This window comes from Centruroides sculpturatus, unplaced genomic scaffold (genome assembly GCF_000671375.1).
Source record: "Centruroides sculpturatus isolate CEXI.00-Female unplaced genomic scaffold, Cexi_2.0 scaffold833, whole genome shotgun sequence".
Taxonomy (NCBI): domain Eukaryota; kingdom Metazoa; phylum Arthropoda; class Arachnida; order Scorpiones; family Buthidae; genus Centruroides; species Centruroides sculpturatus.
The window spans coordinates 1-66,773 of record NW_019385052.1 but is presented as its reverse complement, the minus strand read 5'-3'; the positions used below and the strand labels follow the sequence as shown (position 1 = coordinate 66,773).

The window sequence follows — 66,773 nt, the reverse complement described above, 5'->3', positions numbered from 1 at the left end:
CGTAGTATCGCCCCCTTCACTTCAAAATTCCGATGCCGAGGGCCAAGGCTAACGCCAAATTCGTACTGCATTGAATAGACTAGTGACTAGTATAACGTTATTTGTTTAATTATTGTACGATATAACGAATAAAATATCTAATTGTTCTTAATATAATGTTTTACTATATCGCTCAGAAAATTGTTTATCGCCCCAAAATATAAATTGTTGCTAATCGCCCCCTGAACATGGAAAAACGCCCACGTGGGGGCGATATCGCCCCCATGTGGGCGTTTCTCAACGGGGGCGATATCGCCCCCGTTGAGAAACACTGGCCTAGGGGAATGCCTTCCGGGAGGCCTTTTTAAGCGTAACTAGTCCCTATTCAGGCGTTACAGACGTGGAGAAAATCCGGAAAACTAACCCCACGTGGCCAGCCCGTCCTGCAAGGCGCGAATCCATGACCGAACTCCCAGTGTTCAGGGAACGGCACCACTTGGCAACTTGTGGGCCCTGAACACTGGTAATATCGTTGGTTCGCGCCTTGCCAACGGGCTGGTCACGTGTTTTCCGAGTTTTAGTAACACCTGAATAGGGGCTCAGTTTCCCATAAAACACCTCTCGGAAGGCATTCCCCCTTCTGCAGATCACCCATGTGTCGTCTTGCCTTATACCAATAAAACCAACCAAACATTCGTTCATTCCAGCTTTTGAAGGGACCTGATGGCCGAGGGCTACCAATCTGGGATAGCAGCTTCCAGAAAATTTTTGGGCTGGTCTGTCCCGGACACGTTTGGTCCCATGTTCACCATTTGGCCGCTCCATAGTGGGCTTGATCGAACCAACGATGGGCCTGGAAAAGACCCTTTAGTGTATTTAGGACGGAAAGCGTAAAAACAACTTTATAAGGAATAATTGAATTGTAATAGAGCTATGCCACGATTATATTTTAAAAACATTTTAACACGTTTAAACATAATATTACCCAATAAATATATTTTTGAAAGTATTTCTCATACAGATGAAAAAGTTTGCAACCGGAAAAATCTAGTTTAATATATGTATTGTAAATTTCCTAGTATTTAGTATATTGTTATATAACTTATGAGCTTATCTCTATAACGACATTTATATTCTATTCAATTATATTGTATTCATTTTAAAAATCCTCATTTCAATTTTCTAAACAATCATTGCATACAGAATTTTTCTTCCGTAATAATTAATTGCAGGAAATTCGTGTTTCTAAAATTCAATATTTAAAATCATATGATCTCTGTAATCTAATCTATATAATAAATTCCTTTACATCATTTAGGCCTATATTTTTTCGTGTTTTTGACAGTATAAAACGCTTTAATTAATAATTTTCAACGACTAAAATATAAAAAAAAATTGTTTGCCTATCAAGCTTACCTTTTATTCCATTTTTTACGATAAAAGTAATAAAAAAAAATTATATAAATTGTAATCTTAGTGAATGATAAAGATTTATAACGCCACAATTTGCCAATAAAATCGGCAAACAACCAATTAGAAACATTACACGTGTCACGTGATAGGATTTAAATTCAAATTTAGGCTGCATTGCATTGTAAAAAGATTTTATTATGTAATTATTATATAGTGACCCGTTTCCTGATTGAAAAATACGATTTATATAATAATAATAATAATAATTTCTAAATCGGATAATTTCAGCAGTTTAATATATTATAGAATAGATTGCGCATGGACATATGGGGACCTTTTAGTTATAGGGGAAAGTGAGGTCGATTTGTCCAAAACTTTATACAAATAAAAATGCAAGAAGTAATTTTTACTTTGCCATCACTGATAATTTGTTAACGGTGTTAACGGCCTACAATAGGGTAAAATATCGAGGCAATAGAATTCCTTGCCTGCTATGTTGGCCCTACGACCGAGCGCTGGTTTGAGGCCCGGGAGTAATGAGGGTCCCTTTTACACCTTAGCGGGCCCCTCTTTTGCCATTTTTTAAACAAATAAATACGTAGAATGTTTCTTTATTGATAAAATGCAGTCTTAAAGATTTCATTTTTTTTTGTTAGGAAAAATAACATTAATTTATAGCAGTAGTAGCCACTAAGAGCTGCCAAATTTTCTCTTGGCCAAGGGAAAAATCCCCTGCTCCACTCTGGACGGCCTTTTATGTGGGATTCCAATCTTTCGTGAAAAAGTCTAATTTGTTAGATACTAATTTCTATTCAATTACATTTTCATCAGTAATGTAACGTGATTGTAATTATGTAAGGTCACTCCCAGACTTACGATCATCCGTACATACGACGGCCTAAATTAATTTATTAGATAAATGGATTCCGGGCAATCGATTGCACTTGCTAGTAGTAGCACGGTATAACAATTAAAGGTTAAATTGTAATAATGTATGGGCAATAAACACACACGTAACACAACTACAATACAGGTTCGTGGCATTAACATCCACAAAGCGAAAAGGAAATTAACTTCCCGAAGAACTGTTAGGTCCGTGACTATATTGCAATTTCAATTTTATAATAAATTACATAAACATTAGTATAATAATAATAATAATAATAATAATAATCCATACAAAGACTGCGTACGCTCCTCCAGTTTCTAGTCCTTTGAAATTGCTGGATCTCTTGCGTGTTTCTGTAAATCTTTATTAACCCTTAACTATTCTAATAGAAAAAAACCCCATTTATCTTTTCACATTAAATGTTTCATTTTCAATTTTTAACCTTAGAAACAGTTTTCACGTATTCTATCACGTGTAATCACGAGATCAGATTTATAACATTTATCAAATAATAAAGATATTTTAAACTAAAATGAAATACTACGATAGCATTCTTAAGATGTTATCAATCTTTCTTCCCCCTCATCTCTTCCCTGAGACTACATCTAAGATGATGCCATCGAGGAGGAGAGATCCATTCAGCATCCACAGGATAATGAGAAAAATTATTATTTTATCGTAAAGAACTGTTGCGTTAATGTTTTCTATAATAAATCATATTGTTAATTATTTATAAGAGTAATTATAACGTATTCTTATAAGGATTTTTGTTATGAGCTAAAATAAAATTCCAAAAAACTGAAAAACATATATAGATACAGCCCAATCTCAGACGATTTGATACATTATCGTGTACTGATATTGGGTCGGTGACTCGAATTCGAGACAGAATGATAATAAAATTTATATTTTACAAGTACATTCGGCAATTATCTTATAAGACTTTAGTTTAAATTGTTATTGTTGTTATTTTTAATTTTATCAGATTTTTAAAATTGCGCATTTAAAATCATCTCATTAAATAAAAAATTCATTAAAACTGAGCCAGATTCAACTAAACGAATCAAAATCATTCGTATTAAATATTTAAAATGTAAATTTAAACCGTTAATGACGTCGCTTTTACGAAAATTCCGATTGGTCGATTTCACTATAAATACGTTAATTTAAATTTCGAATATTTGAAAATTTTTAATTCAATTTCTTTTTACCTTGGAAAAAAGTAAATAAATTTTGTTTAATAATATAAAATTAATACGTTATTTTTAAAATATTTTATGAAAGGAATAATAGTGTAATATTTATTATTATCACTTTTATATACAAAATAATTAAATTAAAATTTTAAAAAATATATAAATTATCAAAATCTTTCGACCTTTCTACCTGAATGATTGATGAAAGGCCAAGATTAGATCCATTTTAAATTTCCATTTAAATGATAAAAAAGAAAAAAAATTAAAATTTCCATTTGAAAGTAAAGTTCACACATAAAAAATTTATAATATTTAATAAAATAAATTATTCGAAAAAAATTAAAAATTTCGTAAAATTTTGCTAAAGATCTAAAGGAATTTGTACATAGAGATAATTTGTTAAGAAGATTATTTATTTGTAATCTTTAAGACTATATATCAAATAAATAAACATGTTTACTTCAATACTTTCTTCACTCTTACCCTGATTATTTTTACTCTTAATTTCACTTTAATAAATTCTATAAGCTTTTGATTATAATAAACAGAAATAAAAAATAATAATATATTGTTAATGTCTTTAAAAAATAACAAAATTTGTTATAGAATTAAATATATTTTTAAAGTACAATAGTAACCATACTAATAATTTAAAATTTAAGTTTAAACACTGATTGATCAGTTAAAAATTAACATTTCTAATTGATCAATCAGTGTTTATTTTTTGAATATTTTAAATAACCCAATCACGTGTTAATGTAATTTTCAAATTAACCAATATGCTGCTTGAATTCAATTATTTGAATTCTTACTCATCTGATTGGATATTAGTGTAACTTTTATATTATAAATTTTAAACAAGCCAATTAAAAATTAATTTTAAACATTTTAAATTATAAATTAAACAATTTTCAAGAAATAAATATTTTATATTTAAAAATAGATCTATTTTTTATTTTATTTTAGTGTAAAACAATAATATATACAGTGTATACAGTATGTACTGTATCTTTCTTACTATTTTTAACAGTAGAGAAACATTTAAAAATAAAATAATTTTTACCCGCTACGTTATCAACTTCGAGTTTATTGTTTATCACCAGAAATTTATATTTTTTACTGCAGTAAACAGCTTTTAAACATCTAAACTGAATCAGCCACGTGCATCTCCTGTGTCATATGACTACTGAAAGACTTATAACAAATTAACGAGCTTACTACTTTGACCTACATCCAATTTAATAATACTAGATGAAGGAATTGCAAGACATAAGCAAATACAGATCTATAATTACTTCAAATTCTTGTTAAATCGACCAAAATAAAAATTGCTTACATTTTATTATTATTATTATTATTATTTTAATTGTAAATTCTGTATAAATAATTTGAAATTTTGCAATGGTAATTTGTAAAAGTAAAATATTAAGGACAAATCGATTTAATAGATAAATTGCAAGAATTTTTTTAAAAAAATGTTAGTCAAGGTCTAATGATTATGAGTAACATTTCTTAGATTTTATTCTAAGCTTGATAATTTCGAATATCACTTTTTGATTTTAAATGATAGGATATATAAGTTAAAATACTTTAAATCTTTGATTTCGGTGAAAAATATTAACGTTTTAAAGTACTTGAGATAATCGAACATTTCTAAATTATTATTGAAATTCTTTAATAAATGTTGAAATATTTTTAATTCTATAAAAAATTTTTTTAAAATTTAAATTATGAACCTTTAAAATATTACAATATAATCGTTGTACAATATTGTAGAAACTTTACGTTGAATAATACAATATTAAACCAATATGAATTACTGCTATTCATTCACGTTGTAGCAGTTTTAACGAGCATTAACTTGTAATCATCTCTTCTATACAATATTATATTAAAACTTTAAATACTGATATAAAATTTAAGTGTAGACGTAGTTCTATCTTCATGAACAGGTGAAATATAGTCGCATAATTTTTAAGTGATTTTTTTTAAAACTGACACGTAGCAGTTTTAATATACACAGATTTGTTTTAACACCTTAAATTTGAGTTTTTATCCGATTTAATATTTTTATAGAGTTTAAATAATTCGAAAGATTTACGAGTTTCGCATCACGTAGCCAATCCATCTGTTGTTAAGATAATATTAGGACAGGTCTTTTTTATCCTTGGTGATATATATCAGGACAGTGCAATCTCATTTATGAAATAACTCGAGAAAAATTCTGTATGCAATTGATAATGCGTTCACGGGTCGAGTTAATCACTTTACTACCTTCTAAATACAGATAAGATGAGATTTTAACAAACAGATTAAACAACTATAAGTAGGATATTTCAGATATAATTGTCTGTATTTAAAAATATACAATCAAAAATGACACATCTATACACAAATTTCAATACAGTAATGTCTATTTTCAAAGTTTTAAACATACAAGGNTGCCTTTAAATAAAATGCACGTTAATCCTTAATCTTCATCCTTAATTAGAAACAATTTTCAACATCAGAAAAGGTAACTCAATGAAACATTCTCCGAATATATGAATATTCTATTGGATCCATCCATACCTCTACCAAAGCAAATGAATAGCTCAGATATCTGAGCTATTCATTTGCTCAGATATCTGAGCTATTTTCCTCAAGGAAAATAAATTAATGAGGAAAATAAATTAATTCTTGAGGAAAATAAATTAATAGCTCAGATATCTGAGCTATTAATTTATTTTCCTCAAGAAAGTTAGCACAAAATTCACTTCAAAATAGTGTTGAGTTTCAAAAGAATGAAAGGTTACAGTCCAGTTTTATCAGCTTAAATAATTAAATATAGAACGTTTTCAGTTTTGACTCACTTCCCTATGGGCAACTAAGGTCGTTTTAATCATAGGCATTGTGAGTTCGGCTAGGTCCACAATGGAAACAATAGGGTGGTGAGGGATGGTGCCCGACATATATGAGACAGACTATTCATGGAAAATTCCTGGGAATTGCTTGCTCGGATTTGAACCCGGATCCGCCACAGCAGTAGGCCGACGCTTTAACCGGCCGTCAATAAGGAACATTAAGGCTGTGTACACACTAGGCGTTTTTCAACGCGCGTTTTAAAGAACCAAGAGTTCTATGTAGGCGTACACACTCAAACGCCAAGCGCGCGTTAAACGCGCGTTTATAGATTTTTGTTAAAACGCGCGTTTTGCGAGCGCTTTACGGGCGCTTTGAGATATATGTGCTGCCATGTTACCGTACATGCGATCGCGCGTTTTGCGGGCGTCAGCCGAGCGCTTTGAGATATATGTGCTGAACGATCATTTCGATACTGATCCATTTATTGATGAAATCTAAAAGAGACCAACCATCGTCAAAGGATTTTATAGATATTTTAAAAGAATTAAAAAACTTGAATTTATTTTGTCTTAGTTTTGGATACAACGTCGCAAACATTTCATGCGTCAGTCTATCTCGTAATATTGGGTGCACCCAAAATTCTCTTTGCCTCTGCCGTCGTCTTTTATAGCGACGATAGAGGAGCAATCACTTCCACATCCATTTTCAAACCGAGCCAGTGCGCACGCTCCGCTAAACGCTCGTCGAACGCCGAGCTAACGCGCGTTAGCTCGGTGTTAAACGCGCGTTGAAAAACGCCTAGTGTGTACAGGCTCTAAGACCACGAAGAGAATCAAGATCTATTTCAAAAAACCTTTAACATAGGGTTGCCATATGCCTCGATTTGTTCATTTCTTTAAAATAATACTCCGATTTGTATTTTTAAAATGTCAAATAATTGTAGACGATTGGTGTCGTGCATGCATGTATGCGTCAACTATCTTCACAATCTTACATGCGTACGCCTTTAATAATCTTTGACACGTGTAGTGTTCTGTGGCTCTGTGTAGTGCTGTGGATGGCCTGAAAACTATCGATGGTTTTGTGCAATCATCGACGATTAATCAATCAAAGGTTACATCTAGCCGTAGTCAGGCCTTTTCTCCCCTACTCTTTTTGTCTTGTAGGCACTACGAGTAAGAGGATCTTTACATTTAATCATGTCCATCATGGATTTGGCCAAGTCCACAATGGGACAGCCGGGTCTCTAACAAAAACTTAATTGAAATATGTAAAATAATAACAAATAATTGGAAAAACTTCAATAATTGATAATTCAATAAAATTAATTTAATTAGAACCTACACAACGCTGGGTAACCATCAATTTTTGACATTGTGACGATGTCACAATAAATAATTGCTCGTTGTTAAATATATTTAATTTCTTCTACGATATTAATATTTATTCATTTTCATACGCGCGCCGATAAGATCAGTTAATAAATTACCCGTAACAATAGAAATTTTAATAAAAACACAAAAATACTTTGGGTTAAACTAACCAGGCTTCTTCAGTTAAGAATTTACAGTATAAAGAATGGAATTCGTTTTTGGTTACAATCAGTTACAGTTTTAACTTACGCGAGAATTTAATTCCGTTAAGATTGGCCATACTACTAAGCCACGTTTCACTTCATATCATTTTCCCATTCTACAACCAACGTTTAATTCAATTCAAATTTATTAACTTAAGGTAATCGATGCCTTTATCTTGCTTAAAATCACAGCCGTAGATCTATGGACCTTAGGTTGTTTATACTAATCCCGATATCATTAGTATAAAACTTGTACAGATTTTACACACTAGTGATATTGGGACTAGTGAATTTATTGGGCATCTACAATACGCCTTTCGGTCCTCGATACCCCACACGCGATCTAAGGTTGTTTAGTTTATTGTTTGTTTAGTTAAGTTATGGAAACGCAACACATGGGCGATTTGCCTAGGGCAGTGCTTCTCAACCTCTAACGAATCGTCGCCCCTTTCAACGTAGTATCGCCCCCTTCACTACAAAATTCCGATGCCAAGGGACAAGGCTAACGCAAAATTCGTACTGCATTGAATAGACTAGTGACTAGTACTGTATAACGTTATTTGTTTAATTATTGTACGATATAACGAATAAAATATCTAATTGTTCTTAATATAATGTTTTACTATATCGCCCAGAAAATTGTTTTTCGCCCCCCCAAAATATAAATTGTTGCTAATCGTCCCCTGAACATGGAAAAACGCCCACACGGAGGCGATATCGCCCCCGTTGAGAAACACTGGCCTAGGGGAATGCCTTCCGGGAGGTCTTTTTAAGCGTAACTAGTCTCTATTCAGGCATTACAGACGTGGAGAAAATCCGGAAAACTAACCCCACGTGGCCAGCCCGTCCTGCGAGGCGCGAATCCATGACCGAACTCCCAGTATTTAGGGAACGGCACCGCTTGGCAACTTGTGGGCCCTGAACACTGGTAATACCGTTGGTTCGCGCCTTGCCAACGCCTTCGGAAAACACGTAACCAGCCCGGTCACGTGTTTTCCGAGTTTTAGTAACACCTGAATAGGAGCTCAGTTTCCCATAAAACACCTCTCGGAAGGCATTCCCCCTTCTGCAGATCGCCCATGTGTCGTCTTGCCGTATACCAATAAAACCAACCAAACATTCGTTCATTCCAGCTTTTGAAGGGGCCTGATGGCCGAGGGCTACCAATCTGGGAGAGTAGCTTCCAGAAAATTTTTGGGCTGGTCTGTCCCGGACACGTTTGGTCCCATCTTCACCATTCGGCCGCTCAATAGTGGGCCTGATCGAACCCACGATGGGCCTGGAAAAGACCCTTTAGTGTATTTAGGACGGAAAGCGTAAAAACAACTTTATAAGGAATAATTGAATTGTAATAGAGCTATGCCACGATTATATTTTAAAAACACTTTAACACGTTTAAACATAATATTACCCTATAAATATTATATTTTTGAAAGTATTTCTCATACAGATGAAAAAGTTTGCAACCGGAAAAATCTAGTTTAATATATGTATTGTAAATTTCCTAGTATTTAGTATATTGTTATATAACTTATGAGCTTATCTCTATAACGACATTTATATTCTATTCAATTATATTGTATTCATTTTAAAAATCCTCATTTCAATTTTCTAAACAATCATTGCATACAGAATTTTTCTTCCGTAATAATTAATTGCAGGAAATTCGTGTTTCTAAAATTCAATATTTAAAATCATATGATCTCTGTAATCTAATCTATATAATAAATTCCTTTACATCATTTATATTTTTCGTGTTTTTGACGGTATAAGTGCTTTAATTAATAATTTTCAACGACTAAAATATAAAAAAAAAATTGTTTGCCTATCAAACTTACCTTTTATTCCATTTTTTACGATAAAAGTAATAAAAAAAATTATATAAATTGTAATCTTAGTGAATGATAAAGATTTATAACGCCACAATTTGCCAATAAAATCGGTTGTCATAAGAAACAACCAATTAGAAACATTACACGTGTCACGTGATAGGATTTAAATTCAAATTTAGGCTGCATTGCATTGTAAAAAGATTTTATTATGTAATTATTATATAGTGACCCGTTTCCTGATTGAAAAATACGATTTATATAATAATAATAATAATAATTTCTAAATCGGATAATTACAGCAGTTTAATATATTATAGAATAGATTGCGCATGGACATATGGGGACCTTTTAGTTATAGGGGAAAGTGAGGTCGATTTGTCCAAAACTTTATACAAATAAAAACGCAAGAAGTAATTTTTACTTTGCCATCACTGATAATTTGTTAACGGTGTTAACGGCCTACAATAGGGTAAAATATCGAGGCAATAGAATTCCTTGCCTGCTATGTTGGCCCTACGACCGAGCGCTGGTTTGAGGCCCGGGAGTAATGAGGGTCCCTTTTACACCTTAGCGGGCCCCTCTTTTGCCATTTTTTAAACAAATAAATACGTAGAATGTTTCTTTATTGATAAAATGCAGTCTTAAAGATTTCATTTTTTTTTGTTAGGAAAAATAACATTAATTTATAGCAGTAGTAGCCACTAAGAGCTGCCAAATTTTCTCTTGGCCAAGGGAAAAATCCCCTGCTCCACTCTGGACGGCCTTTTATGTGGGATTCCAATCTTTCGTGAAAAAGTCTAATTTGTTAGATACTAATTTCTATTCAATTACATTTTCATCAGTAATGTAACGTGATTGTAATTATGTAAGGTCACTCCCAGACTTACGATCATCCGTACATACGACGGCCTAAATTAATTTATTAGATAAATGGATTCCGGGCAATCGATTGCACTTGCTAGTAGTAGCACGGTATAACAATTAAAGGTTAAATTGTAATAATGTATGGGCAATAAACACACACGTAACACAACTACAATACAGGTTCGTGGCATTAACATCCACAAAGCGAAAAGGAAATTAACTTCCCGAAGAACTGTTAGGTCCGTGACTATATTGCAATTTCAATTTTATAATAAATTACATAAACATTAGTATAATAATAATAATAATAATAATAATCCATACAAAGACTGCGTACGCTCCTCCAGTTTCTAGTCCTTTGAAATTGCTGGATCTCTTGCGTGTTTCTGTAAATCTTTATTAACCCTTAACTATTCTAATAGAAAAAAACCCCATTTATCTTTTCACATTAAATGTTTCATTTTCAATTTTTAACCTTAGAAACAGTTTTCACGTATTCTATCACGTGTAATCACGAGATCAGATTTATAACATTTATCAAATAATAAAGATATTTTAAACTAAAATGAAATACTACGATAGCATTCTTAAGATGTTATCAATCTTTCTTCCCCCTCATCTCTTCCCTGAGACTACATCTAAGATGATGCCATCGAGGAGGAGAGATCCATTCAGCATCCACAGGATAATGAGAAAAATTATTATTTTATCGTAAAGAACTGTTGCGTTAATGTTTTCTATAATAAATCATATTGTTAATTATTTATAAGAGTAATTATAACGTATTCTTATAAGGATTTTTGTTATGAGCTAAAATAAAATTCCAAAAAACTGAAAAACATATATAGATACAGCCCAATCTCAGACGATTTGATACATTATCGTGTACTGATATTGGGTCGGTGACTCGAATTCGAGACAGAATGATAATAAAATTTATATTTTACAAGTACATTCGGCAATTATCTTATAAGACTTTAGTTTAAATTGTTATTGTTGTTATTTTTAATTTTATCAGATTTTTAAAATTGCGCATTTAAAATCATCTCATTAAATAAAAAATTCATTAAAACTGAGCCAGATTCAACTAAACGAATCAAAATCATTCGTATTAAATATTTAAAATGTAAATTTAAACCGTTAATGACGTCGCTTTTACGAAAATTCCGATTGGTCGATTTCACTATAAATACGTTAATTTAAATTTCGAATATTTGAAAATTTTTAATTCAATTTCTTTTTACCTTGGAAAAAAGTAAATAAATTTTGTTTAATAATATAAAATTAATACGTTATTTTTAAAATATTTTATGAAAGGAATAATAGTGTAATATTTATTATTATCACTTTTATATACAAAATAATTAAATTAAAATTTTAAAAAATATATAAATTATCAAAATCTTTCGACCTTTCTACCTGAATGATTGATGAAAGGCCAAGATTAGATCCATTTTAAATTTCCATTTAAATGATAAAAAAGAAAAAAAATTAAAATTTCCATTTGAAAGTAAAGTTCACACATAAAAAATTTATAATATTTAATAAAATAAATTATTCGAAAAAAATTAAAAATTTCGTAAAATTTTGCTAAAGATCTAAAGGAATTTGTACATAGAGATAATTTGTTAAGAAGATTATTTATTTGTAATCTTTAAGACTATATATCAAATAAATAAACATGTTTACTTCAATACTTTCTTCACTCTTACCCTGATTATTTTTACTCTTAATTTCACTTTAATAAATTCTATAAGCTTTTGATTATAATAAACAGAAATAAAAAATAATAATATATTGTTAATGTCTTTAAAAAATAACAAAATTTGTTATAGAATTAAATATATTTTTAAAGTACAATAGTAACCATACTAATAATTTAAAATTTAAGTTTAAACACTGATTGATCAGTTAAAAATTAACATTTCTAATTGATCAATCAGTGTTTATTTTTTGAATATTTTAAATAACCCAATCACGTGTTAATGTAATTTTCAAATTAACCAATATGCTGCTTGAATTCAATTATTTGAATTCTTACTCATCTGATTGGATATTAGTGTAACTTTTATATTATAAATTTTAAACAAGCCAATTAAAAATTAATTTTAAACATTTTAAATTATAAATTAAACAATTTTCAAGAAATAAATATTTTATATTTAAAAATAGATCTATTTTTTATTTTATTTTAGTGTAAAACAATAATATATACAGTGTATACAGTATGTACTGTATCTTTCTTACTATTTTTAACAGTAGAGAAACATTTAAAAATAAAATAATTTTTACCCGCTACGTTATCAACTTCGAGTTTATTGTTTATCACCAGAAATTTATATTTTTTACTGCAGTAAACAGCTTTTAAACATCTAAACTGAATCAGCCACGTGCATCTCCTGTGTCATATGACTACTGAAAGACTTATAACAAATTAACGAGCTTACTACTTTGACCTACATCCAATTTAATAATACTAGATGAAGGAATTGCAAGACATAAGCAAATACAGATCTATAATTACTTCAAATTCTTGTTAAATCGACCAAAATAAAAATTGCTTACATTTTATTATTATTATTATTATTATTTTAATTGTAAATTCTGTATAAATAATTTGAAATTTTGCAATGGTAATTTGTAAAAGTAAAATATTAAGGACAAATCGATTTAATAGATAAATTGCAAGAATTTTTTTAAAAAAATGTTAGTCAAGGTCTAATGATTATGAGTAACATTTCTTAGATTTTATTCTAAGCTTGATAATTTCGAATATCACTTTTTGATTTTAAATGATAGGATATATAAGTTAAAATACTTTAAATCTTTGATTTCGGTGAAAAATATTAACGTTTTAAAGTACTTGAGATAATCGAACATTTCTAAATTATTATTGAAATTCTTTAATAAATGTTGAAATATTTTTAATTCTATAAAAAATTTTTTTAAAATTTAAATTATGAACCTTTAAAATATTACAATATAATCGTTGTACAATATTGTAGAAACTTTACGTTGAATAATACAATATTAAACCAATATGAATTACTGCTATTCATTCACGTTGTAGCAGTTTTAACGAGCATTAACTTGTAATCATCTCTTCTATACAATATTATATTAAAACTTTAAATACTGATATAAAATTTAAGTGTAGACGTAGTTCTATCTTCATGAACAGGTGAAATATAGTCGCATAATTTTTAAGTGATTTTTTTTAAAACTGACACGTAGCAGTTTTAATATATACAGATTTGTTTTAACACCTTAAATTTGAGTTTTTATCCGATTTAATATTTTTATAGAGTTTAAATAATTCGAAAGATTTACGAGTTTCGCATCACGTAGCCAATCCATCTGTTGTTAAGATAATATTAGGACAGGTCTTTTTTATCCTTGGTGATATATATCAGGACAGTGCAATCTCATTTATGAAATAACTCGAGAAAAATTCTGTATGCAATTGATAATGCGTTCACGGGTCGAGTTAATCACTTTACTACCTTCTAAATACAGATAAGATGAGATTTTAACAAACAGATTAAACAACTATAAGTAGGATATTTCAGATATAATTGTCTGTATTTAAAAATAATTATTTTTTTTAAAATCAAGAATAACTTATAAATATTTATAATTAATTTTAAAATATGTTTCGATGGTCTAATTAATAAAAATGCAACTTTTTAAAAATGGTATAACTTAACACCTGTACTGTACAGTACATTGTAATGCAATAATACATCAAATGATGAAATTTCTATCAATTGTGTCTATCAGATTCAATAAGTAATAGTCCTAGACATTAATCTTGACTAAATAAATGATCCAAAAATTGAACTTGAGGTTGTTCTATTTTTAGAATCAGATCCTTTAAATCTTCATGCAAACATTCAATAAATTAATTTAAAAGGTTAGAATTATTATTATATAAAATCATTAAGAATATATCACCAAGGATAAAAGGATAATTGTAAATATTTCATATGAGAATAAACATAAACTAGAGAAAATAATCAGGATATAAAACTTTTCATTTATTATAATCCTACTATTCAATAGGTTGATGAACTCAATAAAATTCTCACATGTATCAAGTATAAACAAGTATATGTATCTGAAATATTGATATAGAAGAGGAAGAAACATAAATAGGCTTACATTTATCAAACAAAACGTTGTAAGATATCATTATATAGTCTTGAAATTACGTATATTAAGTTTGGCATTTAAGACACGAATATATAATTTCGAATCAAATTATGTAATTGTAATGATGATAATTTTAATGATATTTTAAAAGTCTTATTAATTTTAAAGATCAAAATGATACAATATCAAAATTTTTGTCTTTTTTCTCCATATCACAATTATTGTTTTGTTGATTATTTTGCAACATGTCTGTAACCATGGATTTTTAATCAAAATCTCTCTATATTTTTTTAACATACAAACAATGGTTTATATGTAGATAATTTTAGTTTTGGTATACTGTACATATCTGTTGATTTCTCGTACTTTTATATTTATACATCGATATAAAATACGAGGTACTTAAAAAAATTTAAACGGACTTCATTAAAAATCTCTAATTAATTCACAATTAATCTTCTAAATATTTGGCATATTATTATACGCATAGTCAGTTCAGATAATTATGTACTGACTGACTATACAACAGCGCTATTATAATGCTGTAATTGATATATTCATATATAAGTAAAGAAAAATCTCATTTATAAGTAATTATAGCTAAAATTTAATTGTCAGAATTTATTATTATAATTTACAAACTCGCTTAGATTAAAGTAAATCAGCTTATATTTTTCAATATAAAATGCCATAAAAGTCTCATATAAATATTGAATTTTGAAAATAGAATATTGGCATTCTGAACACGTTAACGTTATTTAATGTTAAAGTGTCATGTTAATACACTGATAAATATTCAAATATATGTCGCCTTTATGTTTTAAGGTCTACAATCTTTGAAATCAATATTTAATTTATCAAATTATAAAATTAAACAGAATTATCTTATTAATTACAATTTTTAACTGATAATATAATTATTATTAATATACGTTAACAGGATATCGCAATTCTGATTAAATCGGAAACATTATCCTTATCGAGTGTTAATCCTTAACGGATTAAAATATAGTTTATTATCTTCATTATCATTAAATTTATTCATAACTTATTAGAAAAATTTGTTAACTAAAGGATAAATATCAGCAATAACAAAATTTCCGCCTCTTAATATGTAAGCATTTTTACTTTTTGTAGATAAGGAAATTGAATGTTTAGTAAAGTAATAGACTACTTGTTCTTACTCGGAATTTAAATACAAATTTTTATATTTGAGGATATTTTCTGTAATTGGGGACGTTATAATTTCAAATTCATACATTTTATGTCCTTCTTTAGCGAGTTAAACGTTTGTTTTAACTTAATAATCATAAAATATCTATAACTGTAGTAATAAAACTGCAACAAAATACAGATGCGCCGTTAAAGAATTGCTTAGATAAATTCATTTTAATAATTAAAATAAATTAAATAGCATTCGTTTCAGGATACTGAAGAGTATTTTAATACATAAATAAAATTCCTATCGATTTTCAACAAAATATAACCCTTTAACGTAAAAAAACTGCCGCCAACAAAAAAAGAATTTAAATTTACATTTTTAAATTCGAAATGTTTCATTTTAAATAAATATATATAGGCCTATATAACGAAGATTAAATTACAAAAATTAATATTTCGTTTATGATTATTACTAATAAAATATAACTCAAATTTTAATTTCTAAATATCTCGTACAGGTTAGCATTGGTTAGGATGGCATTTACGTCATTGTTATCTATCCGCTAGATGGCTGCGTAGACGACTGACGTAAAGCAAGACGTCACAAAATGGATGGAAAAGACAATTTTGTGTCTTTGCCTCATTGGGAAGGAATTGTTCATCTAGGAAACCTCGACAGTTGCTACTCTTCTGATGTAATGGTTATTAATTGACACTATGTCCGGCATATTAGGATATCATGTCGGCGAAGCTATTCGTGTTCGAGTTCAGGTAAGCATTCATTTAACTATATATAAATTCGCATATGTTATGTTGTATAATGAATATTACCGTATTAAACTCGAAATTTTACTTATTTAAATTTTTATAATATATCTTATACACGCGTAGATATTGAAAGAATGTTATGTGTCAATTACACAAGCTGTTTTTCCGATGTTACTCCATTTAAATATAGCATTGAAACACGCATAGTTCTATATACACGTACCACGCCGAAATAAATATAATTGCTTAAATATTATAGAAATTTTATTAGTAATAAAGTAAATATTTAGGTCGAATATTTTTTTTTCCGGCTTGGGTCGTTAAAAATGTTCTGAAGTCACCCAACCAGATAATGTATTTCCCCAGGAAATGCAGTGTAACTACCGTACAGTTTCTTACATGTGTATACATTTATATACTGGTCTTAAATTAAATGTATAAAAAACTACATATGTTCTTAATTAAGATGTATGTATGTATATACATACATACATACATACTTTAAGGACATATGTAACTTAGTTCGACATTCTTCATTAATATAACTACTTAAATATGTAGTTACATCCATTTTTAAGACATGACTACAGAAATTCTATATACAAAAGTGCAAATTATGTAAATGAAATTGCTGTTCTGATTTGATGTAATATATAAAATCATAAGAGCAATTTAATTGAATGGATTTATATTTGTATATAAAAATTAAAGGTTAGAAAGGCTTATATATTACACTCTATGAATATTTAATTACATTTAGATTTATATATATAAGAACATAAATTTAAACTTATATAAGAAATTGAGAAATTATAATTTTATTGTCCTGATTTATGATAACACATTAAGTTATATAACAATAAAAAAAAAAAACAACCTGTACAGGAATATTTTAATTGGACAGTTTGGAATTATAATAGGATTTTGAACTACATAGCCTAATTTCTTAAGAATATTAATAAATGTTTAACACAATTTACCATTTTTTAAAATAATTTTGACCTATTTAGCCTAATAAAAATTCTTTATTTATCAATAATTAATTTCTGTACATAAGAATGTTGTCTCTCCTAAAAATAGGATCCATAAATAATTATACTCCGCTTATCTCTACATTAAACACTTGAACTCATACAACGTATTAATTATTTTAAAGGAAGCATATCTTCGAAATCAGAATCGATATTCAGATTAGTATTAATATCATTCCGGACTCTGTAATACCCATTAAAAGCCTCAGATAAAATGGAAAAAAAATCATTAAGATGATTAAAACAATGAAATGTAGGCCAGGGTCTTTCACAGGTCAAAGTGTATATAGAAGGAAGTGACTGGTTTTTTCTAAAGAATGGCTCTCAGCTGGCATCTGATCTCAATGGCCATTCAATGTAGAAATTGTTAAGCGTTATGCGATGCATTAGTTTTTTGAAATTCCAAAGATTGTTGGACTCTATTGGTTGTTAACCTCCATAGGAACGTGTTATCGAGCCGTGATTGGCTAAATCCTACATTTAATCTCAGGTTAAGCAAAGTCAAAAGTTTTATCTGCAATCTAAAGATGTCCTGTGTAATATTCGATTATAAAATCTATTATGTGAGTCATATTGTCTCGCCAGTTTTCAAAAAGAAAATTTTTCGATCATCGTATTCTTCCTTAATGACATTTTTCTATGTTTTAATTATTATTATTATTATTATTACTGTTACTTTCCTTCTAACACTATGGAAATCGATTTTAACTATAATTTTCTTTTATAGATGTCGCCACACGTCGAAAGGAAATTTAGTGTCGACCCCGAAATTACTTCTTTTGATATGTTGCAGTCACTTCTGGCGAAAATTTACGACATAGAAGGGTTCGTGTCGAATTTATTAAACTTTATTATTGTTTTGTGAAGTTTTTTTATGAGCGCACACAACGAGTTTCTTTTCTGTTACGATAGAAACACGTCATAAGCGAATCGTCATACGATTGGATAATTCCGGATATATTGTCCAATGAACTAATACATTTAAAATTTTTTGAATTTAAAAAGACGAATCGGATTAAAAATAATTTCCATTTGAAAAATTTTGAAATTTGAATTAACGAATCATCGAATAATCTCGTTTTCTTCGATAATTAGGGATTTTAACATCAGTTATATGATGGGAAATTCTGAATACCTTCCTTTGGCTTCCGACTGGGATTTAGATGCCGCATTTGCCGCAGCATCTCACCCTTTTCTTCAGTTAAGAATCGAAACTCTTCCACGAGATAAAGGTATTAACTTTGTAACTAATTAATATTCTAGCCGTTAATTTATTAAGATAATCGTATTTATCACATTATAATCCTTACAGCTTTGGACGAATGGGACATAATCGCTCCAATTGACGTGCCTTTTCTCTCCTCCGATTCTGGACTAAAATCTTCACTTGCCAATTCTTTCTTGAATCAAGTAAGTATCCTTCATTCTTCACTCGCGTCATCTCTTGTTAAATATTAAATATTTACCTGTTAAATTGCAGATGGAAAAGACTTTTACGTTCTTGCAGAAGGCCTTTCACTTAAACGATAACAACCCTGGAGCTAATCAAAAGAATCCTATGAACAATACGGAATTCCATACATATTTTGATAGTGATGGCCGCTTGATTCGGCCGAAAGAACTACGCTTGTCTGTTTATCAGGGTGGCATCGAACCATCTCTTCGATCTGTCGTCTGGAAGCACATTTTAAACGTCTACAGCGAAAATCTCAGCCAATCGGAACAGCTGGCTTATTTAGCTAGGAAGAACGAAGAGTATGAAAAACTCCGAGACAGTTGGACTCGTTTGCAGGATCATTTAACGGACGAAGCGAAACGTCTCAGTAATAATGTTTGGAAGGACGTTCTACGTACCGATAGGACTCATAAATTTTATTCCGGAAGCGATAATAAAAATTTAACATCCCTATTTAATATATTAACAACGTACGCGCTCACTCATCCCTCCGTTTCCTACTGTCAGGGGATGAGCGATATTGTTTCTCCATTATTGGTGGTCATGAAGCACGAAGGACACACGTATCTCTGCTTTTGTTCTTTAATGGAGCGGCTTAAAAGTAACTTTGACCACGATGGCCGATCGATGATGCTGAAGTTTAATCATCTCTCCTTACTTCTTCAGCATTACGATCCAGAATTTCATCGTTATCTTAAGAAACAGGGTGCTACGGATCTCATTTTCTGTTACCGGTGGCTGCTACTCGAACTGAAAAGGGAATTCGCCTTTGATGATGCGTTACATATGTTGGAGGTGTTATGGAGTTCGCTTCCACCTTCATCTAGGACTGAAGTATCGTTGAGTGAGGTTGACGACTTCTCTCTTTCTTTGACAATTGACGAACGAAGCAGACACAGCAGCGGTTACGAAACCGCTGTGGAGAGTAGCGGCAATAGTAATGACAGTAACAACAGCTCGGATGCGTTATGGAAGGAACATTTCTGCGAAAGTCAGTGTACTGTTTTAGATAGCGACGAAAGGAACCACGTTACGAACTGCTTAGCAACACATTCCTGCGATTGTTTGTTGGAAGGTGTTAGGAGGAGGCGATTTTCTCTAGATCACTGTCTACGTAATGATTTAAGTTCCAGCGGGCGTTACGACGATTACTTCAATACTTATCCGCCTACATCGAAGGCTAGCGAAGGTTACATATCAGAAGAAGAAAGCAATTCGGGCGATTACACTTTATTGGAAGAAAAATGTGCCTTCATAGATTCGGGAATGACTGATTTATCTTGCAGGGATCGATTTACATTACCCGATCCTCAGGATTTAGCGGGAGGGAATCCTTTTCTTCTCTTCCTCTGCTTAACCATCCTTCTCCAGCATAGGGACGTTATTATAGCCAAACAGATGGACTATAACGATATGGCTATGCATTTTGATAAGCTGGTAAGGAAGCATAATGTACAGAGGGTATTGAGTAAGGCAAGGAGTCTTTTCGCGGAATATTTAAAGTCCAGATGGCAAGAGAATTCTGATGATTACACAATATGGAATATCAGATCTTAATTATGTACCTGTATATTTTTTGTACAGAATCCATTTTTTAATGAAGAGAGATGTGTTCATAATGTACTGTACATAATATTCGCGAATTTTTTTAATTGTAAAAGAAAATAAGCATTATTTAACAAGATCGGTCTGGTATTCGTTAAAGAAGAGCAATAAAACTGTTTTTAATTATTTTATTTTTGAACAAAATCAAGTTTAATTATATAAAACTTACTAAATAATGTTTTACGGGCATTTATAACGGTAAATAATTTAAATTTATAAGTTAATGGAGAAAATAATTGATAAAAAAAAACACTACGTACAATAGTCGTAAATTCATATATCGAAGAATTAATACGATAAAATGGAACTTAATTATGATTAAAACGATGGCGACGGTATTGATTATCTATTGAAGTGAGAAATTATCAGTTTAAAAATATTTAAAGTGATATTTTAAATGGATTTTTATCTAAATTAAACAGTTATAATTAAGAAAAATATAGGTAAACACTTTAGTAGAGAGGAATTTTAAGTAATGAAATTCTTCAACCGAACGATTTCTGCTTAGAAAACACGAAAGTAGGACACGTCTCGCGTGAAGAAAATCGCTTTCCTATAACAATGCAAATTCTATCGATTGTTCTCTGATGTAATGCGAATAGCGATTTGTTTACTCAATAATAATGTTCCTTTAATATTAGATCATATAGCTTAAGTATAGTCAAACCTCCAATAACGACCAACTAGTCTAAATGGCGGCCATTTTTTTCCTGGAACTTTGTTTCTTAAAAAAAAGTCGTACAAATTAACCTGCAAACAATGCAGTTGCGTAGCGTAGTGGGGGCGGCAGGGGCGGACCACCCCGGGCGGCACTTTTTAGGGGGCGGCAAAATTTCACAATAAATAATAATAATATCTTGTAAAAATTTGAACCAATCTATCCTATATTTGCGTCGCACCTACGATAGTGCTATCATCCGGACAGTCCGGGTGAACTAGTAATTTTATCCCGGGATATCCTGCGCAACCTGTTGACCTTTGTTTTTTTTGCTTGTACGAATCATTCGTATTCATATATACCTCCAATGTCCACCAATGTCCAATACAGCTAAGTCATCTAGGTTACTTACGTTACTCCTACCCAATTCTCCCTAATCACTAACTGAACCGGCATGCACTGCACATTATTCTTCGCATTGCAAAATGACATACGCATTCCTCAGGAACTTCTGTTCGAACAAACCTCACCCCCCGTCCGGGTCAGCGATTTTAAAAAGGTGGCAACACTAGCACGGAATTTTTCATTACTTATTCTGTGACGAAACTGAATTTTAGTTTTTAAATTGAGATACCTAAATAAGGGGGAGGCGAAATTTTCCTTTGCCCCGGGCGGCTGACACCCACGTTACGCCACTGAAACAACGGCCATTTTTTTTAAATGTTCCCGCCAGTGGTCGTTGTTCAGAGGTCGACTTAAATAGCAATTTTGCAATTACAAAATGTCCTTTATTGGATATATCTGATCTATGATATTATTTGAAACCAATGGGGTTATAATTAGTAATTATCACTTTGAATAGTGCAAAATTCGACTTTAAACGGCCAAAATTACATATTAAGCAATTTTATAGATATATTATCAAAAGAAAATAAATTTCATCTCGATTTTTTTTTTAGAAATTTTCTATATAATTAGTAACACTTCCAGTAAAGTTTACATAAATGAAATTTATCTTTAAGTGTTATGTTTATTATGTGTGTATCTCTGCGTGTACACATGTATTTGTCTGTCTTGTATGTGTGTTTATGTGTCTGATTTGAATCTCTTTTGTGCTTTATATGTGTGTATAAACCTTTCTACACCTCCATTTTGTACACTCATATATACAGTGCATTCTCAATAATCCGAACTAATTACGATACGATATTAAAAAGTTCTGATTAAATAGCCAAGTACAGTACTGTACGTAAATTTTATACTGTATTTGGTATATGCAGTAAAACCTGTTCAAAACGGAAGCTTAATAAAATAGAAACCTGCAAAAACGGGAAAAATTCTTCGGAACGAAGCGATTTTCTGTACTAAAAGAAACCTGTTCAAAACGAAAACCTGCCAAACCGGAATAAATATTCGTACCGTGCGAGTCCGGTTTATAGAGGTTTTACTATATATTTACATTAATGTATATTAATATTACAAATTTGTCGTATATTAAAAACATAATCTAGTATTTCATTCGTTTTGGCTGAAGAATTTAAGAAAAATTGTTCGAATTATCGAGTGTACAGTATGTACGCACGAAGTATATAGGCCTATATACATGCATTTAAGCAAGATATATTTATACATGTGCCTAGATGTATGTACGCTATTATGCACAGTACGTATTGCGTGTATGTATGTACATTTAAGCGCGTTCAGTCACAGCATTCACATATGCATGCACTTAAACTTACGTGCCTGACCTTGTGTACACGTGTAAACTGTGATTGAAATCAACATTATTATTATTTCATTGTAATTATATCTGATATTTTTTTCTGGCATATAACTTTATAAAACAATGTAATATAATTTCCTAACTAATACATAAATTGAAGAAGAGTTATTTTACAGTTTAATAATTAAAAATTTAACGTATAAAGACTATTTCCGTGCCAAAAACTTTATCATTTAGGCCTATACAAGATAACAATATATTTTCAGAGTAATCCAAACCGGAAACGGAAGTAACTACATTTATAATTTTTAGGCTATCGTATAAAACACTATCACGTGCAGTCGCGACAGTAGATAATTATATTCCATTAAATTATAATAATTTTTTTATATAGTAAATTACCCTTTATAAACTAATAAATCGATTATTTATTTATTTTCTAAAATGCAATGGACGACGACTGCATAACACTTCCCTAGTGTTATTATTTTTAATAATTATAAAATTATTTCCAACTTCACACACCAGATGGCGAGATGACAGTAAAAAATTCAAAAATTTAAATCGTAAACACGTGACCCAGTTTTCTAGCAAAATGCGTGAGAGAAAGTTTATCAGGCATTTCGCAGTATTTTTCTCTCATTTATATTATAATTAGAAAAATATTTATATTTAAACGGTTCGGTTATGATAATTTAAAAAAAAATTCGTGAAAATTCAACGAAAATTCCGTGTTATTTTTTAATTATAAGCCTTAAAAACATTATTTTTTAACTTGAATGCAGCTGCTCTAATGATCAGATGTCGCTTGTTTATACATTTATTTATCAATGTAAGCCTGAGATATAGTAAATTTCTTTGATATAATTGCAAAATATTTAAATAGAATTTTAAAATTTAGTATACAGGGTCGATTCCTATACAAAAATCGAAGTCTTACCTTAGAAATTTTGGTTTTAGAGCCGAATATTATGTATTTTACACGCTAAATTTCCTTATTTTCTATACATAATTACGTAGTAAGAGGTAAAACACTGATTATTATTTTTTTAATTTACGATTATTAAACGTCTTAGTGGGAACTTCACAGCATGTAATACAGAAAAAAATATAAGTTCTTACAGCGAAATAGTTACTTTCAGGGGAAAATTTAAGTTTAATACCACGTTAGCCATATTTTCTAGGGAAAATAGGGGGTGATTTTCTACTCGAAACGAAGATATAACGTCACGAAAGGTGGCAACGTCACTTCCGTTTCGATGAAAGTACACAAAAGGTTGACAGTCTATCATTGATTGGAAGAAGTCAGTGTAGAAGCAGACATGGCAGCGAACGCACGTGATTATGGATGGATTCGCAAGAATGGAAGGTTGGAAAGCTTCTTGCAAAAATGTTTAGCTCAAGAATATTGCCAAGTTTCCTGGTACGAGCCTTGTGTAGTCAGTTCGAGTTACGATAAACAACCGACTTTTAGGTTCGTGGTGGTCACTGACGAACACGTTTACGTCACCGATAATCCCCCCACGGAATTAATACTTATTGTCCATCTGGGAGATGTCGTCAGGTTGGAAGTGGTAAGTTTTAATCGTATCTAATCGTAAAAAATTTCTTTGCACCTCATAACGGTTATCGGCAGCTAAGTAAATACGACTAACCTACTTTGCTTTGTTTGAATTTCACATGAGTAATACCTTCTGGCACGTGTCTGGAGTGCTCTTTCGAATTAATTTTGTAATTCTTTTCTGCATTTTCTTACATAACTCTCTCCCTTTTAAAAGATTTTATGTTTAAAAACGCAGTTATGTAAGATAACTGAAAGTAAAATTGTCCATAGAGAGCAGGTGATGCTGACAACCTTCCTTTCGAGTTACTTAAGATAATGTCAACTTTGTCTATCAAGATTATGCAAAATTCTTCTAAAGAATGAAAATATCATAATGATAAAGTAACCTTTCTAATATTTACATAAACTTTATATAAATTATTAAAGTTTTCCTTAGTTATATAATGCTGAGTGTAAGTTTTGAATAGGTCGAATCCAACGTTTAAAAATCTATTTTTTTTTCTTTCTTTTAGTAGAATATTTAAATAAATCGACCAATTTCTACCAAATTGACATTCAACGTACTTTAATACGGTTTTAGTACTTTTTTCCACAGAAAAATCTATACAATTTTTAGAAAAATCAACCAAAAACAGGTTCATATCCTGTAAAGTTGGCTTATCGTGCGATCTCGGTAGCTATACAGGAAAGCCGACCTTTCGAGTTTTTTTTCTCTGAAGTAAAAAGTAGTTTAATGTAACAGATACAAATTTGCATTAATTTTAATGATGCCAAATGAATTCCTTGTTTTTAAGAGAAAATATCCTAGATAAATGAATTTAATTATGAATAAAGCGATCTGTCCTACTTTGTCTTATCCTTGACCCATCAGTGATGAGCACCGTGTCATTCTGATATACGTGATGACCCTGGATGGTAAAATATAGGACACAGCATATGTGAAGGTAGCCTATTAATGATCTACCTACTCATCAAAGAAGGAAGAAGTTCACACAATCGAACGGGGTGTTCTAGATATTGTAATTTTATATTTACTCGAATTTTTGTATGGTTGTTCGAAAGCTAAATGTTTTCCGTTGCCATAGTGTTTGTTGCCTCAGATACCAAACATAGAACAGCATCGATTTAGAAAGTTAATAATTTCTTTTAATATACGATCTCTGATCATCTTATACCAATTTAAATACAATTAACACCATGTTATTAAAGGAAATTACAGATTTATATCACTTCCCATTCATGTATGGAGCAGTGAAACGAGTGCTGCCTTGTTAAACCGCCCATAATAGTAACTTCGTTTTAAAAAACTTGACCCGTATTTTTAAAACTTATAATCCGGAATTAAAGATTTTATTAATTTGACATCGAATAATATAAAATTTATCCTTCGATAAACACAAATAACTTAGAAATTTAAGAGTTTTCCGGAAGAAATTTCGAGATGCAGAGATGAGTAATTTGTTTTAAATCAGTAAAATCTCTAAGAATTTTATTAAAATACATTTTAAATTATTTTTATTTAGTTAAAAAGAGAATAAATTCTTACATTTAATTTTTTCTATGGGTTTTATTTTAAAATTCGGCTTATTACTATCTTAAATAATCTCAACCTTGCCTATCTTTAAATTGAGAAGAGCCAATTTCGAATAAAATTTCAAAGTTTTCTACTATAAATTTTAACAATTTTATAAATTAAATTAAATTATTGTAAATTCTAAATGATTTTTTAAATCTATTCCCATGTGAATGGCGTTAATAAAATCGAATTAAAGAGCGATTTTTCGTATTTAAACGAATTAAAAAAGAGCATCACAGGAACTATTTTGGCCTTACTCCATTAAAACACTTCACTTAATAGAAAAGAATTAAGATCTAATTATAATTCCATCAGCATGAATTTTCTATTTAACAGAAAGCTACAAAAGCGATAAAGTTTGGGAGAGATTTTAGTATTAATTATAGTATATATATATATTTATATTAACACTGTTTAAAAATCCATTAATTGATGAAGGACGTACAGTACACCTTAATTTTCTTGTTTGCTCCCTACAGATTAACGAATATCCAGAATTTTTAAAGGGAGCAGAACGGGAAAATGTGCAGCACATAAAAATAACATCTAAAGAAGAAGATGGAGAGGTTCCTCTATCGTTAACGGGATCGTTATCCCAAATGTCAGACATCTCTTATAGGGAGGATGCAGGATCACGTGCTTCCATACGATCCGCCGAAGGATCATCCGCTTCAGATCCAGGACCCGAATCGAAATCGCGAAAAAAATGGAACTGGAGTCGTTTCTTATCGTCTCTTTTATTATCGAGGAGAAAATGCGGTTTGCAGACAGTATCGGAAGACGATCATCAGGAATCTATACACGAAAGCGACGTCACAATAGCATCGGACGACGTTAACATTAAGAAACACAGGAAATCCATCTTCAAAAAACTTTTATTGTTCAGTAGATATAAAGTTAGATGCGAGTTAGAAACGAATAGAAGCTCTATAGCATCGCCAATCGAAGATAACTTTCTAGGAAATGACCTCAGGTAATTGTTACAGTTAAGGCGCTTCATTAATCACTCTTTACTTAAAAAAAATCCTTAATTTTTAAAGGAATCAAAGCTTCTTACACGTCACCGACCACAAGAGGCCAATTTCTGTGCCTCCAATCTCTCAACAGCTGTTATCACCAGGAGATCACGACGTCACTTTACAATTGAGATCACCTTCGGGTCGTGCACAGACGGCTCTAGGAAATTACGCAGACCATTTATTCTTAGTTAAGAAGCATGACTATCGACGCAGTTTATCCGATAATCCGGAGGAGTAAGTTTACAATTTTTACAAAATAATAATAATAAATTTACACGAATTCCTCCCTCGTATGCATCAATTAATCTACTTAACGAGCATTCGTGCGGATAAATGATGTTCACGCGTGACTAATACTATAACGATTAGGGGTATTGTAGAGGATTAACTGCAATTTTTGCTCTAGATTTAATTAAATAATGTTACCAGCAATCTGGTTATCTGTCGGGACGAAACTGGCGCTCACACTATCCATTTTTCTGCTTTATGTTATTATAAAAATAAAAACAATCATTTATCTTCTGGAGCAAAAAACTGAACGTACTCATGCGTAAAAATGTTATTACAACAAAACAATTTAAACTCTCTCCAATTTTATGATTTAATGGTTATTTTATGTTCTGCACATTCTTTTCTTTCGACACAAGCAGTAAAATTATACGTTCTGGTTTGTTTTAACGATGACAATTGAACGCCAGCATTTATTCTTTGTGCAATAAATCCTCTTTTTTTTAAAGGAAGATTTATTAATATATTCAGTTAAAGACTAAAATTATTTCGAAACAATTTTTTTACTATTTAATCTATTTTTTTTTCGTTGAAACAAAAGAATTTCGTCCATTTAATAATATGAATAGGATGCAAAAAATGCTTTCGAGCACTGTCAATGAAAACAAAAATTCTCTTGAGCATCATTAACGGATGCAAAATGCTCTCAAGCATTATCAATGGATACAGAACGGATAAAATGGATGCAGATTATATCTCTTTCGGATATTCATTTGTTATAAAATAATTAAATTTCACAATTTTGACAATGCTTAATACTAAAAGCATCATTTACAACAATATAAATGGTGCTCAAAAATTAGTTAACCGTTCAGATTTACACTGTAACTATCTGTTCTGAATGCATTTTCATGTTCTGCAAACAATTTACAGAATTCTAAAGTTTGTACATTTTGATTCTCACGATCCAAGTAACATATCAGTTAATTGAGTTGTGGGGCACCTTGTAGATATAAATCACAATTATTATTAATTTAAATTCATTAAAGAAACGGTATCTAGGAAAACTAAATTAAAAAAAAAAAAAACATTAATTTTATTCATTAATATAATGAAACAGAACTAAATTATAACGAAAATAAAATATTTAACAAATTCTATTCAGTGTAACAATGTAGCAAATGTAATTTCTGTTTACAGAATGACATCAAAACAGATTTAATTTAATTCCACTCTATCCAAAACTCGTTAAAAGGATTCTGGTTTAATTTGACTCGACTACATTTACCCATTACACAGACTACTGGACAACATTAAGTCAAAATTCTTAAAGCACAACCACACTCGAAGATATTACGCCAATTTGACATCATTCTTCCAGTTTTCTTACGGAAAAACTGTGATAATGACGTCAATTTGACGCAAAAGTGTACACTATTTAGACGAAACGAATGCACTTAAACAGCTAAAGAATTTTTGTATCCATTTTATATCCATTGATGATGCTTGAGAGCAATGTTTGCATCCATTGATAATATTCGAAACAAGTTTATAATAGTGCACCGAACTACCAGCGTAACTCGAAACTAAATGGTTTACTTTCAGTAAATACATGGAAATTAATCTTAATAAATTAATATATTAAAATATATCCTTTAAATATACTCAAAATTATATTTCCAGTTCGACTAATAAATCAAAGAAATCACCTAAACATCCGTCCGAATTACATTTATACATCTTAACAGCGCAGTCGGCAATTTTTAGACACTTAATCGCTGCTTGGAATAGGATATTAGTGGTGAGTATCTTGTTATATTTTCCAAATTTCTTCCAAAAATATCCATTAAACACGAATTTATTTTCAAATTTAGAAATTAACGATTCGTATGGAGAATGATCAAATTTATTTCAACAAAGGATCAAACAGGTATTTATCGTGGAAATCATTGGTTATAAATGAATCTGGGACCTTTTTTAGGTTTATAATTTGAATATCAAATTGATAGAAAAATAATACGAGCCGTGTTGTTCCGTTTTAAGAACGTTGACACCGTCATCAATGCTGCACCCCCTTTGAAAATCAACATTCGTGTCGACGGCGGGATTACAAGCTCGTTGCGTGTTGATAGGCCACTTGGTAGAGCCTTTAACACGTGATTAATTGTTTTCAAGATCAATATATATATATTTTTTTAATTATACTTACTATTTAATTAAAATATTATAAAGTTCAGAGTTCATCCTCGTGTATGCATTTATTCTTTTAAATGATTCTTTAATGGGGTTCTTAACATTGCAGAGAGCACTTCGACCAAATTCTTCTCGACGTATACCGTAAACTAAATGCAATTAATCAAAATGATATGGCTCAATTGAGAGTTTTAATGGATAACTTTCAGACGGAGTTAACGAGGTCGTCTTTGGCTAGGAAGCTATTTTGGAAGGTGAGTGGCTCACGTTTTTATTGAATAAAAATATGGTCAAGGTTCTTGTGATTGAGCGTACAGCAGTTGAAACGCTCCAATTACTGTACTATCAACCTTTCTAGTTAATGAATCCTCCCTCTCTGTAGGACGATGACTCCCATTACTCGCTTAGATACGGTGAAGTAGACTTTGCAATTCTTTCCGAACGTATAACCAATCTTAGGATTGAAGTGGAATTAATGGGATAAGGCCTTCGAGAGATCTGCAAAGGGGACGCCTTTAGGGTTCTTTCTATGGAAAACTAGTCCATATTTAAGTGTTAGAAACGTGAAGAAAATCCGGTCTATGGGAAAGTAGTGCTAGAGTCGTGAAAAAACCCGGAAAACTATACGTGGCGAAGCCTGAACCCGCGACCAAACTACCAGAGTTCTGCGGCTTTATCAACTCGGAGATTAGTGGGCACAACCCATTTTTAGATGAGTTTTAATATATTTATATTCACGTTAAATATCAGGGAGGGACCGCGTTACTGTTTATATACACTCAGCATTTTATATATATTGTATTTTTAGAATATTGCCCAAGTTTCTTAGTTATAATTCTCATCATGCTTGTTCTACGTCATTCTCGCTGTTAAGCTGTATGTAAAGAATACAAATTACATCCGTTTTTATCTCGTACATTTAATTTACAGGGATATTTTTCGGGCGATTAATAATTTAAAGGGCCAAGAGGGGAAAATTAACCACAGAATTAATTTTAAACTGAAAATGCTCGTTAACCAGTTTTATCCAATATCTAACATATGTTGCAATTATAAAACATTAAATCGTCAAGGTTATCGATCATATCGAGTGTACACTACGTATCGATCTAATGTTGTGTAGCTTCGGTAGACGTAAAGACCTCAATACTTCTATAATAACAATTCGAACAGGAGAAGATAATGTAGAACTCGAGAGATAAGAGCCCCTACCATTTCATAAAAGTTGGATTTAACAATAGAAACGAATCGAGATTGATCTTTAGATCGATCGATCGATCACTTGACTGAGATTATAAATGGGTCGAGATTAATTTAAATTGCCTTTCTTGGTGTCTCTAGGGAGACGCATTAATTTATAATTTACTCGAATTTCTTTCACTTTTACGTGAATTTTACACCATTCTTGGGCGAATATAGATCTAAGATGTAATACTGTATGTAGTGACGTGAACGTATATAAGTATTTTAATGTTATCCACTCGAATTTACGATTTTTATATTATTGACCTTTACTGTTTATACTGTTTGTTATGTTTCCTAGATACTTGTTTGTTTCATTGTACTTATTTCTATTTATTTCTATTGTCACGTAAGCAATGTATTCTGAGCTAATTTATTGAAATATTCTGATGTGTTACTTTTTAACCCTTCTTTCTTCCCTATGGTCACTATAAGGCCTTTTTTTCATACCCATCGTGGATTTGGCATGCCCACAATGAGGAACAAATGTGACGGACGGGCCCAACATATCCGCCCATGAAAAATTCCTTAAAAGTGATCTCCAGACCAGTAAGCTGAAGCCCACTGTTGGGAATTCGAAGAGAACCATACCAGTCATCCCTGCTATTAGGCTATATTAATAAACCATGAGATAAATTCAGGGCTGGACTTATATTTGTTGTGCCCTAGAGTATTAACGTATAACAGTCCCTTCTCCACCAAATAATGATATATGTAAAAATGTCTACAGATTCATAATACAAGGCTCTGGATAAATTATACCAGACCATATAATTAGTTTAAAATATAGTTTAAATATTAGAAAATAACACAGAACGTGCAATTATTTATTGTGACATCGTCATAATGCTGGGCTGCAATTTTTAATTTAAAATATATGCTCTCCACCTGAAATTAGTAGTGGCTTGCCCCTGTACATCATACTTTTCCTGTTAGAGTCATGTCAGTCATCTAGCTAACTACTTTCAGGAGATAACAACATGACTTCCGATTTGCACCGAACGTTCGTATGCAGTTAATCGGGGCCTCCTGCCCTCAAGGTTTCCATATCCGGTCTCGGATTTCGTCTATCTACTCGATTCTCGAGATTAAGAAAAGACAGACAGACGGACGACAGTGGAAATTTATAGGTCTACAATTTTTTCAAATTGCAGCCCAAAAATAAGGAAAGAAATTTCGATTTTCACAAGAAAACGCTATTATAGTAACAAGATTAGAATTTGATCAATTGTTCAGATTAAATGCTAATGCATGTTGATATAATTGATTTTGCTTAGAAATAGTGTTATATTCTTTAAAAAAAAAGTAAAAAACTCATTCTTGGCGTGATGCTAGTTCCATTAAATGCCATTAATCAAAAAATATACAAACACAAATCTTAAAATATTTTCAAGGATAAATTAATAATTTTACAGATATGCAAATGGTCAAATGTATATACGAATTTATATATATATATTTATTATTCCATATTATATTTTCTTGGAAATATATTTATATTTCTTGGAAATAATTGTAATTAAGTTTGAATTTAAATAATATTGCAAGCAAATTAATGACAAATTAATTTTATAAATTATCTACTATATAAATTGATTTTCTGTTATAGAAATGCTGGTTTTATTGAACGGGGGTAATGCTCAAGGTTTGTTTACACAGGAAATACAAATATTAATATTAAATAGTTATTTCACCAATGATGTTTTTATATTGTTTTAGTAGCATTCTGAGTACACTTGTAATATTCTGCTGCAGATAAAACAGCAGCAAACAACAAGAATCGATCCAGAGTATGCAAACTATGCCACTAGAATTCTTATAGATTTTTAAGTCTGGTGCAAAAATGTATGAAAACACAAACAAAATCTGTGTTATTTATGTAATAAGTTATTCTATTTAATATAAGCTCTATACTTATCTATTGTTCTATATACAAAGCAGCAATGGCAAACAAGAACTATTGGAGAGTACATAAACCACATGATGAATTCTTGTAAATTTTTAAGTTTGAAAGTATATGGAAAGAAATACAAAAATCTGCATTATTTATGTGTATTTGGCATAATAAAAGTGCTATAATATTTCATTTTTGACTCTTTCCACCCTGTACACATTAAGAGGGCTTCTTATTCATACTCATCATAGGTTTGGCAGAATAATATGGGAAGGCACCCAATATATCCAGGACAGATTACCCCCAAAAAATTCCCAGGGTTTTTCTGACCATCTGGATTCGATTCCAGATCTCCAAGAGTGATAGGTTGGCACCTTAACTGCCTTGGCCACCCAGCCGTCTATATTGATGCGTGTATGCTATAGACAAAATAATGATACAGCAGTCAAGGATTGATCCAGAAAATGAAAACTATATGATAAGAAATGTTATAGATTTTTAGGTCTATGGTTTAAACGTGTATGAAATGATAAACAAAATCTGTTAGATGTTTGAATAAAATTTAAAAAAATAAAAAAAATATATTGGAAATATAAGATAAACTTTTAATATATATAAAAATATAACCAGATACTTCATATATATATAAATGTAATATGGATTTTTTAATCATTTTAAAATTGTCTCCAGAAAGACTATCGATTTTATCTATTGATCCTCTTCCTTAAATGTNATCTCACCCTTAACCTTTCACCACCAAAATTTAATAGCATCAATCCCCAATACACAAACTTCCCTGCAAAATTTCAGAAATTTTTGTTAAAAGGCACAGGAATTATTAAGCTTCAAAGAGATTGAACAAAATCATGTCCTGACACACACTAATATCCATACATACAGAAAAACTCCCCAATTTTTTTTTCTTTGCATTTCTCAACATTTCAAGGTGCAAAGTCCAAAAATGTAAAATTCTTGAGAGATCTTTTTCGACCAATCACCATACTTTCCCTCTTATATATAACATTCAGGAAAGTAATAAGTCATTATTATTTTTTTAATTTTTTTAAAGAAAAATAATATATATAAAATAATTACTAAAGAATGTATAAAAAAATAATAAAGATGAAGTATTATCGAAAATTATAGGTACATACTTTTACAGATATGTATTGCTTAACAATGGGGATATGTTCTGAGATAAATATGTTGTTAAACAATCATCATAGAGTGTACTTATTGTTAGACAAACCTATATGGTATAGTCTACTACTCATCTATGCTATATGTAATACAATAATAAGTATTTATGTAAACATAAAAAATGTACAGGAAGCTACAAATATTTTGGCGAAACCCCTATTGCCTAATTAGGAAATAATGCAATTTTATGAAAATTTAATAATATTTAACATAATAATCCTTGAATTTTATTTTCATTCAGGTAAGTAAGTTGCTGTTAGCACATATATATGTACTAACAGCATATATGTGATAATAGTAATGTCGAATGCATTTGAATGTTATGTTATATTTTGTATACAAAATATAACATAACATTCAAGATTTTATGTGACTAAGTTCTACATCTAAAAACAAGCATTAACTAGAAGAATAATTTACTAAATACATTAAAGAAAATTTGCTTAAAATTAATTATGATTTATGCATAATATTCTAAATCATTTAAATTCTAGTGCTCAAAGGACTCAGGAACTATTAACAATTCTAATTAGTGAACCTTGGATTCCGGCCAATTATCAGAACATTGTACAAAATATCATCACGTCGCATGAACAACTTTTATCGGAAGAATGGGAAATGTTACCTGAAGCACCTGTATGTATATTGAATAATACATAATTTGTAATTATCTTATTTCCGATAAATAATAAACATTAAGAGATATATTAAATTATCTTTAATTTAGCTTATCAGGTCCTTGATAGAACTAACAAATACATCTACTGCTGCTCTCTATCAATTTGTTCAACTCGCTTATCAGGTAATTTTTGTTTGTTTGTATGTTTTTAATTTAATTAATAAAGTAATAAAGTTTACATAATAATAATACAGGAAAAGGAATTAACCACAAACCAGAAAACTTATAATATACCATGGTTAGTGAAAGTTTTATCTGATCAGCAATTTTTGGTAAGATTAGACAAATGTTTACAAACAAATTAATATTCATTCAGTAATAAATTATTATGTTTTTTCTAAATACAGGAAAATTTTCTTGCAAGACTTATGTGCCAGATTTTAGTATTAACAGTTCCTTCAAATAATGAAATTCTCACGCCAACTAAAAGTGTTTTACTCCATCAGCAATTATCTGTTTTGTTAACGTTAGTTAGTTACTCTGCCAGAATTTCAGATCATGTCCATTTAAATTATGCTGAAGAATTTCGGTAGGAATCTAGATTTTATATCATTTTAAAATATCTAATATAAAACCATATTAATTATCATTTAATTCATACGACAATGCATGTTTATCATTAAAAAGTTTACATAAATGCTCTTATGAGTGCCCTTCTATTAATATCTTTGGCATGGACTAGAGAATCAGTTGTGTGCATGCAAGGTCTGTCTGAAGAACATAGCTGAACTAGTGGCCTTGTTAAAGCGTGAATGGAGAAAAATTTCATATTTATAAAAAAAATCTGGTGATGAGTATGCCACAAAGCGTAAGGCCATCATAGCAGCCAAAGATTTCAGTAGAAGATAACAAACTCAGTAAAACATGTTTAAAACCTTTATCTTGCATGGCTGGATGGCCGTGTGGTCAACGCGGCAGCCTACCATTCTGGGGATTGAATCTGGATGGTTGAAAAAGCACCAGGAACTTTTCAGATGATGGTCTGTCTAGATATGTCAGGCTCTGTCCCTCACAACCAGGCTGCCCTATTATGGGCCTGTCTGAATCTATAATAGGCTTGCTATAAGAAGCCCTCTTACTGCTCACAGGGTGGAAAGAGTTAAAAAGAAAAAAACTAATTGGTCTTGATATTAATGGTAGGGCAATGCATATGCATACACACACCACAGTTAATACATAAAAACTATTTAATATATAAGTAAATTATGATAAAAGATTTTTACTGAAAAAATGATTCATTACTTTTCATAGTTACTATATCTTCAGCCAAGTAATTAGCCAAAAAGTGCCGAATGAATATCCCGTTCGTCCAAATATTCTGACTCTCGTCGAAAATGTTCGACAACAAGTTCTGGACGTGAAGCATAATTCACGATATCCTTCACAATACATTACTGTACTTTAAAAGACTAAAAGTTTATATGTAACAAACAATAAGTTTGAAGTATTAATATTTTGAGATTTTACCATTTACATTTTCACATTTTCAGCCTGGATACTTTATTTATTCATTTGCACACAAAGTAAGAATAAATCAATGAATTAAATTACTGTAAAATACTTCAATTATTTTTAGTTTTGCACATATAACTTTCATATCGTAAATAAGTAAAATTTGTTAATTTTTTTTAATTTAAAAAATGTTTATGAAATAAAATTAGCTCAATCATAATAAAAAGAACAAAGTGTAGATAAAATAGTTTTTTAAAGTTAGATATAAAAATAATTCCTGTAACATTGACTGGATTTTTTCTAATAAATCTCCAAGTGGTTTACATTTTTTAAATAATTCTAATGTAAATAATATATAATTAATTCAAGCAATTTTTAAATTATGTATATAGTACTATCAGACATTATCATCACTAATAAATTGTTATTTAAACTCTTTAAAATAACTTTAATGTTTTTATTAGTATTGAAAGATAACTTTTAAAATTAAAAAAAAATCCTGCAAAAAGCTGTGTAACTTTCTCAGCAAGAGTTAAAAATTGTGTGCAGAGCCATCTATTATGAGATTTTATTAAAAACGTTTTTAAATTATTAATTATTATAAAATGGCAAATGGCTTAATTTTGAGTGTATGGACGAGTTACATAAAAAATTGTAAATGCTAATAACAAGTAAAATCTTTATTAAGTCATCTCTACTTGATATATGATACATGAGCCCACTCTATCTCACCCTTAACCTTTCACCACCAAAATTTAATAGCATCAATCCCCAATACACAAACTTCCCTGCAAAATTTCAGAAATTTTTGTTAAAAGGCACAGGAATTATTAAGCTTCAAAGAGATTGAACAAAATCATGTCCTGACACACACTAATATCCATACATACAGAAAAACTCCCCAATTTTTTTTTCTTTGCATTTCTCAACATTTCAAGGTGCAAAGTCCAAAAATGTAAAATTCTTGAGAGATCTTTTTCGACCAATCACCATACTTTCCCTCTTATATATAACATTCAGGAAAGTAATAAGTCATTATTATTTTTTTAATTTTTTTAAAGAAAAATAATATATATAAAATAATTACTAAAGAATGTATAAAAAAATAATAAAGATGAAGTATTATCGAAAATTATAGGTACATACTTTTACAGATATGTATTGCTTAACAATGGGGATATGTTCTGAGATAAATATGTTGTTAAACAATCATCATAGAGTGTACTTATTGTTAGACAAACCTATATGGTATAGTCTACTACTCATCTATGCTATATGTAATACAATAATAAGTATTTATGTAAACATAAAAAATGTACAGGAAGCTACAAATATTTTGGCGAAACCCCTATTGCCTAATTAGGAAATAATGCAATTTTATGAAAATTTAATAATATTTAACATAATAATCCTTGAATTTTATTTTCATTCAGGTAAGTAAGTTGCTGTTAGCACATATATATGTACTAACAGCATATATGTGATAATAGTAATGTCGAATGCATTTGAATGTTATGTTATATTTTGTATACAAAATATAACATAACATTCAAGTGTATTTATTTGGAAACCTTATAAATAAATAAATAAAAACAAAATTTGTTTTAAATAAATATAATTTTATTTATTTATCTTTAAAATTTCCAGATGTATTATTTAAAAATGCATATATCATTTAATACTGTGCTTCATATCTTGGCTACAAGCATATTTTGATATGTTAGTTACAATTTGCAAAACTAAATGAATAATAAACACACACAGTAATTTTGCATTTAGATCATAAATATATTATTTAATAAATTTAAGCAACAAAAACACAAAAATATTTTAAAATTCAAAATACTTTTCATGAAATATCACTGTTTAGAAATGTTTGTGAGAGTTGCATTCAGTGTTCAATGTAATAATAAAGAAATGGTGTTCCAAATATTTCAATCATAATCACTGAAAAACTTTAAATAATTTAAACTTTAATACTAAACTAGTTATGTATATCAGGCAGTGCTTGTGCTTTTGAAGTGGTGGGGATTGGTGGGGTTGAGTTGGGAGAGAGTGACAAAATAATGGTATTAGTAATTAAAATGTACATTTATTGACCTCAGTATTCTATAAAACAAAAATGCAAAACACAAAAAAATTAAAGTTAAATAAAAGCTCAGATTAAAGTTAAATAACAGTGGATGGGACCCTGACATACTTGTCCCATAGACTAAACATTGTACTAATACATTGCCACTTTGCCATGCCTGAACCAGTACACTTTTCTCAAATCTCTCTTTAGCAGCATCATCTACAGAATAAAAGCTTTAATTTGATTCTTTAACTATATTTTTGGTCCCAGCTGTTTACTCAAACTAAGTTGGACACACTGAAACCCTCTTTCAGTTAATACATTTTAATATCATCATGGCATTCAGTATTTTCTTTGCAGTATCAGATTAGATTCCATAGCCTTTAAAATCAAAAATATTGATATTTAGAAGTTAAATATATATATTTTTGAATAATTCCATAACTTTCTATTTTGGTTACTATCTTAGTTACTTTTATGAATTTCAAAAACTTTGATAAATTTATGCATTTTAAATTTATATAATTGATAAAAACATAAATAGTTTCACTTACAAATTGTAAGAACTTCAATGCTTATACATGGAAATTTAATTTAAAATACCAACAACAGCTAAAAAAGTCTATGAAGTTCATTATTTTATCATTGTCTATTTTCATTTGATAGTTTATTTGAAAAATGTTTCTATTTATTTTCAAGATATGAAATATATTAATGATATATACAGTACTTTCTTTATAGTAAAATCTTGTTATCTAGAATTTCATCAATGAAATTTTAATTTTTGGGGAATATAAATCAATTTAATCAATCCAAATTCATAAAAAAATACTAAACAATAAAATACAAGTTAATGTAAGTCAATAAAAGCATTAATTCTTTAAATTTTAAAGACCTTCTTTACTCACTCCCATTCAATCTTTACAAAAAAAAACTTTTCTTATTTTAATTGAGTATCCAGACCAATGTTATTGATATATAGATATTTATAGTCATATTGATTTTATGTGATATCATATAAAGTCAGTATGATGCTAATATGTCTTAAATATCTATAATTAATGTAAGTTAAAGTTTGAAAGTGACATATGATTATTTTTAAGTTTTGATAAAAGTACATATATATATGTTAAATTTTACATAATAACTAAATTTTTAATTTATTCACTTGGTATGAATATGTGATAGAAATTATGGGCTTATTACCTGATAAAGCTGCTTAAACTTGCTTTGTTAAAAGTCAGTTTAGCAACTTCTGCTTAAATTTAGCTGTTGCAGCACCAGCGATAAAATTCCAGATGGCTGCCACAAATAGCAAAATATTTGTAAAATGTTTTAGACGAGAAAATGCATGTCATTGTCTACCTCTAATATTCTTTTTAACATTGCTACAATGTTGCTTCATTTCCAATATGAACATTTTTATTTATATGCAAATAGCATTTACAAAAAGCAAAGCAGCAGAAATAGAACTATTTCCCTCAAAAATAAATTACTTCAAGTAATCTCCAGTAGCTTAACTTAAGCCAGACAATGCACCTGATTTATATTTCAATGAATTCATTTAGAATATTTTATATTTATGGATTAATTATTTTTAAGTAATGACAATACTTTTAGTAATTCTTGCTTAAAGTTGAAAAGAATCTAAAAAATTTTATTAAATGAATTACATAAATTGTTATCTTGTTAATGTTTGAATGTGGAAATAATAAAGATCTTTTTAGTCAATAAAAGTTATATTAAATAATAAATTATATATATAAATATTGAAACTTAGGAAGAGACTCAACATTCCATTAAATATATGAAACCATCAAACCTCACTCAAGAAGTATGAATAACAGTTCATATAATGCATTTTGTAGAATTATTTCAATTTATATGATGATATATTGCTTGTTCAAATGGTATTCAGATGTTTTTTGTAGTTAAATTTTAATATGTACTGCTGAAGATGAGAAAATTCCTCTCAAAAACATTATAATAAAATATTTGATTCACTGAGTGAGGTTTCAGACAGTTTTATATGTTTAATTTAGTTGAGTCATAATTTTCATTAAATAACATATTGCTACAGAGACTGTTTCTATAAACTATTTCTTATTGTTTAACAATAAAACGTTATAACCTCTTGTTAATGGCTTCAAAATATCACATTTGCAAGTTTATAGTAGACTTGGTAATGTAAAAATGATTAGTTTTTAATTATGTAAAAATTTAAATTAGGCATTGCATTTATTGTATACATAATGAATTTATTAATAGCTAAATAAATAATTTGTTTAGTTAAATTAAATTGTTTATTATCGATTTACACAAATGTTGTTATATTTATAATTTTTATTGCTAAGATACTTATATTTAGACTGTTATTCATAATAAATTTCTCATTTTCTGGAGCAGTTCTAGCAGCTGTTTTATGCTGTATTCGTGTGGAGGAATGTACCTGAAAGAAGCATAAGGCCAATAGTTGATAAATGCTGTTCACCTACAATAATCTTAGAACGAATACTCAAAGGTTTCATTAATGCGCACATGCCTTCACACAAATACAGCATAAAACAGCTGCTAGAACTACTCCAGAAAATGAAAAATTTAAAATTAAAAGAAAAAAGTTAAATGACAGTACTATAATAAATTTCTCTTTTTCAACAAAAGATATGCAAAAAAAATAATAAATTTTTTCTTTTCAATAATAACAAGTAAAGCAAAAACCACCTTTTAACTCCATCAAAAATATTTAATTACAAATATTTTCAACCTCTTTAAGGTTATCAAAAACACATTTAAAATAAATCAATTTGAAATTTTGAATGTGTTACCTGACAATGACCTTAAATAAGAAGAAAACATTTGTAATTAAATGTTTTNAAACAAAACTTGTTTTTATTTGATATATAAATACAATACATGCTTTGCATATATATTTATGTATATTTTTTAAACTTTAAATAAAACATATTAAACTCAAAATAATTTTAAAATTTCAATCTTGTTCCTTTTCATTACAAGAGACATTTGTTGGTACGTTATAAATTTGGGATTTGAAAGGCACAGTTGTTCTGCTTAATAAATATACGCATGCCGACAGACCTCCAATATTTACGCCCAAAACACGAGTCTGTTTCCAAAATCGACCATATCTTCCTATTGTCTGCAAATAAAAGAAGATTAATTTCGTAAATGGACTGATATTGATGTTTGTTTGCTTTTAATTCTTCTTTTTGTTTATCTTTCAAAATATATTTTAGATAATATCCAGACTTATCGACTCTATATTATAGTTTAAAAAATATGATATTTATTTCAGTTTAACTACATATAACATCTAACTTAAAAAATGGATGTTATTGATAGAAAATTAAGCAGACTAGGAAGGAAGTTGGATAGTTTGGACAGTTTTCAATTATGATACAATATAAAATTTAAATAATGACAAAAGCTTAAAAGGAGTAATTTTGTTAATTATGATATATTTCTCTATTTAAAAAAATGTATTTAAGTTTAAATAACATTAAGACTCTAGCTTATATTGTGTGGCACTATTATGAGAATTTATTAAAGAATAACTTTTAAATTATTAATTATTATAAGAAAGAAAAAGACCTAATTTTGAGGATAAAGATGAGTTTTTAAAAACATTGTAAATGCAAACAACAGGTAAAATTTTTAAAGTCTGACCCCACTTGAGATATGACATGTGACCCCCATCTCATCCTTCACCTTTAATTACCAAAATTTAATAACATTCATGTATAAAAATAATCCTATCAAATTTTAAAATCTCAAAAGCTCTGAAATATAATGCAAAATACATGCTGACACACCCCCATAGAATATTTAAGGGCTTTTTTACATTTTTTGGGTTCCCGAAGTGTCAATAAATTGAGAAATGTAAAAAATCTGGAAAATTAAAATTTGACTGATTGCCATATTTTCCCTATGTTATATTCTTTAACCACTGGGTAAGTAAAAGAAATAGATTATAACCAAAATATTTTATAAAAGATTTGAAGTTTAATTTTTAAAATTTCAATTACTTCTGTAATATTAAATTAATTGTTTAATTTATTACAATTTTTTTTAGCTTTATTATTTCAAAATGTATCTATTTTTTAAAATAATCTTTTTAAGTGTGATTTCTATTGATTAAATATAAATTTTTCCACAAATGTTTATTGTTTCTGTCTTGCTTAAAATATTTATCAAAACATTTTTGAAAATTTATGAACTGAAAAGATAAAAATAATATAAGTGATAACCTTTATTTTCTTAATTCATAGATATTTTGATTTGGAATATTAATAAAATTTATAAATTATAATTACAAGCTCAAATGAAGAGTTAGAAACTAACTCCAGTAGGACTAGACATTCAATATAAGCAGTTTCAGGTTTGTGATAAAAATAATGAAAAATACATAAATAAAAATGCATAATTAAGCACTAAATCTGCACCATTTTTTAAGATTCATTAAGGCTCACAGCATCCTGCTCAGTCACACTCTTTCTCATTCTGGAAAATGTGCTACTGTGACTTATTTCTTTGTTTTGCACTAAACACTATGACTTGTATTAGTCTTGTCCAGAGTTCTCACTTGTAACACATCATTTCCCTGTAGTAGTAATGCTTCTCTTTGTTTCATTCATGATAATTACTTTGTAAATATGGCACCAAAATGCAAGGGTAGCAGTAGATGTTGGTAATTCTGACAAACCAGAGAAAAAGTACTAAAGTTCCTACTTCAAAGAAAAAATTAAAATTTTAGATTTAGTGAGAAAAGAAAAAAGTCTGCTTTCAAAATTTTTTAAACTTATTTATATGACTTATGGTATGTTATTTATTTTAATACAGTAGAATCTCATAAACTGGACTCTCAATAACTTGACATTCTGTAAAACTCGTCATGTCATTCAAAAACAAAATATATGTAATCTAATTTTTATATCTATAACTTAACCCTAGGATCAAATAAGTTATCATTCTTCACTGGCAACTCTTGATTACAGCATCAATTCCACATATTAACAAAGAATATAACACCTTTTTCCAAGGTGCCACTGCAAAATGCCACAATGTGAATGTCACTAACATAGGAACTGTCAGAGTGTCTTTTAATAAATATTAATAAAATTTAGTTAATAGTTATGTTAAAAGTATACAAACTCTGTATTAAATTTGTAATATTCACTAAAAGTGTTAATCAGAGTTAATATTGATAGCAATCAAATGTCACACTATTTTATAATAGTTTAACACAAATATGTAAATTTTTTGTAGTGAAAGGGTTGCGGAGGAAGACGATGATATTACATTTACAGAATAGAATAAGGAATAAACTCAAATAAATGTTATACGAAAGATTAGATTGTGGCAGTTGGCAACATGACATTTGACCACTGTCTCCAACCTACATGATGTCAGACCATTGCTAACTCTACTTTTTGGTGGACGCACTTCTGTCTGCTTGCTCCCTGGGTTATACCTGTTGTGGCACCCAGATACATTGTACACAATGTGTTCAATAAATATGTCTGCTTGCTCACTTCATTGTGCACTCCAACCACTGTTTCCACGGTCGATGTAATTGTAACTCTTGTATATAGTTCTGTAAAATAAACTCATGACAATGACCATTGGACTCCATCATCTGTCCAGGAATCATTCATTTGACACAACAACACTATTCGTAGACGTAATCAGATTGATCAACATAACTGATTTCCTTCTCAAGAGGTATCACTAGGGTATCACTTCTCAAGAGGCGTCACTGGGATCACTAGGTGATCCCAGTGACGCTGACCATTTCGAAACCTGATCTCTCCATACTGGTCAAGCAACCGAACTAATTGTTAGTTTGGCTGCTTGACCAGTGTGGAGAGAAAAAAAGGAAGCCTACCTGGATTCCTGTCATTGCTGGAATCACCTAGTCCAGATTACTATGTCATGGAGGTCACGTCCAGTTCACTAGTGAGGAGACCACTAAGGCATACCTCTTGAAAAGGAAATTGGTTATGCCGATCAATCTGATTACATCTGCAAATAATATCATTGTCGTGTTGAATGAATGATTCCAGGACAGACAATGGTTGTTGTCATGAGTTTATTTTACAGAACTAAAGTGGTCAAATGCAGCGTTGCCAACTGCCGCAATCTAATCTTTCATGTAACATTTATTTGAGTTTATTCCTTATTCTTCTCTGTAAATGTAATATCATGGTCTTCCTTTGCGACACTTTCATTACTAAAAATTTGCATATTTGTGTTAAACTAATATAAAATAGTATGATTTGATTGCTACTAACTGTAACACTTTTAGTGATTATTACAAATTTAATATAGAGTTTGTATACTTTTAATGTAATTATTAATTAAATTTTACTAATATTTTTTATTAAAAGACACACTGACAGTTCCCTTGTAAATCAAAAGCATCCACTGAATAGCCAATATTTTTCAAAATAAAATTTAACTACAAATAGAAACAGTCATTAATGGTATGTAAATGTGTATGTAAATTTGCATACCTTAACAAAAATTTTGTTATTTAGACTAGCATCATCATTATACCATTGCATGTTAAACAAATTCATTAATTTAGTGGAATTCTACTCCAGTTGGCAATGTGCTTTCACCAATGAAGAGGGTCAAATTTGACCTGCATTTGAATACAATCTCTTTTCTCTCACTTTACTGTTAACACGGAAGTCTCATCATTTTTAATAACTTGTCACATTTTCAATCCATATTAAGTCAAGTTTCTGGGACTCTACTATATAGTGATTATTTGTCTTTATTCATATAAAACAATGTGTGACAGATTTGTTACTATAGGAAATATTTAATAACTAATGGAGTTTGTTATTTTATGCAAATTTCCACTTAATGCGAGGAACACACAGGGAGGGACCCTACAATGTACTATATATACATTGTAACTAATTACTGTAACTAGTTATTTTTATTGTAAGCAATTAAATTCGCTCTCTAGTAGCTTGTATGTGTAACTTTTAACTGTTTTGTTAGTTGCTTTGTTAAAAAAAACTGGCCATAACATTAGCAATTAACAAACTTTTTAAGTTTTATTTTTTATGAATTTTAATGTAACTGCTTCCTCTTTCAATATTTACTGTTTACAATATCTATAAGTGATTATTTTTTCTTTTTTTATTGCCATTACTCTGTTTTCCAGTATTTCCATTCACTATTTATCCTTTTCAAACCCCAAAATCAGTTTGTCTGATCTACTGTCCTGATGTCAGAAGTATCAAGTTATGTTAGAATATAAAGCATACATGCATTACTGCCCATCCTTACTGGTTACTACTTACAAGGAGATGGCCAGGCGTTTGGATCTTCGATTCAAATGAAACTTGTTGATCATGTAGCCCTAAACACATAGTTCCTTGTCCAAGTAATAGGACCCATTTCTCAAGCATTTCTGAAAAACAGGCCTCTGAAAATTGAGTGTTTAGCTTATAAGTCAGAAAGTTCTACCTATCATAGGAATAACAGTAGTTGAGTGCAACTTTAGTTTTTTTCTTTTTAATGTGTAACGTAGTTATTTTATTATTTTACTGTATCATTAGCATTATTATTCCTCACATTTAAAGCTTATAAAATGAGATTAAAAATCACATCATCATTTCATGTTTAGCAAAAATGAAGTTTCTGTAGATTTAACTCTTGTTATGCCATTGAATAAGATTTTTATTTTTTCATATTAATTTTCAGACATTTTTGCTTGTGGTTACATACTATGACATCACAAGTGAATAAGCTCCAGACATTGAATAGTCTGGAAGTCACAAAGAATCAAACCAATATTGTTAGTTCTAGCATCCAGAACCTTATCCACTCAGTAATGGCCATTCTTATAATTGGTAAAACTTCCAGACATAAGCTAAACATGCAATTTTCGGAAGTTTGCTTTTTGGAAACACTTGAAAAGTGGGACTATTATTTGAATAACTATTTGTGTTTAGGGCTACATGCTCACCAAGTTTCATTTGAATCAGAGATGCAAATGTCTGGCCTTCTCCTTGTTAGTATATGTAAACTACATTGATGCTGAAGTTACAAAATATGCAAGATGAAGGAAATCTCAGAAGGTAATACAAGAGCAAATACATAAGAATCTAGCCAAATAGAATTACCTAAAAACATATCCTTCCTCTTTAAAATCACAGAATTATTTAATGTGGTCAAAAGAGATGATAAGTTGTCTGTAGAGTGATTAATCTGCTCCAGCAAGAAAATTCTTCCAACATGTGATATCAACAATAAATTGAATGGAAATTTTTACTTATTTACAAGATAAATATCACAAATTCATCTTTTGAACAGCTATCTTATTACAAAATCAATATTTTTAAGATACAGCACAATATTATCATCTTCTGCACCTGTTAACCATTGTTTCAGCAATGACAGACAGATATTGGTACAAAGAAGAGAATGTCATGAAATAGGCTTGAGGCTTTGTTACTTACAAAATATAATCATCATTTAATGCTTATTAGTAATAAACAATAAAAATAATGATTATAAGATTTTGTGTATGATTTATTTTAGCTTGTTATTAAAAATAAGATGTTTACTTAATAAATGATGTTAAGTATTTATGTAATTTAACTTGTAAGTGTAATAATCAGTTACATTTTTATTTTGGTAACCATCTCAACAGCACTAACAATAAAATTTTTGTCTCATAGTGAGCGTGAATTAGCAGTTATTTATGGTTTATAATTTTTTTTTTTATCAAATCATGATACATTACAGTTAAGAAAGTTTATCATATTATTCTGTTGCATGACAGGTTCTCATGGACACTGATCTTTAATCACCGACTATCTGCATAGAATGCGCATGTCCAATCCAACGATTTTACACAAGACATAAATTCGATTCTATTTTAAATATTCATGTTCTATTTTGTTCTGCATTCCATCGTTTTTTTTTCTTTTATATTGCCTGAGGAAGAACTATTAATGTTCAAAAACGTTTGCGATATTTATCTGTAATATCACCCACACCGGTAACAGGTTCAAGGTACGTGTTTATTATCATATTATTTTTATGTCTTCAATTAAGTTTTAAAAATTAATAGGTAAAATTATTTAATCCATAAATAAATAACTGAAAATTAAATAACAGACATACACAAATATGACAAAATCAATCAGATCAATATTCATGTAATTTATTTAAGCATTTTAAAATCAATTTTATGTAAAAACTGTATCTCATATATTTCTTGTAATGATAAAACAAAAAATAATATATAATAATATTTACAAGAAATGTAAATTTTAAAATATTTTATTATAATCATTCATACTTATATATCTGTGAAAACTATTCTATATAAGTATATGTATATTAATATTAATTAATGGTATAAAAATATTTCACTTAAAATACAAATTTTTTGAATAATTTTGAATCTAAATTCACTGAAATAATAAACAAAAATTATATTAAAAAAGTTTTTCTACAGATCTATTTACAAATGGTCACTGATCACTAATTATATTTGATATTTTGAATAGTTTTGAAATAGTTAATTTTATTTGAAGACTTATTATTCTTTTATGTGTTATGTATATGTTACTGTAAAAGACCAAAATTAGAGAATGTCGATATTCTCTGGTGAATGTCGACACATACAAAATACGTTGGTGAAAGACCAAATATTTGGTTATATTATTATACATTTGAACAATCACCGGTGTATGTCAACAAGCACAGATAAGCTTTGGTGGAGGTCAAAATGACACCCAAGAAGCCGATGTTGACAGAAGGCGACAGTCTGTCGCCAAATTCTTCGCCATTTCCTTCTGTTTAAATTGGTGATACTGTACAAATACAGGTCCCTGATGTCGATTGTGGCCATACAGATGCCCGAAATGTGTTGGCGGTTGTTGTTGGAATAGAAGACTCCAACTTTTATAAATTAACAAACAAAAATGGTACCCTCAAGCAGCTTTATACCCATAATGAGTTCGTAATTTGTAAAGAAAAGTTACTTTCCATAGATGAGATTTCTTCTCAAGAAATATCACAGAGAAGCAGCTGCAGCTAATTCAAAAAGTGGAGGGCAAGGCTATACACGTTGTCATTGCAAAAAGAAGTGTTCCACAAATAAATGCAGTTGTAAAAGCAAGGAACTTTGTGCAATTCAAAGTGCCATAACAGTTTAAGTTGTTGCAATAAATAAGATTGTATAACGTTAATCACATAATTTATGTGCAAGTTTATTATTGTATTATTTTCTTTAACAATTTAGAATGTACTGTTCGTTTTAGGTTCAACAGTTTATTTACATGTGCTGTTACTTAAGCTTTCTCCTATTTTGACATATTAAAAAGTTGCATTTTTGTCTTAACGTAATTGATGTTGAAATTTTTATTTGTTGCCTGTGACGCCATGTTGAATTTTCGTTGATGTTAAGCCTAATTTTTTTTTAAAATAATAATCGTGTTTACTTTATCATAAAAAATTATTTTTTTATGTTTCACAAACAAAATAAATATATTGAATAATATAAAAACAAAAAAAATTATATTTTAAAAGTTCGTTTTAATATAAAAATCATCATGCATAGCTACATCTAGTATCAAAAAGTATTCCAATGTAAACACGAATATATTCAGGATCGCCCCCGCAGGTCAATGAGGTCAACACGAATATTTTCAGGAACAACGTAGGACAGGTTAACGTAATAAAAATACTTTTATTCAACATTCACCATCAGTGCATGCTGAATGTTGACATTTGCCGGTGTAAGTGAGAAATAATGATATTTAGCAAATATTTTGTACATACACGAAACGACTGTGTGAATACTGACATTCACCGGAGAATGTTGACATTCGCCAGATATCGGTCATTCACAGTAGCATATATAATAACAAAAACAGTTTAAAAATGATAAAAATAACTATAAATATTTTATGAAATACAATCAAATTTAAATATAACATCCTCTGAAATAGTCTCTGATACTACTGTCAGTATTCATTAGAGCTGCTCTCATACAGTGCCAATGAATACTGGCAAACACATCTTCCCCATAAATATTAAACAAGGAATCCTTCAATATCTGTGAACTACTAAAAGTATGTTTTTGCACTGCAAATGACATTGTTATCACTAAATTTCACGACTTTAAAACTCTCAAATTACTATGTAAACTTCTTAATTATATATAATTCTTATTATTTGGAATTTTCCAGTTTAGGGCCATATTCCATTTAGTGTCAATTTCAGAGGTGAAAAAATGGTGATGTTAAATTGAAGTTTGACTATATTTTAAACTGAATCTGAATATTACCTGTGACATGGTCTTTTTATCTTGAGTTAAAAGTACAGCACGACCATTTTTATTTTTACAGACTCTTGCCATTTCATTAAGTAAACTTGGATATAATTTGCGATTATCAAATTTAGATCCCATCCTTTTTCCGAAAGGCTATGAAAAAATTAGTATTTTTTAATTATTTCTAATAATAAAAATATCAAATAAGAAGAAAGCAGTTTAACATAATTTCTCACATAACAATATTAAATGCTAATCTGTAAAACCATTTAAGAAAATTTACTCACCAAATCAGTAACAAATACATCTACAGAACTATTTCTTAATGGAAGTGAACAGGCATCCCATTGAAATATATCTAATCGAATACTAGAAAAAACATTATTAAAAATAGTTTTATATGTCTGTAAAAATGTAACTTACAACATAATATAAAACAGTGGTTCTCAAAGTTATTTGATCCACAGACTACTTATACTAAGTCACAGATGAACAATGGACCATCTAAACCTTCGTCCACTTCCTATCCCATAAATCTCTCTTAAATCTATACCATAATATTTTGTCTATCTGGTAGCCTAACATACATAAGTAATGCATAAATATATTTTCTCTTCTGCTTAAACAGCATGGAATTTCATTTTGGAAAAATGACTAGCAATCAGTGTGCAGAGCCATTTGGCACATGTTTGCAAACCATTAATAATCCTAGGACCATAATTTGAGAACCACCAATATAAGAGAAAATCTATATATTCTATATTGATTACTGAAACTTTATTTTCTAATGTAATTGATAGAAACAATTTATAGAACTCCAGTATTTTTAGTATACTAAATGTAATATTTTGACACTGAGTAGACCATTAAAATCATACAAAATATAAGATTTTAATGTGCATTTCATATCAAGTTTTGATCAAGTTATCAAATTTTGTGTAATTTTGCATAATTAACATTTGTACACAATTTATGTACTGTACAATCTATTACAGATGATATTATCAACTGAGTTTGCAATATTTGTACTTCAAAAAGTAATTGTGATAAACTCAGTTCATAGCTATGAAATATGAATTAATTCAGAACAATATAACATAAACATAAATCTAAACAATATACATACATTTAGAGAGACTATAGTAAATGTAGTATCTAAAAATGGTTTAAGAAATTTTCATTGAATGATAAAACACTTGAAGATGTTTCCATGAAGAATAATAGATCATCATTAGTGATGATAAATTAAGAACTGCCAGTGAATCAAATTCAAATAAAAAATGCTAAAATATAGTGGAAAAATTTCATATAAATGACAAATCATTCATTTGCATTTGTACAGTCTATAAACAGAGCAAACAAATTCTGTATAAATTTATATCAGTTCCACATTATAAAACTATCAATTTGTTTGTCTGTTTCATAAAGAAATGTGTCATTTTTAAATGAGATATTGATAAATGATTTTTAAAAAATGGCTTTTTTAAAAGGAATGCTAAATTATCTCAGTTTTGTCGCTTCTCCCATTGCAAGTACAATGGGTGTTGTAAATATGTTATGTTTGCATGCCAATCATTTAGGGTGCTTCTGTAATTCCTTACTACTGTTCCACAACTAAATGTAAATTTTTAATTTTGTTTTAAATAAAAGTGATACAGGCACCCTTTAGACTTCCATTTCATCCCCTTTCCTATCCTTCTTTGTAATTTTACCTTCAGTCTTTTCCTCTAAATCATCTTTCTTCTCCATTTTCACCCCAGGCAATACTTTTGAGAAGCCCTGGTTTCATCCACTATCTGCTAAAAGTAAAAGCATTGTTATCATCCAATGAATCTTTAACATCTTGTAATTCATCATGAAAAGATTCTGATAGATGCCTAGTGATATCCTTTTACAATCTATCCATTTGCTAAACAATTAAAAGTGAGGCCTGTTTGGTAGAATTGCACTGAGTTCATGATACAACTCTGTTAAGAAGTTTTTGAAGGGACCACTGTAAAAAAACTTATGCAGGAATTGTAAAAGAAAAACAGTTGGCATAGTGAGAATTTATGCAAATATATTATCAACTGCTACAGGGAGTTAAAAGTTGAATTTTGAAAATGACTTCTAGATGGAGTCAAAATCAATTCATCATTGCATATTTTCATTTATCAGTAAAAAGATTAGTTTGTAGAGATGCTGCCAATTAATGTAAATCATGTTAATAAAATGCCTGGAGAGTGACTTGCAATAATTTTTTTTTTGTATATTCAATTTTATTTTGATATCAAGATAACATAACACCTTTCTCATATGATGTAAATGACTGACTCTCTGAGAACTTGATGGACAAATTTTCATCTCACTCTCATCTCATTCTCTAAATATCTCATCATCTAATTATCAATGCCTTATTGCTAGACAGTCACATATATAGTCAAAAATAAGAGGTATTGATAGCAAATTTATTTAAATTATAAAAATAAAAAAACTTTTTTAGGAAAAAGTATATAAATTTACAGTTCATTGAGAGAAGATAGCTATGATGGAAATTATTTCAAAATAAAAATATTGATGTTCAATTTTTTTAATGAGTGTTTTGCTTTTACTTTTTCTCAACTAATATGTAAAATATTCAGTTTTATTTTTTCACCATTGATTTTAATATAGATAAAAGGAATAAATTTTAAATACACTTTTTACTTTAATTTACTGATTGCCTGACCAGCAGACTGACCATGTGGAGTTTTCTGGGTTCTTTTCACATATCTAGCATCTAAATAGAACCAGTTCCCCATAGAAAAGTATCCTGAAACAAATTCACCCTTGGCAGATTGCCCATGTGTTGTACTGCCACAACAAACCAATCAACCAACCTTACTCTTCTTGATGTAACTTTCTTGAATTAAATGTAAGATCAGGAATGAAAATGAAAATTTTTTATTTGTCAGATCTTTTCTACATTTCCTAAATTTAATGTATACATTCATATTTTACTCTATTTCACACAATATATGGTAATAGATAATAGTATTATAACAATAAATTATGAATTCTATAATATGCTTCTTGTCTAGTCTTGGATTAAATTTATAAGCTCTATNAAGATAAAAATAATATAAGTGATAACCTTTATTTTCTTAATTCATAGATATTTTGATTTGGAATATTAATAAAATTTATAAATTATAATTACAAGCTCAAATGAAGAGTTAGAAACTAACTCCAGTAGGACTAGACATTCAATATAAGCAGTTTCAGGTTTGTGATAAAAATAATGAAAAATACATAAATAAAAATGCATAATTAAGCACTAAATCTGCACCATTTTTTAAGATTCATTAAGGCTCACAGCATCCTGCTCAGTCACACTCTTTCTCATTCTGGAAAATGTGCTACTGTGACTTATTTCTTTGTTTTGCACTAAACACTATGACTTGTATTAGTCTTGTCCAGAGTTCTCACTTGTAACACATCATTTCCCTGTAGTAGTAATGCTTCTCTTTGTTTCATTCATGATAATTACTTTGTAAATATGGCACCAAAATGCAAGGGTAGCAGTAGATGTTGGTAATTCTGACAAACCAGAGAAAAAGTACTAAAGTTCCTACTTCAAAGAAAAAATTAAAATTTTAGATTTAGTGAGAAAAGAAAAAAGTCTGCTTTCAAAATTTTTTAAACTTATTTATATGACTTATGGTATGTTATTTATTTTAATACAGTAGAATCTCATAAACTGGACTCTCAATAACTTGACATTCTGTAAAACTCGTCATGTCATTCAAAAACAAAATATATGTAATCTAATTTTTATATCTATAACTTAACCCTAGGATCAAATAAGTTATCATTCTTCACTGGCAACTCTTGATTACAGCATCAATTCCACATATTAACAAAGAATATAACACCTTTTTCCAAGGTGCCACTGCAAAATGCCACAATGTGAATGTCACTAACATAGGAACTGTCAGAGTGTCTTTTAATAAATATTAATAAAATTTAGTTAATAGTTATGTTAAAAGTATACAAACTCTGTATTAAATTTGTAATATTCACTAAAAGTGTTAATCAGAGTTAATATTGATAGCAATCAAATGTCACACTATTTTATAATAGTTTAACACAAATATGTAAATTTTTTGTAGTGAAAGGGTTGCGGAGGAAGACGATGATATTACATTTACAGAATAGAATAAGGAATAAACTCAAATAAATGTTATACGAAAGATTAGATTGTGGCAGTTGGCAACATGACATTTGACCACTGTCTCCAACCTACATGATGTCAGACCATTGCTAACTCTACTTTTTGGTGGACGCACTTCTGTCTGCTTGCTCCCTGGGTTATACCTGTTGTGGCACCCAGATACATTGTACACAATGTGTTCAATAAATATGTCTGCTTGCTCACTTCATTGTGCACTCCAACCACTGTTTCCACGGTCGATGTAATTGTAACTCTTGTATATAGTTCTGTAAAATAAACTCATGACAATGACCATTGGACTCCATCATCTGTCCAGGAATCATTCATTTGACACAACAACACTATTCGTAGACGTAATCAGATTGATCAACATAACTGATTTCCTTCTCAAGAGGTATCACTAGGGTATCACTTCTCAAGAGGCGTCACTGGGATCACCAAGTGATCCCAGTGACGCTGACCATTTCGAAACCTGATCTCTCCATACTGGTCAAGCAACCGAACTAATTGTTAGTTTGGCTGCTTGACCAGTGTGGAGAGAAAAAAAGGAAGCCTACCTGGATTCCTGTCATTGCTGGAATCACCTAGTCCAGATTACTATGTCATGGAGGTCACGTCCAGTTCACTAGTGAGGAGACCACTAAGGCATACCTCTTGAAAAGGAAATTGGTTATGCCGATCAATCTGATTACATCTGCAAATAATATCATTGTCGTGTTGAATGAATGATTCCAGGACAGACAATGGTTGTTGTCATGAGTTTATTTTACAGAACTAAAGTGGTCAAATGCAGCGTTGCCAACTGCCGCAATCTAATCTTTCATGTAACATTTATTTGAGTTTATTCCTTATTCTTCTCTGTAAATGTAATATCATGGTCTTCCTTTGCGACACTTTCATTACTAAAAATTTGCATATTTGTGTTAAACTAATATAAAATAGTATGATTTGATTGCTACTAACTGTAACACTTTTAGTGATTATTACAAATTTAATATAGAGTTTGTATACTTTTAATGTAATTATTAATTAAATTTTACTAATATTTTTTATTAAAAGACACACTGACAGTTCCCTTGTAAATCAAAAGCATCCACTGAATAGCCAATATTTTTCAAAATAAAATTTAACTACAAATAGAAACAGTCATTAATGGTATGTAAATGTGTATGTAAATTTGCATACCTTAACAAAAATTTTGTTATTTAGACTAGCATCATCATTATACCATTGCATGTTAAACAAATTCATTAATTTAGTGGAATTCTACTCCAGTTGGCAATGTGCTTTCACCAATGAAGAGGGTCAAATTTGACCTGCATTTGAATACAATCTCTTTTCTCTCACTTTACTGTTAACACGGAAGTCTCATCATTTTTAATAACTTGTCACATTTTCAATCCATATTAAGTCAAGTTTCTGGGACTCTACTATATAGTGATTATTTGTCTTTATTCATATAAAACAATGTGTGACAGATTTGTTACTATAGGAAATATTTAATAACTAATGGAGTTTGTTATTTTATGCAAATTTCCACTTAATGCGAGGAACACACAGGGAGGGACCCTACAATGTACTATATATACATTGTAACTAATTACTGTAACTAGTTATTTTTATTGTAAGCAATTAAATTCGCTCTCTAGTAGCTTGTATGTGTAACTTTTAACTGTTTTGTTAGTTGCTTTGTTAAAAAAAACTGGCCATAACATTAGCAATTAACAAACTTTTTAAGTTTTATTTTTTATGAATTTTAATGTAACTGCTTCCTCTTTCAATATTTACTGTTTACAATATCTATAAGTGATTATTTTTTCTTTTTTTATTGCCATTACTCTGTTTTCCAGTATTTCCATTCACTATTTATCCTTTTCAAACCCCAAAATCAGTTTGTCTGATCTACTGTCCTGATGTCAGAAGTATCAAGTTATGTTAGAATATAAAGCATACATGCATTACTGCCCATCCTTACTGGTTACTACTTACAAGGAGATGGCCAGGCGTTTGGATCTTCGATTCAAATGAAACTTGTTGATCATGTAGCCCTAAACACATAGTTCCTTGTCCAAGTAATAGGACCCATTTCTCAAGCATTTCTGAAAAACAGGCCTCTGAAAATTGAGTGTTTAGCTTATAAGTCAGAAAGTTCTACCTATCATAGGAATAACAGTAGTTGAGTGCAACTTTAGTTTTTTTCTTTTTAATGTGTAACGTAGTTATTTTATTATTTTACTGTATCATTAGCATTATTATTCCTCACATTTAAAGCTTATAAAATGAGATTAAAAATCACATCATCATTTCATGTTTAGCAAAAATGAAGTTTCTGTAGATTTAACTCTTGTTATGCCATTGAATAAGATTTTTATTTTTTCATATTAATTTTCAGACATTTTTGCTTGTGGTTACATACTATGACATCACAAGTGAATAAGCTCCAGACATTGAATAGTCTGGAAGTCACAAAGAATCAAACCAATATTGTTAGTTCTAGCATCCAGAACCTTATCCACTCAGTAATGGCCATTCTTATAATTGGTAAAACTTCCAGACATAAGCTAAACATGCAATTTTCGGAAGTTTGCTTTTTGGAAACACTTGAAAAGTGGGACTATTATTTGAATAACTATTTGTGTTTAGGGCTACATGCTCACCAAGTTTCATTTGAATCAGAGATGCAAATGTCTGGCCTTCTCCTTGTTAGTATATGTAAACTACATTGATGCTGAAGTTACAAAATATGCAAGATGAAGGAAATCTCAGAAGGTAATACAAGAGCAAATACATAAGAATCTAGCCAAATAGAATTACCTAAAAACATATCCTTCCTCTTTAAAATCACAGAATTATTTAATGTGGTCAAAAGAGATGATAAGTTGTCTGTAGAGTGATTAATCTGCTCCAGCAAGAAAATTCTTCCAACATGTGATATCAACAATAAATTGAATGGAAATTTTTACTTATTTACAAGATAAATATCACAAATTCATCTTTTGAACAGCTATCTTATTACAAAATCAATATTTTTAAGATACAGCACAATATTATCATCTTCTGCACCTGTTAACCATTGTTTCAGCAATGACAGACAGATATTGGTACAAAGAAGAGAATGTCATGAAATAGGCTTGAGGCTTTGTTACTTACAAAATATAATCATCATTTAATGCTTATTAGTAATAAACAATAAAAATAATGATTATAAGATTTTGTGTATGATTTATTTTAGCTTGTTATTAAAAATAAGATGTTTACTTAATAAATGATGTTAAGTATTTATGTAATTTAACTTGTAAGTGTAATAATCAGTTACATTTTTATTTTGGTAACCATCTCAACAGCACTAACAATAAAATTTTTGTCTCATAGTGAGTGTGAATTAGCAGTTATTTATGGTTTATAATTTTTTTTTTTATCAAATCATGATACATTACAGTTAAGAAAGTTTATCATATTATTCTGTTGCATGACAGGTTCTCATGGACACTGATCTTTAATCACCGACTATCTGCATAGAATGCGCATGTCCAATCCAACGATTTTACACAAGACATAAATTCGATTCTATTTTAAATATTCATGTTCTATTTTGTTCTGCATTCCATCGTTTTTTTTTCTTTTATATTGCCTGAGGAAGAACTATTAATGTTCAAAAACGTTTGCGATATTTATCTGTAATATCACCCACACCGGTAACAGGTTCAAGGTACGTGTTTATTATCATATTATTTTTATGTCTTCAATTAAGTTTTAAAAATTAATAGGTAAAATTATTTAATCCATAAATAAATAACTGAAAATTAAATAACAGACATACACAAATATGACAAAATCAATCAGATCAATATTCATGTAATTTATTTAAGCATTTTAAAATCAATTTTATGTAAAAACTGTATCTCATATATTTCTTGTAATGATAAAACAAAAAATAATATATAATAATATTTACAAGAAATGTAAATTTTAAAATATTTTATTATAATCATTCATACTTATATATCTGTGAAAACTATTCTATATAAGTATATGTATATTAATATTAATTAATGGTATAAAAATATTTCACTTAAAATACAAATTTTTTGAATAATTTTGAATCTAAATTCACTGAAATAATAAACAAAAATTATATTAAAAAAGTTTTTCTACAGATCTATTTACAAATGGTCACTGATCACTAATTATATTTGATATTTTGAATAGTTTTGAAATAGTTAATTTTATTTGAAGACTTATTATTCTTTTATGTGTTATGTATATGTTACTGTAAAAGACCAAAATTAGAGAATGTCGATATTCTCTGGTGAATGTCGACACATACAAAATACGTTGGTGAAAGACCAAATATTTGGTTATATTATTATACATTTGAACAATCACCGGTGTATGTCAACAAGCACAGATAAGCTTTGGTGGAGGTCAAAATGACACCCAAGAAGCCGATGTTGACAGAAGGCGACAGTCTGTCGCCAAATTCTTCGCCATTTCCTTCTGTTTAAATTGGTGATACTGTACAAATACAGGTCCCTGATGTCGATTGTGGCCATACAGATGCCCGAAATGTGTTGGCGGTTGTTGTTGGAATAGAAGACTCCAACTTTTATAAATTAACAAACAAAAATGGTACCCTCAAGCAGCTTTATACCCATAATGAGTTCGTAATTTGTAAAGAAAAGTTACTTTCCATAGATGAGATTTCTTCTCAAGAAATATCACAGAGAAGCAGCTGCAGCTAATTCAAAAAGTGGAGGGCAAGGCTATACACGTTGTCATTGCAAAAAGAAGTGTTCCACAAATAAATGCAGTTGTAAAAGCAAGGAACTTTGTGCAATTCAAAGTGCCATAACAGTTTAAGTTGTTGCAATAAATAAGATTGTATAACGTTAATCACATAATTTATGTGCAAGTTTATTATTGTATTATTTTCTTTAACGATTTAGAATGTACTGTTCGTTTTAGGTTCAACAGTTTATTTACATGTGCTGTTACTTAAGCTTTCTCCTATTTTGACATATTAAAAAGTTGCATTTTTGTCTTAACGTAATTGATGTTGAAATTTTTATTTGTTGCCTGTGACGCCATGTTGAATTTTCGTTGATGTTAAGCCTAATTTTTTTTTAAAATAATAATCGTGTTTACTTTATCATAAAAAATTATTTTTTTATGTTTCACAAACAAAATAAATATATTGAATAATATAAAAACAAAAAAAATTATATTTTAAAAGTTCGTTTTAATATAAAAATCATCATGCATAGCTACATCTAGTATCAAAAAGTATTCCAATGTAAACACGAATATATTCAGGATCGCCCCCGCAGGTCAATGAGGTCAACACGAATATTTTCAGGAACAACGTAGGACAGGTTAACGTAATAAAAATACTTTTATTCAACATTCACCATCAGTGCATGCTGAATGTTGACATTTGCCGGTGTAAGTGAGAAATAATGATATTTAGCAAATATTTTGTACATACACGAAACGACTGTGTGAATACTGACATTCACCGGAGAACGTTGACATTCGCCAGATATCGGTCATTCACAGTAGCATATATAATAACAAAAACAGTTTAAAAATGATAAAAATAACTATAAATATTTTATGAAATACAATCAAATTTAAATATAACATCCTCTGAAATAGTCTCTGATACTACTGTCAGTATTCATTAGAGCTGCTCTCATACAGTGCCAATGAATACTGGCAAACACATCTTCCCCATAAATATTAAACAAGGAATCCTTCAATATCTGTGAACTACTAAAAGTATGTTTTTGCACTGCAAATGACATTGTTATCACTAAATTTCACGACTTTAAAACTCTCAAATTACTATGTAAACTTCTTAATTATATATAATTCTTATTATTTGGAATTTTCCAGTTTAGGGCCATATTCCATTTAGTGTCAATTTCAGAGGTGAAAAAATGGTGATGTTAAATTGAAGTTTGACTATATTTTAAACTGAATCTGAATATTACCTGTGACATGGTCTTTTTATCTTGAGTTAAAAGTACAGCACGACCATTTTTATTTTTACAGACTCTTGCCATTTCATTAAGTAAACTTGGATATAATTTGCGATTATCAAATTTAGATCCCATCCTTTTTCCGAAAGGCTATGAAAAAATTAGTATTTTTTAATTATTTCTAATAATAAAAATATCAAATAAGAAGAAAGCAGTTTAACATAATTTCTCACATAACAATATTAAATGCTAATCTGTAAAACCATTTAAGAAAATTTACTCACCAAATCAGTAACAAATACATCTACAGAACTATTTCTTAATGGAAGTGAACAGGCATCCCATTGAAATATATCTAATCGAATACTAGAAAAAACATTATTAAAAATAGTTTTATATGTCTGTAAAAATGTAACTTACAACATAATATAAAACAGTGGTTCTCAAAGTTATTTGATCCACAGACTACTTATACTAAGTCACAGATGAACAATGGACCATCTAAACCTTCGTCCACTTCCTATCCCATAAATCTCTCTTAAATCTATACCATAATATTTTGTCTATCTGGTAGCCTAACATACATAAGTAATGCATAAATATATTTTCTCTTCTGCTTAAACAGCATGGAATTTCATTTTGGAAAAATGACTAGCAATCAGTGTGCAGAGCCATTTGGCACATGTTTGCAAACCATTAATAATCCTAGGACCATAATTTGAGAACCACCAATATAAGAGAAAATCTATATATTCTATATTGATTACTGAAACTTTATTTTCTAATGTAATTGATAGAAACAATTTATAGAACTCCAGTATTTTTAGTATACTAAATGTAATATTTTGACACTGAGTAGACCATTAAAATCATACAAAATATAAGATTTTAATGTGCATTTCATATCAAGTTTTGATCAAGTTATCAAATTTTGTGTAATTTTGCATAATTAACATTTGTACACAATTTATGTACTGTACAATCTATTACAGATGATATTATCAACTGAGTTTGCAATATTTGTACTTCAAAAAGTAATTGTGATAAACTCAGTTCATAGCTATGAAATATGAATTAATTCAGAACAATATAACATAAACATAAATCTAAACAATATACATACATTTAGAGAGACTATAGTAAATGTAGTATCTAAAAATGGTTTAAGAAATTTTCATTGAATGATAAAACACTTGAAGATGTTTCCATGAAGAATAATAGATCATCATTAGCGATGATAAATTAAGAACTGCCAGTGAATCAAATTCAAATAAAAAATGCTAAAATATAGTGGAAAAATTTCATATAAATGACAAATCATTCATTTGCATTTGTACAGTCTATAAACAGAGCAAACAAATTCTGTATAAATTTATATCAGTTCCACATTATAAAACTATCAATTTGTTTGTCTGTTTCATAAAGAAATGTGTCATTTTTAAATGAGATATTGATAAATGATTTTTAAAAAATGGCTTTTTTAAAAGGAATGCTAAATTATCTCAGTTTTGTCGCTTCTCCCATTGCAAGTACAATGGGTGTTGTAAATATGTTATGTTTGCATGCCAATCATTTAGGGTGCTTCTGTAATTCCTTACTACTGTTCCACAACTAAATGTAAATTTTTAATTTTGTTTTAAATAAAAGTGATACAGGCACCCTTTAGACTTCCATTTCATCCCCTTTCCTATCCTTCTTTGTAATTTTACCTTCAGTCTTTTCCTCTAAATCATCTTTCTTCTCCATTTTCACCCCAGGCAATACTTTTGAGAAGCCCTGGTTTCATCCACTATCTGCTAAAAGTAAAAGCATTGTTATCATCCAATGAATCTTTAACATCTTGTAATTCATCATGAAAAGATTCTGATAGATGCCTAGTGATATCCTTTTACAATCTATCCATTTGCTAAACAATTAAAAGTGAGGCCTGTTTGGTAGAATTGCACTGAGTTCATGATACAACTCTGTTAAGAAGTTTTTGAAGGGACCACTGTAAAAAAACTTATGCAGGAATTGTAAAAGAAAAACAGTTGGCATAGTGAGAATTTATGCAAATATATTATCAACTGCTACAGGGAGTTAAAAGTTGAATTTTGAAAATGACTTCTAGATGGAGTCAAAATCAATTCATCATTGCATATTTTCATTTATCAGTAAAAAGATTAGTTTGTAGAGATGCTGCCAATTAATGTAAATCATGTTAATAAAATGCCTGGAGAGTGACTTGCAATAATTTTTTTTTTGTATATTCAATTTTATTTTGATATCAAGATAACATAACACCTTTCTCATATGATGTAAATGACTGACTCTCTGAGAACTTGATGGACAAATTTTCATCTCACTCTCATCTCATTCTCTAAATATCTCATCATCTAATTATCAATGCCTTATTGCTAGACAGTCACATATATAGTCAAAAATAAGAGGTATTGATAGCAAATTTATTTAAATTATAAAAATAAAAAAACTTTTTTAGGAAAAAGTATATAAATTTACAGTTCATTGAGAGAAGATAGCTATGATGGAAATTATTTCAAAATAAAAATATTGATGTTCAATTTTTTAAATGAGTGTTTTGCTTTTACTTTTTCTCAACTAATATGTAAAATATTCAGTTTTATTTTTTCACCATTGATTTTAATATAGATAAAAGGAATAAATTTTAAATACACTTTTTACTTTAATTTACTGATTGCCTGACCAGCAGACTGACCATGTGGAGTTTTCTGGGTTCTTTTCACATATCTAGCATCTAAATAGAACCAGTTCCCCATAGAAAAGTATCCTGAAACAAATTCACCCTTGGCAGATTGCCCATGTGTTGTACTGCCACAACAAACCAATCAACCAACCTTACTCTTCTTGATGTAACTTTCTTGAATTAAATGTAAGATCAGGAATGAAAATGAAAATTTTTTATTTGTCAGATCTTTTCTACATTTCCTAAATTTAATGTATACATTCATATTTTACTCTATTTCACACAATATATGGTAATAGATAATAGTATTATAACAATAAATTATGAATTCTATAATATGCTTCTTGTCTAGTCTTGGATTAAATTTATAAGCTCTATGTCAGCTTTTCTTTTTCACTAGATTTCTGAATGATGGTGTAATAAGTCTAGTGAAAAAGAAAAGCCGACATAGAGCTTATAAATTTAATAAATTATGATCCATATGTAAAAATAACATTTTGTTGTAATTACCATAAATATATTCATTTAAGCTTTCAATACGTAAAGGCACTTTCTAATTTATTACTTAATTGAATAAATTCTTACCTATTGTTTTCATTGGCTAATTTTCTGTTTACAGCTTGAACATTCTGCAGTGTTCTAGACCAAGCTAAGGGATGATTATCTCCACAGATATGAAAAGAATTAGGCCAATTTAATGCACCCTAATTAAAAATATATATATAAAACAACACTAATTTTTTTTTTTATCTTTTCTAAAATATATATATATATTTAAAATTTGAAAACTTTACATAAGCTAAATAGTTAAAAAAATATGTTTACTACAATTTAATATGTTAATATAATTTCTTAATTTCTTCTATGTAAATAAATAATTACATCCATTAAATAACTAGCCTGTGATTTATAAATAAATATTTATTACATTGAAACAAATCTAGCAACAGTTGAATAGTCTAAACAAAGATCAACATCATAAAAGTTTTAGTGTGTGTTCCTATTGTTAATATTGATGGCCCAATAGCTGAGGCGGTTAAGGTGTCAACGTATTGCTCTGATGAACCCAAGAGTGAATTTGGGTGGTTAAAACTCCCTAGAATTTTTTGTGAGTGCAAATCCATTATGCATCGTGTATCATGCATAGGTCAGGCTCTGTTCCTCACTATCTGGTCTACCCCATCATGAGCCAGATTTAACTCACAATGGGCATTAAAAAAGATTCTTGTAGTACTCATAAGACAGAAAAAGCCAAAAATAAAATTTAAAAAAATATATTCATATTTTTTATGAATTTAAAATTTTATAAATTATTTATTTATTGTATCATTTTAAAATTTTGAGATAAATTATGAGAAAAAGAATTCCATCAGCTGAAATGTTAAACATATAAAGATGATTGTCTTTACACATTGATTACACACACACATTTTTTCATTCCAATCCTTCACAGGTCATTTTTGTGGAATTAAATAAAAACAATTATGAAATGGAGAGATAAAGTTTAAATGTAGTTTTTTAAATTTTTAAATCAAATTAGTAAGAAAAATACAACAAAATTGGTTCTAATCATTTTGAAAAAATAGTTTGGAGCCTGGTTCAAGCAACTTCCTGGGATAATTTCAATTGTCAGTTCACTGCTGGCATTAATGTTTAAATAATAAAAATGAAAATTATAAAATAATATTGTCAGAATGTCCAAGGTGGATACAAGTATAATAACAAAAAATGTTTTTAAAAGACTTTTAAAGATGTTTTAAATAATTTTATTAATGCAATACAGGTATACCTTGCCTTATGTCGGTAATTGGTTCCAGGAGAGGAGACGTAAGTTGAATTTACTTGTCTCCGAATCTACTTGTCACTAGGCTAAACCATAAATTACCATTTCCGGTTCTGTATTTTATTAATTAATGCATTTTTAATAATATATGGTTAATAAGGATCTATTTTAAGCTTGCAAACAAATATATTTTAGTTTTTAATATAGTACAGAAAAAAGTAATCTAAATTTACAAATGCATGTACTGTAAATACAGTACATACTTGTAAATGTATATATTTTAATATGATTTTATGTGCTTTAAACGCTTTTCTAGTGATATTATGACTTCAATATTTGTGGTGGACAGACGTAAAGTCGAATAAAATGATTTAAACTTGATTTTTATTTTTCCATATACTTTTTTCACAAACAACGTATAATCGGGAATGATGTAACTCAAAACGATGTAAGTCGAGGTATACCTGTATATAAAATTTTGAAATTTTAACTGAAATCTCATTATAAATTGTTCAAATAAGTTCTACTTAAACATGACTAGTTTGAGCAGCATTGGTTTAAAGTATTATCTCTAACAATTAAAGATCCATACATAATTATATTTTTCCAAGTACATAAATGCAATATCTATAGTAGAAAATTAATATACATTAAATCTCTAATCTGGTATTCTGTCATCCATCAACTTCCATGATCTAGCATGTTTTGGATCTGCTGCCACTAGTTTGTAAATCTGTTATATTTGTTTATTTGATTCAAAGAGAATTAATTAACAAAAATCCAAAGTACCAGAAGCAAGCAAAATTGCAACAGTGGGTGAAAAAGTTTGTTAATAAGACTATCAAGACTCATTCCAATGTAGAAAATCCACTTTCTTCACTTCCTCTGACTCTGATGTACCTGATGACATTGCAAACCTTGAAGACACAGATGATCATAAAGACAGAAGATCATGATGATCTGAGTTTTGATGTAATCTCACCTACATATACTACAAGAATTATTGTTGGATTTGGGCTTTATATTATATAAAACCTTGTTTGGAAGCACTAATGGTTGTATTATTTCTGGAATTAAGCTTGATTCTACCTTTTATAATACTGCAAGTAATACTTTTATAATACTGATTCTGTATATATATATACATACATATACATATATACAGAATCTCCTTAGAAGTCTTAGAAGTAACTTTCTGTAAATGGCCAGATCCCACAGTTATAGAATTAAGGAGGTTTGTATTTATATTAATGTTAAAATTATCATTGAGTATTACCTCATAAAACAGAATTATATTCTCAATACCATTTGACTTAATTTTTGAAATATTGTACAGTGGTACCTCAGGATACGAACACCCCAGCATACGAAATTTTCAGGATACAACATGAAATTCAAACATATTTTTGCTCCATGATACGAACAAAAACTCACCATACGACATTACATTAGTTTGCAGCGCCATTTTTTATTTGCTTTGTCGTGGAAGGATCTCGCTCGATANTAATTTTGAATCTAAATTCACTGAAATAATAAACAAAAATTATATTAAAAAAGTTTTTCTACAGATCTATTTACAAATGGTCACTGATCACTAATTATATTTGATATTTTGAATAGTTTTGAAATAGTTAATTTTATTTGAAGACTTATTATTCTTTTATGTGTTATGTATATGTTACTGTAAAAGACCAAAATTAGAGAATGTCGATATTCTCTGGTGAATGTCGACACATACAAAATACGTTGGTGAAAGACCAAATATTTGGTTATATTATTATACATTTGAACAATCACCGGTGTATGTCAACAAGCACAGATAAGCTTTGGTGGAGGTCAAAATGACACCCAAGAAGCCGATGTTGACAGAAGGCGACAGTCTGTCGCCAAATTCTTCGCCATTTCCTTCTGTTTAAATTGGTGATACTGTACAAATACAGGTCCCTGATGTCGATTGTGGCCATACAGATGCCCGAAATGTGTTGGCGGTTGTTGTTGGAATAGAAGACTCCAACTTTTATAAATTAACAAACAAAAATGGTACCCTCAAGCAGCTTTATACCCATAATGAGTTCGTAATTTGTAAAGAAAAGTTACTTTCCATAGATGAGATTTCTTCTCAAGAAATATCACAGAGAAGCAGCTGCAGCTAATTCAAAAAGTGGAAGGCAAGGCTATACACGTTGTCATTGCAAAAAGAAGTGTTCCACAAATAAATGCAGTTGTAAAAGCAAGGAACTTTGTGCAATTCAAAGTGCCATAACAGTTTAAGTTGTTGCAATAAATAAGATTGTATAACGTTAATCACATAATTTATGTGCAAGTTTATTATTGTATTATTTTCTTTAACAATTTAGAATGTACTGTTCGTTTTAGGTTCAACAGTTTATTTACATGTGCTGTTACTTAAGCTTTCTCCTATTTTGACATATTAAAAAGTTGCATTTTTGTCTTAACGTAATTGATGTTGAAATTTTTATTTGTTGCCTGTGACGCCATGTTGAATTTTCGTTGATGTTAAG

At 29.4% G+C, this 66,773-nt stretch overlaps 5 protein-coding genes across 6 annotated transcripts; 3 read left to right on the top strand and 2 right to left on the bottom strand.

The window, feature by feature from the left end:
* Positions 1-11,770: 11,770 nt before the first annotated feature.
* Positions 11,771-20,910, top strand: LOC111633982 (TBC1 domain family member 25-like). 2 transcript variants are annotated; one of them, XM_023378651.1, is made up of 6 exons: positions 11,771-11,848; positions 16,425-16,677; positions 18,433-18,530; positions 18,801-18,937; positions 19,018-19,115; positions 19,186-20,910. In XM_023378651.1, the coding sequence occupies exons 2-6, from the start codon at positions 16,624-16,626 to the stop codon at positions 20,716-20,718; spliced, it is 1,920 nt and encodes a 639-aa protein (XP_023234419.1). In that variant the 5' UTR covers positions 11,771-11,848; positions 16,425-16,623; the 3' UTR covers positions 20,719-20,910. The 2 variants fall into 2 exon arrangements, with proteins under 2 accessions (XP_023234419.1, XP_023234420.1); XM_023378652.1 differs by lacking the exons at positions 11,771-11,848; positions 16,425-16,677 and having other exon boundaries at positions 18,618-18,937.
* A 2,860-nt stretch (positions 20,911-23,770) lies between these two features.
* On the top strand, positions 23,771-30,211 carry LOC111633971 (uncharacterized protein C12orf56-like). Its single transcript, XM_023378629.1, has 7 exons — positions 23,771-24,721; positions 26,767-27,260; positions 27,328-27,540; positions 29,218-29,335; positions 29,409-29,464; positions 29,837-29,981; positions 30,110-30,211. The coding sequence occupies exons 1-7, from the start codon at positions 24,470-24,472 to the stop codon at positions 30,209-30,211; spliced, it is 1,380 nt and encodes a 459-aa protein (XP_023234397.1). The 5' UTR covers positions 23,771-24,469.
* Positions 30,212-34,547: 4,336 nt separating this feature from the next.
* On the top strand, positions 34,548-36,415 carry LOC111633986 (uncharacterized protein C12orf56 homolog). Its single transcript, XM_023378654.1, has 5 exons — positions 34,548-34,699; positions 34,791-34,865; positions 34,937-35,014; positions 35,090-35,271; positions 35,994-36,415. Exons 1-5 carry the CDS (start codon positions 34,682-34,684, stop codon positions 36,145-36,147), a joined length of 507 nt encoding a protein of 168 aa, XP_023234422.1. The 5' UTR covers positions 34,548-34,681; the 3' UTR covers positions 36,148-36,415.
* Positions 36,416-41,193: 4,778 nt separating this feature from the next.
* On the bottom strand, positions 41,194-52,371 carry LOC111633969 (THUMP domain-containing protein 3-like). The gene is made up of 4 exons (XM_023378628.1): positions 52,277-52,371; positions 49,879-49,960; positions 49,607-49,744; positions 41,194-41,425 (listed from the first exon to the last, which is right to left on the bottom strand). The coding sequence occupies exons 1-4, from the start codon at positions 52,369-52,371 to the stop codon at positions 41,258-41,260; spliced, it is 483 nt and encodes a 160-aa protein (XP_023234396.1). The 3' UTR covers positions 41,194-41,257.
* Positions 52,372-52,702: 331 nt separating this feature from the next.
* Positions 52,703-63,356, bottom strand: LOC111633984 (THUMP domain-containing protein 3-like). Its single transcript, XM_023378653.1, has 5 exons — positions 63,351-63,356; positions 63,054-63,172; positions 60,049-60,130; positions 59,777-59,914; positions 52,703-53,180 (listed from the first exon to the last, which is right to left on the bottom strand). Exons 1-5 carry the CDS (start codon positions 63,354-63,356, stop codon positions 53,172-53,174), a joined length of 354 nt encoding a protein of 117 aa, XP_023234421.1. The 3' UTR covers positions 52,703-53,171.
* Positions 63,357-66,773: the final 3,417 nt, after the last annotated feature.

Coding starts and splice junctions, on each gene's coding strand:
- LOC111633969 (XM_023378628.1), bottom strand. CDS start 52,371: ATGGGGAACTGGTTCTATTTAGATGCTAGATATGTGAAAAGAACCCAG. Junction 49,961..52,276: donor CAGGCAATCAGTAAATTAAA/GTAAAAAGTGTA, acceptor TGTTTTTTCTAG/TATTCGATTAGATATATTTC. Junction 41,426..49,606: donor ATAAAAAGACCATGTCACAG/GTAATATTCAGA, acceptor TTTTATTTGCAG/ACAATAGGAAGATATGGTCG.
- LOC111633984 (XM_023378653.1), bottom strand. Junction 60,131..63,053: donor TTAGCCAATGAAAACAATAG/GTAAGAATTTAT, acceptor TGTTTTTTCTAG/TATTCGATTAGATATATTTC. Junction 59,915..60,048: donor ATGTATTTGTTACTGATTTG/GTGAGTAAATTT, acceptor ATTTTTTCATAG/CCTTTCGGAAAAAGGATGGG.
- LOC111633986 (XM_023378654.1), top strand. Junction 34,866..34,936: donor TTGTTCAACTCGCTTATCAG/GTAATTTTTGTT, acceptor ATAATAATACAG/GAAAAGGAATTAACCACAAA. Junction 35,015..35,089: donor TATCTGATCAGCAATTTTTG/GTAAGATTAGAC, acceptor TTCTAAATACAG/GAAAATTTTCTTGCAAGACT.
- LOC111633971 (XM_023378629.1), top strand. CDS start 24,470: ATGGCAGCGAACGCACGTGATTATGGATGGATTCGCAAGAATGGAAGG. Junction 24,722..26,766: donor ATGTCGTCAGGTTGGAAGTG/GTAAGTTTTAAT, acceptor TGCTCCCTACAG/ATTAACGAATATCCAGAATT. Junction 29,465..29,836: donor TTCAACAAAGGATCAAACAG/GTATTTATCGTG, acceptor TTAACATTGCAG/AGAGCACTTCGACCAAATTC.
- LOC111633982 (XM_023378651.1), top strand. CDS start 16,624: ATGTCCGGCATATTAGGATATCATGTCGGCGAAGCTATTCGTGTTCGA. Junction 16,678..18,432: donor CTATTCGTGTTCGAGTTCAG/GTAAGCATTCAT, acceptor TTTCTTTTATAG/ATGTCGCCACACGTCGAAAG. Junction 18,938..19,017: donor AACTCTTCCACGAGATAAAG/GTATTAACTTTG, acceptor TAATCCTTACAG/CTTTGGACGAATGGGACATA.